General features: G+C 37.0%; 1 protein-coding gene across 1 annotated transcript; it reads left to right on the top strand.

The window, feature by feature from the left end:
- Window positions 1-38,666: 38,666 nt before the first annotated feature.
- Window positions 38,667-71,438, top strand: LOC124804816 (mitochondrial E3 ubiquitin protein ligase 1-like). The gene is made up of 4 exons (XM_047265159.1): window positions 38,667-38,947; window positions 61,233-61,438; window positions 61,516-61,902; window positions 70,869-71,438. The coding sequence occupies exons 1-4, from the start codon at window positions 38,843-38,845 to the stop codon at window positions 71,194-71,196; spliced, it is 1,026 nt and encodes a 341-aa protein (XP_047121115.1). The 5' UTR covers window positions 38,667-38,842; the 3' UTR covers window positions 71,197-71,438.
- Window positions 71,439-72,089: the final 651 nt, after the last annotated feature.

The following is a 72,089-nucleotide window of genomic DNA, read 5'->3' as shown; positions in this document are numbered from 1 at the left end:
GATAGTGTGTCTTCAGTCTCACAGACTCTACTCACAGTGTAAATTGTCTTTTGGTTTCCGCTATCCTCAATTATGTTGGCAATTAGTAGGATTCATAGACAATAATTGCTCAAAATTTCAATGATGAAATCGCTTCCAAAGTGCGTGAAAAATAATTAAACATCTGACACAACCTTCCCCCCATGCTCACTTTTTGAAGCAACACACTGTGAACAACGATTCTATGGATAACTTTCAAGCAAACATGCATAGGATACAGCTAGAAGACTCTGATAAATACGCTTTGATTTTATAGATCATCTGTAGTTCTGTTCATTATCTTACAAACAATAACAATCCAGTTGCTTTGTTTATGAAGAAGCAATTCTTGTTTCGGCTTGTGCTACTGACAGACATTTACGCTAGTGTGTTATAGGAAAACTATCAGACAAATCCTACCCAGTGTAAGCGACATAAAAAGTGCAATATGGACTATGTACTTCCATATGGTGTCAACCGATGAACATTCTATTAATCGTCTTTTTCACATTAGCAGGTGTAAATATCTACAGGCTCAGAGGTATAACAACACCTACATTCATAAGGATCAGCTTTCAAATTATATCCTCGATGTTGTCAAGCCCACTTGCAGGTTCCTGGCCGATCCTGAACTTCTGAAAATGTGTGTTCGTGGCAAAACCCAGAATCCAAAAGGGTTTCTAAATTCACACAAATGGAAACGATGCTCTAATACCACATTTTCATGTATTACAGTTGTCACAATTGCAATTTATGATGCAGTTCTTATGTTTAATTATGGGAACGTAGGAAGGATGAAGGTAATAGAGAGAATGGGCTTTAAGATAGGAAACTTCACTCAAGATATATTGAGAAAAATGTATTTAAAGCGCTTCTCTCCAGCTGAAAAGCCAGCTGAAGACCTGGCAATGGAAAAAGGCAGGAAAGAAGAAACTAGAAGAGGAATCGTGAAGGGAAAGAGTACAAATCTGGGGCCTCTTGAAGAGATGACAGAGGAAAAAAGTACAAGTAGAACTTTAAATGGCATCTCCTGAAAATTTTGTTTTTTTTTTAAGTTTATGTATCATTTCTCAGAAGCTATGAAGGGAAAAACTATTAAATTTTCTACACTAATAAAAGTATTTTTTTTTCTTTGTGTGAATAATGCCAAGTTCCACCGTGGCTCACATTAAATTCTGTATGTTAGTTTTAAGATTACAAGAAGAAGGCAAGGTCATACTAACAGTACCAAGACCATTCCAGTGGCAACATTTACTTGTCATGGTGCCCTCAAAATGTGCATCAAACCACTGGGAACACATGGTAGAGAGTTCTTCTTTTATCATGTATTAGTTCTCTTCCTATTTCATTAGTGTATGGAGCACAGAAAGAATGATGGCATAAATATTCTCATGCATGAAGTAATTAGTCTAATCTTGTCTTTGCGGTCTCTATGGAATCAGTACATAGAGAACTGAGTAATATCTCTAGGTTCTTCACTAAATATTTATTCTTGAAACTTTGTTAGTAGACATTTGCTGGATGATTGGCATCTCTCTTCAAGCATCTGACAGTTCATGTTTTTCAGCATTTTTGTGATGCTGTTACACAAACAAAACAAACCTGTCGCCATACATTCTGCCCTTCTTTGTATATGTTCATATTCTACATTAGCCAGTCTCTGTTGCAGACACACACTTTAACAGTTTCTATTTTATAAATCTGGGATTAGTTTCCTTTCCAATTTGAGTCTTCTCTTTTTAAAAGGTTGCACTGTCTTACTCTCTATTCCAAAGCAATCAAGTGCCACTGGAAACGTTCTAGAGTAATTTTGCTATCGAATTTGTACCCACAAATTGGATACAATTTAATTCTTTCACAGGTGTTGCCCTTCAAATGCAGTGAATACACCTTGCGAAAGATTACAGTACTTAGCCCTTTTATTCTGATCTGAGAGATTAAAAATAGGATTAAATTTTGAATCATCCTGCCGATTTATGAAAATCTGCACAAGAAAAAGTTTCTTACAACATTACTGTGAGCTACTGATAAGTTTATTAACTGAAACTAAACGGATCCCTACAAATTTGAGGTTGCAAAATAGATATACAATAATTTAATACGTTTTTCAGCAATGTCTGTTCAAGATCAAAAGTAGCATCACAGTTTTTCATTTAATTTCCATCATTAAGTTTCACTGCTACTCAAGCATTAATTGTGCAATGATAAAGAGAAAGTTAATGACTAAACAACACATTATCAGAAAAATTTAATTCTTGTGCTGCAACATGACACTTCAGCTTAAAGATGTATTTTCACAGCCTGCAATTTTGTTGTTCACACACTGAGTTTAAATGCAAATAGTTCTCTTACTACTTTTCAGTTCCTTCCACACCTATTTGTGTCAATAATTCTGTCATAATTTTTCCAAATCATCAGTGTGTTTACCCATTTCATCTATTCTTGTAATGATCTGATGTGACATTGCTTGAAACTAGTCCTGAATTTTGAAGTGGGTTGGGCACATATTTTGTTAATTCATACATATTTTTAGGATTGCTATAATTACACAGTGAGTAACTTAGTTGCTCTTCCTCCATGTTGTTTTCTTGCTTTGTGTCCAATTGATTTCAAGCAGATGCTCTCATCAACCACATGAAACTCCACCTGTCAACCAACAACATAAGCTAGATTTTCTGCTTTGGGCTGCTACAATCAGCCACACCTATCCTGTAACAAGCATTGAACAAAGATCTCTTATGACAATTACTTACCACACAAACCCTGAATGTAGTTATTCAGCACATATCAGCATTCCCAAGAATTACACTACCATTTTTCATTCAGAGAGAAGCAAATTTACTCAAGAGGCACTTTGTGTAGATAATATAGTCAGTGTGTTTGAAACAAAACTTACTCCAACATTTTTACCCAATTGTTGAGTTGTTCTAAGTATGATCATTACTGTCTTTACTTTTTGACTTCTTTCTTCCTGCTATTCAAATAACAGTTGTTTGGTGATTTATAAATCCTCAGAGACAGAAAGTTACACAGATAAAGAAACCATCTCATCTTTCATTTGGATCCATTCTCTCTTGGGCATTACTCACAATGAACATGGCACATAAACAAAGTTCGTTGCATTAACATATATGGAGACTATATTGCAATGGGGGAGATTATCATTACTTTTCATAACACATCTGTAAAGAACGTGTGTGACCTTGGCAGGTTCTCACATTCGACAAAAAAAGGCAGCATACACTTCCAACTTTGCAATGAATGTACCAACTGAGGATATAGTAAGTCGTTGCTGTAAATTGTCTTTTAGAATGACTAGGATAACAACACTGAAGGCTTTCTACTGTGACAACAGAGGTATCTATTGGCGCCTTGTATAGTTCAGGGTGTCCATTTCTGCCAGAACTAGAAGCTTGTAATGCCTATGTACAGAGATGTATAATTTTCATCTCGACAAAACTTGTGTCTAATGGCTGACGTGCAATGTACAATGTATTGTTGGCTCAGTCTAAAACAAGAATATTCAGTAGCATTTTATGGCATTTAGGTGGCATCACATAACATCCTTGCTTTCAACTTTGGAGGCACCATATTGTAATTCATCATATTTTGTTGTTTCTGTATTGTAACTTGCATGTCACGACAGTATGCTGCTTCAAGGTAGTGTCACATTGAAGATTTATCAAAAACATTACTCTTAGTATGGTTCATTACAATTAAATGTCAACTGAAGTCACATTGTTGGTAAAAAGCTTTTAGGAGACCCTAAGATTAGCAATGTTCATGCAGTCAGTTGTGGTCTTGTACTTAGAGTCAAGTGGTAATGGTATCAGAGAAGACAGATTCACATCATGCTAGGTGCTAATATTCTTTTCTATTTTATATTTGTAGCAGATTCTATTTCGTTCTTGTTCATGTAGTAGAAGTATGTTCTGCAATATTTAATTTTATTTACACATAAGAGCCTGCTCTCTCAAGAATGAGTCCTTTCGACTTCATGATTTCAGTCTCATTAAAAAACGAAAGATGCTACTCCTGCCAGTGAAATGACCGATAACCATACTCTCATCCTGGCTTGTTACGAATTCATTGCTGTTGCTGTTTATTCCAAATATGCCACAATTTCCGAGGGTGTTGCTAGGCACAAATCTAAGAGGACAGCTCAAATTGCTGCAAGTTGAAGCAAGCAGCATCATATTTCTACTATTGGTTCACAGAAATATTTTGCTGTTTGTTTCGAATATGTAGCGGTTTGCAGCTGTGTGATTAGGTGGGAAATAGCTCTATTGGAAACGAGCAGCAATGACATTTATGATATTGCCTGTCGCAAATATTTAGCTGACATCGAATCGTCAACAGCACTTTCACAAATTCAGCAGTCAAGACAAAGATGGCTCCACACACTCGGTAGTGAAGCCACTTTATAAAAAGGGAGACAGGGATAATGTTGATAATTATAGACCTATTTCTATGCCATCGGTGTTTGCTAAAGTTCTCGAGAGGGTTGTATATACAAGGTTACTTCAGCATTTAAATTCACGTAATTTGCCTTTCTCTGTGAGGTTTTGGACAGATTAAATAAAAGGTTGCGAACGTTAGGTGTTTTCTTTGATTTAATGAAGGCTTTTGACTGTGTTGACCACAAAATATTACTGCACGAGTTGGAACATTATGGAGTAAGGGGAGTAGCTTACAATTGGTTCGCCTCTTACTTTAAGAACAGAAAGCAGAAGGTAATTCTCCGCAATATTGAGAGTGGTAATGATGTTCAGTCCCAATGGGGCACTGTTAAATGGGGCGTTCCCCAAGTGTCGGTGCTGGGGCCACTGCTGTTTCTTATTTATATAAATGATATGCCTTCTAATATTACAGGTGATTCAAAAATATTTCTGTTTGCTGATGACACCAGCTTGGTAATGAAGGATCTTGTGTGTAATATTGAAACATTATCAAATAATGTAGTTCATGAAATAAGTTCGTGGCTTGTGGAAAATAATTTGATGCTAAATCGCAGTAAGACTCAGTTTTTGCAGTTTATAACTCACAATTCAACAAGAACTGATATTTTAATCAGACAGAATGGGCATGTTATAAGCGAGACGGAACAGTTCAAGTTCCTAGGCGTACGGATAGATAGTAAGCTGTTGTGGAAAGCCCGCGTCCAGGATCTTGTTCAGAAACTAAATGCCGCTTTATTTACCATTAGAACAGTATCTGAAATAAGTGACATTTCAACACGGAAAGTAGTCTACTTCGCATATTTTCATACGCTTATGTCATATGGTATTATTTTTTGGGGTAAATCTTCTGATTCAAAAAGGGTATTTTTGGCTCAAAAACGGGCTGTTCGAGGTATGTGTGGTCTAAGTTCGAAAACCTCTTGTCGACCCTTATTCAATAGTCTGGGAATTTTGACATTGCCCTCACAGTATATATTTTCTTTAATGTCGTTTGTTGTTAGCAATATTAGCTTATTCCCAAGAGTTAGCAGCTTTCACTCAGTTAATACTAGGCAGAAATCAAATCTGCATGTGGAATGCACTTCCATGACTCTTGTGCAGAAAGGAGTGCAGTATTCTGCTGCATCCATTTTCAATAAGCTACCACAAGAACTCAAAAATCTTAGCAGTAGCCCAAACGCTTTTAAGTCTAAACTGAAGAGTTTCCTCACGGCTCACTCATTCTATTCTGTCGACGAGCTCCTGGAAGAGCTAAAAAATTAAGCAAATTCCAGTGTTACATTATTGATTTTCTTTATTTAAACTAACGATGTGTCGCCTGAATATGTTTCTTATATTTCATTTTAACTGTTTCTACAATCTACAACTGAATATGTTTCTTATATTTCATTTATCAGTTTCTACAATCGTGTTATAATTTCATGTATTGACTCGTTCCATGACCTTGGAGACTTCTCCTTAATGTGGTCCCACGGAACAATAAATAAATAAATAAATAAAAACACAGAGAGCGTATATGAACTTGTGCAAAATGGAGAATGGACATTGAGGTTATGGTGTCTAACAGTGATCTGTACCATAATTTGCTCATTTTACATCTCGTTAAGTGATCATTTAAGGACGAATTGTACACTTGATTGCAGCAAGTAACACTACTATCCAAGACAACTATTCAGTACACTGACTGCTATAAATTACAAGACACTTTTCAGTGAATTCTTACAATACATGAATGTCCCAAAAGTAGAAGCCAGCAACTCAAGTACTTACAAATTGTAAATACTGATGATCTTTTATTTTCCTTCCCTTTTTCACAAAAATAACTCCAGTGACGAAATAAACTATTCCATACATCATTTAATGACAAATTGTTCCTGCAATATTCATAACATTCTGCTCTTGTAATGACTCACACAGAGCCCACAGATCACAAAAAATAAAAATGTCTACAATAGACCACATAAAGGCTCATCCCAAATGAGGCAGTGCTATTGGCTCTCACTACCCTGGAATGATATTGGTTTTTCTTTGTTTCTGGCCTTGCTGACCGTAAACATAAGCCAATGGACATGCAACTACAGCTCCAAGGAGCCGATCTCTCATGGAAAGAGCTGCACTAAGCAGCAGACAGAAAATATGTGCTGCTCTGCTAGTAACCCTGATGCCTGGTAGCATACGTAGTCCATAAATATATTTGTTGGGTGTATGGTCTTAGTTACTATAGTGTAAAATTTTTGAGGTGAGGTAAAACTGAGAAGCGTCAAAACCTTACATGTTTATAATTAATGGAGACAATTGCTTTTAAAATCGGTCATTAGTTTGTTGCAATATAAGAAGTGTGATGGAGGTGAATTATTGTGTCATTAAGCATCGGTAATGGGCTATGATTCTTCTCTTTGCAAACTTGGGACACTTCGTGTATGAAAGGAATTCTTCTGATGTGTTCCTAGCTAGGAAGCCCGGCGACCAGGTGGACACAGGTAGTGCGCCCACGGGCGAGCGGCGGTCGCGCGCCTATGTCGGCACGCTTCACAAATGGCAGGCCCACAAAGGATTAGCGACAGACGAAGGAAGACGCTGTATACATCAACACACTGCCAAAGGAAGCCGTGGACATTCGCAGGTGTTCCTGAGGCAGCGGAAACTACAAACTTAGAGCGAAAAACAGTTTTGTACGATTCTAGGTAATGCGGACAGAGTGGCGAGTTGAATATCAACAGCACGATTTGGGTGTCCAAGAAACTCAAGTGGCCCGGGGAATTTTGGCCGTTTCCCGCGAGCAGAACACCTGGGAACGTAGCAGCAATACTCAAAGGGAGAAGCTTTGGTTTATTTGTATTCTCTGTCTCACACAGAGTATCACTCTCTTTTCCTCGTGGAATGCGACGGCAAGGAGGGAGGAAACTTTGAAAGGGACTTCTTCATTGGGAAGAATCTAATGTTCAGTCTGAAAAATAGTACGAGCTACGTAATTTGCGGAGGGGCGGAGACAAGACGATGGAGGGGAGCGGCTCTCTCTCTCCCAGGCGCGAGGAGCACACTAGGTTTGGGCATTCCGAACATTGCTTCTGGGTAGGTGGGAGTTCACTCTTGACTGCTTCCGATAAGTCGCAAGGATTCTCTTATCGCTTGTCATGGGACGATGCACTTTTTCATTCGTCACAAACAGCGTAGAGAGCAAAGATTGTTAGATCCAAGTAGGCGAGCTTCACTCACTGTGCGCGTTATCAAGAGCTTAACTCAGGATCACATTTTGATTTACTACATGTCTGATGATGGTAGTAGTGTTAGAACAGTTTTGAGCTTTGTTTAATGCAGTTTCACGTAGGTTTGCACTTACAGATGGACGCATACCGTCGTCCACTAATGATAACTTGCAGTAGGGGATGTCGGTCACTATTTGCAGTGTGGGGCATGTTAGACACTATCAACTACGTCGCAGCAGAGTCTTGATGCAGCCGCACACAGTCAGCCGACTCCACCACCACGCCGACCACGGTATGAACATGGTAATACAGAAAACGCCCACTTTCCTAGCTGCACATTCTTCTTCCGCTTTCTTCTGTTTGTTTTTTTTATTCCTTCTCATTTATTACACCAGGTCAACCCGTGTCATGTAATTTATTCATATGTTAAATTAGAATGAAATCATACAATACTCATGTTAAAAGGCAAATACCAGGGCACTCACCTTATAAAATTCACTTATTGTAAGCTCTTGCTGCCAATTCAATTCTATTTCTTGTTGTTTTTTATACTTTCTACAGTATCTGGCGACCCAAATTTTTTATTTTTGTTTATCATTATTTGAATAATTTATGAGTGATTGTTAAATGAATTTGGTAAAATTTGAATAATTATTGCATATGCAGTTCAATGCAGTTTCACTGAATAAACCACTTACATGTTGAACAGAACTCATATATAGAATCTAAATATAATTCACACCTCTTTCTCCCTCCCACATGAGGTATCTTGCAAAACTGAGGATTTTCTCCTTCTTGGTCTAGGACAATAACACCAGAAATATGATGAATGAAGATAAAAAACACGCATGTTCAGAGTGCAGACAAGGCTATATCTGAGAAAACACGTATCCCACACAGAACCAGGACACTTAATTGATGTCATTTCACAATCAAAGGAGCAAAAATTTTGTAACTATTTATGTAGTTAATGTGGCAAATGGTTTAACAAGGAGCGCAATTTAACATGCCAGAAAAGAAATGCAGACGCATCAGAGACTTGTCTTTGCAATTGCAATTGTGCCCTATTTCAGTCCTTTCGAAAAAATGCTGTTATGATCTCCTTATGAAGAAAAACGCTTTGTTGATCGCACCAGAAGAGACTGGAACTCAGTGACTGGAAGAAACAGACTGAGAGAAACCTGTCGCCACTTTACATCAAAATTCGAGTCGTATCACACTTCAGATAGCATCACCAGGCATTTCTTTGTGTGTCGTCATTCAGGACAAAGTAAAAGTAAGAGCATAAGCCCCATGAAAACCCAAATGACTCACAAAATAGGTTGTCTCTGTCCTCCTAGTATTGAAGTAACTGAAACTGGAGATGGTAGATGCAAAATAAATTATGTAGTTACTCAAGTGGGCCATGAAAATATTATTAGTCATTTATGTTTGACAGAAGAAGAAAGAAACATGTTAGGTGCTGACAGCACTAACAGAACCATTCCAAGTGATAGTCGACAAAATAAGGGACACTTTATTTGATTCCAAGATAGACCAAGTCCATCTGCCGACAAAAGATTTATAAAACATGAGTGATACAATAAATTACATTCCAATGTCATGAGATGTAAAGACGATGGCACCACTGTAGAAGCGTGGGCAAACAGACTTAATGCTAGCAGTAACCTTTGTCTGATGTGCTACAGCCACAAGATATAAGCAGCCCATGTCATCTACTTCTGAGAAGGGAAGTCTCTGTCCTCATTATTAAGAATAGTGCTCAGACTGAAATTCAGAATTTTCATCAAAGGAACTCATGGAACTAATGAATTACAAATCTTGTATTTGATGACATGGAAAATGGTTTTCCTTGTGATTTTTTTAAACTGATCTGATCAAGAGGTGTTAATACTATTTTTTAATTAAATAAAGAGTGAAGTAGGAAAAATACTTTCTGAGGTTTAATGTCAGATTTAGTTGAGTCATTTTAAAATTCTTGGATTTCACTGATGTAAAAACCAATGAGAAGGCTGTATTGTTCATGGTACACTGACAAGGCCTGAAGAAGTAATATATGTAGCAAAATTAAATCGAAATAAAGACAAGCTGAAACTTGGAAGCTAGTGAGAACTTTGATGCAAGAAGGAGAGTTTATAAATTTAGAACATATATTTCCTTTAGCACTGGAGCCACTGATATCAGACCATGTTACAGCTGTTTTACTCTAAAAATCTCAGATTCTGGACATATTGTTATGGAACAAACAGTGGTATCCACACAGTCACACTTGTTGGAAGAAGCGCCAAACAATAAAATATGTATATCTGCACAGCAAAAATGTGAAACCATCTCTACAATTCATCCATGTGTTAATGAGTTTTGTCTGGGAAACATTGTATGACAAACTCATTACTCTGACAAATGGAAAATTCAGGCAAACTCCAGCATATCTGCAGGTAGCACAACTTAAGTGCAGAGCTACAGGGAAAGGTTGGTTTGTACAATCGATTTCTGAAGTGAATCTCATTCATTTTGTTCAGGAAAGTTTGGACATCTGCAGCTGTAAATTGATTGGTATTGCATGTCAAGCCTGCATCTGTCAATACACATGATCATGCATAGATATCAGTATCATATGGTTTAGATTTAGAATTATTTATTAGCTATCTTTAAGTATGACATCAGTGGTTTCTTTAGTGTTGGTACATACTTATATACACAATTATGTAACTAACATGCATGGTGTAAAACATATTTTAGATCAGTATTGTCTATAATGATTCAAAATCATCCATAACACAGCACATGATATAGTCAATGCATTCACACATACAGGTTTTGTCTAAATGGATCTATATTAGTACTGAAAATCATCTTTAGAAAGCACTTTGAACTCTTCTAATGTGTAAAATGTTTCCGCTAAGCAATTTCTCACTGACACTTTTAAACACACTCAGTGACACATTGAGTGCCTGTAGTGGCTAGATGATAAATAGTTGTAACCCTGTATACCTCTAACTATTTTGAGATTTCTTAACTCTAGCAACTGTGACATCAGTTGACCGTTTTAGGAGTGTGATATACTGATGAAAAGATTGTCATAGTTTCTGACTGTATTCATTTTCTTTCATATGTGTCAGACTACTTAGTGTAAAGAGGGATGTAACTCTTGGTAAATTTAGTTCTTTTCAATATGGACTACAGGACTCATTTTTCCTAGCTTGTATCTGATTGCCCCCTTTTGCCAAATGAAAACATTTTCTGCTCTAGGGTATTCCCCCACAACAAAATTGCATGTGTTGCGTAGGTGTGGAAGAAGTTTTAGTATGAGTTGACCAATAATTTATCACTTACACAACACCTTAGTTTATCTAACAAATATGTCACAAATGCTAACTTAAAACTAATATGATTTGTGTGATTCTTACATATTAATTTTGAGTCGAGATGGATTCCAAGTAGTTTTCCTGAAGCACAGTAGTTGCTGTCATCTTTAACTGGTAAGTTAGTAGACCGGTTTGTAAATTCTGGCACAATATCGAAGTAGATGAAAAAATCACGAAATTTCAGGTAAATATCTAATGGAAATTAATTGAATATCTGATGAAAAATATGTTTCTTCCCAAAATATCAGCAAATCACACTAAAAAATTGTCATCAGAGGTCAGCTAATTAAAATTACAGGTTTTTTAATCACTTTCACTAAATTTCCACCATTTTTCACGAATATTTTCATCATTATTTTAAATATTTTCATTACTTTTTAAGTTTTTCACTGGATTTTTCAAAATTGTTTTTAATGACCAATCATCTCACTATCATTCAGTCAAATTATCAACGAATTTCATGGTATTTGCTTGGAATTTCATAATTTCTTCATGTTCTTGAGAGCTACAACAGAACATACAAACTATATTTACTCCAAACATAAATTTTTAAAAATCGCAAATGTTTCAAGAAAAATTATTTTCAAACTACAAATGCAATACTATAATATTCATTTTAATCACTTTGTATTTCCTTCCATTCTGTCTTAGTTTATATATCCACATTCAAAAAATTGACACTTCCATCCACTTACTAGTTTCAAATACTTGATGCCAAAATAATTTTAAATTCATTATTGAGCACCATACAAATTTTTTCTTCTTGTTTTCCATTTAGATATTCATATCCAGTTACTTCATATAAAAATTACTTCTAGCTCATTAATTTTACATTGCTTGCATTGTCGAGCTTTTTAATTTGAGACATTTACATAGTAAATATTTTAGATTAGATAAAATTAAATTTATTCATTATTCTTAATACAGAAGGAAAGTTAAATCGAAAAACGTAATTTTCTTATTATTAAAATTTTTACACTAAATTGGGTCAAGTAAAAAGCAACAACATATTTTCTAAAGCATCAAATAAAATCAGATATGCACAATGTATAGGAGCAATTTAAATTTCATATTTTTTTGTTGTTCAATATAATATTTGCAGATATTGTTGTAAGCACCTTTACGTATAGAATAGTTGAAACATACAAAATATAATAATAACATTAACTATATACTTAAGGACGTATGGTAATGACACATATGTATTTGAATTTTTGACTTATAACAAATATATTATTGATATTTTGAAGGAAATTGAAAAGTCATATTCTCTCTTTTTTATGACTGTAAAAAATACCAATTGATTAATATAATGTACTATTAAATAATTTGCCAATGATTTAATTTCTGCTTATACATTATGTTTAAAAGTTTCTTACCCAAGAACAAATGAAACTAATAGGCTAAATTTTTCTATGGATTTAAAAACTGCCACTGTGTTCATCATTGAGGTTCATATGAAAATTCTTTCCACACTTAATTTTGTACATCATTGTATCATCTGGTATATTAGCATTAAAACTAGCAGATAATTTCATTCTTGTTTCCATTTTGCCACAATATTTCTCTATGTTTCATGTTCATGAAATAGATAGGATAATTTTTCATGAAAGTGTATTGATTTTTATCAATATTTTCTTTTGATTGTGTAACCCATATAAAATAACAAAAGAAATCTATGCTTTTTTCATGAATCTGGTGGTTCTAAATCCAAATTTATTGCAGAAATATTCCATTTTCCTATTTTTCAAATACAATTTACATAGTGTATTAAGATCTAATAATGATGAATCAGTCATTTTTGTGATTAATTTTAAATGCAAGGCATATAATGTAAGTCAAATCAATCTCCATTGAGTTGTAATAATTTGTTACGTTTATCTCCCTCATTTTTACTTGCCACTTAATTATCTAATTCATTATCTATAATTTACAAAACGAAATGAATATATAGGCATATTGCAGTATAATTTCGAACTGTTCACACTCGTAATCTGATTCCTATTTAACAGCTCCAAGTCGAATTTCCACTCTGTCAACTAAAATTTAACTCTCTTTTGGTATTTTATCCTTTATTTCGACTCTGTAACCATTATAATCAGCACATCCAAAAATAACCTCATTTAAACTGTAACACCAAGTAAAGATCACAGTAAACTCTCCTTCCCATATTACTTTCTTATTATCTCTAAATAAATTCTCAAAAAATTTCTTGTAGTACTTCTTTTTTTGCTCCTTGTTTAGTATTATCAACTATATGCCCTGCTATACATATTTTATCAGCAAAAGATGAAGTTATATGTAATAAACGTGATAAAGAAATAAATGAATGTTCGACTGCAGATAAAATATTACTTCATATCTTTATGGTGAAAAAATCAAATAGTGTTCATACGTAGCTAAAGTTTCATTAAATTTACATTGTATCTTGGATCACCTATTCTATAAGCAGTAATAATTTTAATACTCATCTACAAATTATCATGAATTAGGATGTAGCCAGCCATTACCAACACAAATGCTAATTTCTACATCTTTATTAGAAACGTTTAGTTTATTTTTACACTGATCACTGACAGGAAAGAAAAATAAAACTCATAGCTTTAAATCTCGTTCATTTATAAGCAACAAATCTTCTTAATTCATTTCTAAAATAACTGTTACAGTAGAATCACTGAAGCCAATCACATTATCACTTTTGTCAGCAATATATGATTCTGAAACCTAAATTTTTTCATGAATGGCAATAAATAAAGGATAAGTTGGTTCATAAGTGATTGGAGCACCAAATTCGACATTATTCTTCAATGAAGCACTAATAATAGCTTCATGATGAAAGTAATTATTTATTTTTGCAATCATTTTATCAGTTAAGTTAAAATACACATTAATTGACTCAAATGACCAAAACTATCTTTTATGTCCATATACAATTTAACATCATTTTAACAAAAACTTTATTTAAAATTTCATCTCCTTTGATCTATGCATTTGGTCTCTTTATATGAATAATTTTTCCGAACTTTTTAAACTATATATATATATATATATATATGCAGATTTCTATATTTCTCCATCACAATATATATATATATATATATATATATATATATATATGCAGATTTCTATATTTCTCCATCACAATATATATATATATATATATATATATATATATATATATATATATATATATATATATATATATATATATATACGCAGATTTCTATATTTCTCCATCACAATACAGTTCATTATTTTTTTGAAATAATGTTTGGAGATAAAAATGCTATACAAAAACCAACTTGTGCAACAGTTTCATAACTCTCTCTTGTAGGAGCAGTTCATATTTTCTTGACAACTGTTGAATTTTCGCTTAAATGAAATATTCTTCTCATTTATTATTATAACTAAATTCTTAATAAATAAGTGAAAACAGAGAAGTATCCAAAAATAAGAAAGTGATACAAGATATCAAAAAATAAACAGAAAAAGCCAATTCGACACATGATAATTGGACCAAGCAGCAAAACAACATCAATGCCGAGAAATTAAGATTTGCTAGAAAATGTTTAATCTGGGAGAAAATCAATCGTTTGTATGTTTATTTAAAACATTTTAATGAACTAAAATATCAAAAATTTGTAAAAAAGTATAAAAAGTTATAGACAATGTTGTTACCTTTATTGAAGATAATGATAAAGTACTAGCATGGGACTAATGTGAAGATAATTGAGATTTCATTCTTGAAAATCAGGACATAGTTAGAAAATATTTTAGTAAAGGTAGACTAACAGGAATACTTATTTACACATATGGAAACAATTAGTCAGATTTCTTTAATTTTGGACACAGCTATAAAAATTTAAGTAAAATCTGCCACAAGTTGGCTGGGAGGGATTTAAAGTTTGTTGATTCCAACAACATGTGTAGTAAATGTGGGAATGAATAACAGTTCAGATATTTTGAAATACATATGACATAAAAGTTTGCGATGAAAAATATCGAAATACAATAATAAATTTTAACAGTATAAATGTTAATCAAACAGAGTTAAAAAAGATACTAAAAATCTGTTAACAAACCATGATGATCGTATTTTATGTACACATGGAAGTTCTAGATTATATAGAACAAGTGCAAGCTTCAGAATACGAAAAATTAGGAGTAATTGGTCAACATGACAATTTGTTTTTCATATAATAACAGATCTAAAAATGGGCCAGCTACAAGTGGTTGTCCTTTTTTTGATGAAAGTAAATGTAAAGTTCTTCATTTTATAAATTTTCATGAAAATATGAACAAAATTACAGTTACTCCCTATGACATATTATTCAGTCATTAAGCAGACATATACATAAACATTAAAAATGGACATGTACTTTAAACATAAACATAGATCTGAAATATTAATATAAACATCAAATACGTTAAATATAAAGATAAATCTTAAATGAAGTATTGATCTTTTTTATTGCAGTTGAATGTTGGCCAAATAAGATCATCATGAAGAAGTATGAGTAGCATTCCCTTCGTTCAATCCAGAAGTTGTTAAAAAGATAAACAATATAGAAAAGAAGTTGATGAATTAAAAGAAGACTTTAGAACCAGTTGTTGATGTCAGCAAAAAAGTTACTGAAGAACTCAAAGAAGAAAATATGTTTGAAGCTGTTCAAGAAAATAGAGAAGTAGAAAAACTAATTTCTCTTTATAATCATCATTTAGAAAAATTTTGAAATATGCCACAAATTGATTCTACAATAAGTGTATCATGATTTCAATAAGCTGAAAATGTATACGTAAAAGTGACTAAAAATCTACAGCAACAAAATGTTTAAAAAATATAAAAGAAAGAATGTTGTGGTAAGTTAACAATTGTGAAGATAATCTGTTTGTATTAAGATCCGTTGATGTGTTTAAAAGTACCTATTGTTTACCTGTAAAAATTCATGCCATAAATTAACTATGAATGAAAAAGTATACAAACACACAGATGCAGTAATAAGTTCTATAACTAAAAAAATATTACAGTAGATTATACACATAAAAAATTTGATTCTATTGATTTATCAAATTATGCAACTATGTTACTTGATTCAGGAGCTCTATTATCTGATAAGAATCCAAAGTACATAAAATAATGCAGAAGTATTAAATACCATAATTTATTAAAAGAATATGTTGAAGTTAATTTTCTAAAATGATTAGAATCACGCACAGATTATTTAAAAGTAACAAGACTGACGTATGATTAATAAAAATATCATGAATAACCAGTTGAATGTGTATATACGAATAAAGTTAGGGTTAATTGACAGAATAGCTTTGGTTTGCAGTGAAAAATTATCTAGAAATAAGTGTTTCAAATTAATAAATCAAAAGTGTTAAATAGTTAACTGAATGATTTTCTCAGTAATCATTTCAAAGGTATACCTTATTTGACTACGACTTTGAACAACTTACCATGTATATATTTGGATGCTTGAAAAATGTGTAAAGGATTAATTGACACATTCCTCTACGAATTACAATTTTAAATACTTCAAGCAGGCTATAATTATTGTGGTCCAGGAACCAAATTTGGAGTAAGATTAGCAGGAGGGGTTCAAGGCATAACTAACTCTGGTGAAGTAAGTAAGAAACATGATATTTCATATAGAGTTCATAAAAATTCAGAATCCAGAAATGAAACTTCAAAATAGCATAAAGAGAAGACTTAATGTTCCAGATCCTTAATTTGGAGAAAAATTACCTGCAACAGTAGTTAGAGGAACGATATATGGAAACAGAAAAAAAGGACTAGTTTTAGGAACAGATGATAATCGTCAGCGATTTAAAACCTTTTTATTGTTTGTATTATATTTAAAAGATCAAGTTTAGCATCGATTATTCAGTGTTGATAAGAGGTAAAATTGAAGCTACATGAGTTAAAGTTAACACAATAATGACTAATTACATAGTACTAATAGTGTATTGAATACTTAGCAAACAGAAAGAACAAGCAAATTTTGAAAAATATGAGGAATGTTTTTTACCAGTTCTATTAGCAGCATTAACAGCTATCAGTTCTGTATATTGTAGAGGAGCAGCTGTCACTAAATGATTTCGCGATAAACACAGAAGATTTTGCTGTATTAGAAGAACAAATACGACAATTAAGGAGTAGGTAAAGGAATAAAGAAAGCCGAGATATGTTTAACAAATATTATAAAGCATTATAAACTTTAAACCCAGAAGACATATCATAATTAAACAACTTTGAGAGTTTATTAATTTGTAAAATACCTAATAAATGAAAAAATTTGAAATTCGAATAGTTTATTTAAATAAATAAAATACTAAAATAAATAAATAAAATATTTAGATCAAAATGAAAAAGATTACAACATTAAAAAAGAACATGATTGTGAAGAATTTATATGTGGTCGTTTACATTTATTTGTGCTATAGCTGTTCTCATATTATCAGTAGTTCAATGATATGACGAATCTAATAAGAAGACATTTTTGTAAATAAAATAAACATGCAAATTATTGAAAAATATAATAAAAAAATTCAAATAAGACAAAAATTCAGATTAAAAAAGGGTTTGTACCAAAAGTGAAACTTTGGTATAGCAGTTTCATACTTAACTGAGTAACTTATTTTAATGACAGAAGTTTATTAGATGCAAATGGTGCAAATGCAAAATAAATTTAATTAACAAATGATAATTAGAAAATGAACTAAATAGTCTTGATACAAAGCTGAATACACAGATTTTTACCAAAATGTAATAATTAGGACACTAAAACATATCTCTAATTAAAAAAATTAAAAACTCTAATGATGGACTTACATCACAATAACACATATAGTGAAGGCATTAATAATTTGAACAGATAATTAGAAGCCCAAGAATAAGATTTTTTGGTATACTACAAAGAAAGGTATTTGGTGAACAAGTAACTGAATTTATATTTTTCACAGGAAATGAGCAATATGTGTATTATTTTCAGTGTAAAGATATATGTGTACCTTAAGTGTCTATCTTATCTACATTAAATAAAGAATAATAATGAATTAGTAATTGAACATAAATCAATTTTTCTAACTGTAAGATTAACAATACAGTTAAAAATGTAAGAGTAGGCGTGAGACTAATTTTAATTGCTGAAACTTAATTTATGTAGATCGACTAACGTATCTGGTGTCTTAAATGTAAAACATTTATTGAAACTCATCATCCATAGAGAATAATAACAAAAAATGGAGAACAGAGAATTGAAGGAATCTGTACAACCTGCAAAACATAATACTGGTAGTTTGGAATTTCAAATTATAAATATGGTAACATCAGCATCTATGAAGAAATTATTAATGATTTACATACAGCAACTAGAAAAACTTTTAGAAGAAGAAATAATGATAGATGTAATTTGGACGATTTATGGCCAGTGGTTTTTTTTACAAATGGATTCTGTAAAACTGACCGAATTTCAAAAATAAATCAAAGAAATAAATTTTTATCAACTGTAATTCTTGTTCCTCCACAATATTTTTGTGCTACCCAGCTAAAGATGGAACATGTAAAAATGTTTCCAAGCTTCTGAAATAATTTTGGTTTTCAAGGACATAGAGGTTTAGAACTATATTTAAAGACCTGATAAATGAATGTAACATTAACCATTTCTCAAATTGTTCAGAATTAAAAACATGTGTTGTTGAAATATTTAATAGGACATTGAAAAGAAAATGAGGAAAAAAATTGTTCTTGAAGGTAATTGCTGATATTTTTCAAAAACTGGAGGGGAATATAAGCCACAAAATATCCAGCATCAAAAATGAAACCTAAAGATGTACGTAAATTTCATTCTAATCTGATTACAATTCTGTCTATAGATTAAAAATCAAAATTTGACATTGGAGATAATGCGCGAATAATCAATTGCAAGAAATTTGTGAAAAAATTTATACTGAAATTGGTCAATGGAAATTTCTCAAACAGAAGATGTTATATTTTCAGATCCAATAATATACAAATTGAAAGACATAAGAGGAAATTTTTATGAGGAAGAACTGCAAAAAACTGAATTCCAGATAGATATCATGTAGAAAAAGTTATAACACAGGAAGGAGATTATTATATGGTTATGGTTTGATAATTCACGTAATAGTTGGGAAAATAAAGATAAAATTATTATAATATTTTCTGTTCATGGATCAATAGACTCTTAACAAAGAAATTAGCACTCTTATTTTTTCTTCCATTTCCTTCCTGATGTTGACATACCATCATTCAGAATTCAATTAAATGATAACTGTGTCAGTTTCTTATTTTATCTACATGGTGACCAAACTTCTATTGTTTTTAAACATTGCAAGTAACAGCCTAGTACAATTCCATCTCCAAGTATTTCTTTACTTAAATAAAATATCTGTCTCTTCTTATTAATTTTCTAATCATTCTCATATAATAGCTCCTCAATGTCATATCTGTGTAATCTTTGCTAGTGTATATTGAGTATGATTCTTTTATTGTATATTTAATTTTATATTCACTGAGATTATCATTTCATCAGTTATCTTGTTGTTAGTTTCAGTTATAAGTTCTTGTGTGATGATAACAATTTGAATACATTTCGCTGCTTTTTGTGTGATGATTATTTAATAGATTTCTGTTTACAGTTAAATTTCTTCCATCACGAAAAACAATATAAATATTATTTAATGTCATGAAATTTTGTATTGTATACCGTTTTATATTCTTCGATTCTAATTTTTTTAATAGCAGATTTAAATACTCCTTCGATTCTTTTACATCTGATATATTCTTTGATACACACGTAATAAAATTCACTATCAAAATATTTATCAGTATCACAGATATATAATTATGATATAGTTAAATTTAGTTGTACCACAAAATTCAAACAAATGGTCTTTTGAAGTAAATGATTGTGATTCTATAGATTACTACATTCCACTCTATTTTAGATTTTTTGTTGTTTACAATGTCTTATTTTTTATTTTTCAAATTTTCTTCTTCTAGTTCTACTGCAAGCTTTTCTTCCTTTCATTGGTTTTAATTTATTTTCAAGTTCGAAAGATTCTCCGTTTCTTATAACGAAGTTAAACTTTGTAAACAAGATTCACTGAAAAATATAGATTATTTTTCAATTCCTTTTGATACCCACAAATTGTATGGGTTTACGTTTCTAAACAAATTTTTATATAAATTACTTGATTCTGTAATTTCTCTTTTATAATTTTTAACACAATCCATATTAATTTAAGATATATATAAATGAAGATCATTTTGCTGTTGCTGATGGAGAAAGTAACAGTTGCAGATGATAAACATTAAACAATAAAATACTTTTATAATTTTGGTTACTTGGCTGTATCAGATAACTTAAAACGTTAATTGAGAGATTATTTATTCAAAGAAGCATTAATATTACTTCAGTTAACATTCAATCTTGAAATAAATGGTGGAATAAGTGAAGCTCCTACAAATTTTTCAAATATTACACAATATGGTGTAAAAGATTCATTTGACAGCTATCATAAAAGTATGTAATCTGAGTTTAAAAGTTTTGAAAAATAGTACTCTAAAGTAGCAAATAATTTTTAGTAGCACCAGTTGAAATTAATTTATGGCAAAACTATTATGACATTCACTTTCATCATTAAAGCAATAATCCCAATACTTTAATTATAAGTAAAAAATGTGTGTATGAATGTGAAAGTGATAAAAATATTCAATGCCCAAGACAAATAAATGCATAAGGTAATGTGTCAGTTAAATCCATTAGAACTAAATTGTATCAAGATGAGATATGATGCTTATAGGCTGATATTAATGCTACAAAAAATAAAATAAATCGACAGATCACCGATCAAGTTTGCAACATACAGTTGTGTTTGATCAACAATGTATCATGATTATAATGGATCAGCATTAAATTTATCTCAAGATGCCATCAATGGAATTAAAATTTTATATGCCAAAATAACAGTTCCACCAATACAATCATCTGTACCATAAGCAACACAAGCTGCCTCCTTTGCACCACTTGAACCAACTGAATGTTTATATGAAATAAAAATATCTATTGCTTACTATTTGTAATGGCATTTTATATATTTTTATCAAATATGGATGAGAATTTGATGATAAAACATTTTGAACAACAGTTAACAACTAATTGTTTAACATTTTTCCCATGAAAGTTGTGAAAAATAACCTGTATATCAAAGTTCAAATGCTGAAGTAGTTTTATTTGTTGATAATATGATGTGTATGATCAGATTGCATACATTAGAGTTAATCTCTGAATATTCAAAAGCAATATCTGATACAGGATTTTGTCAAACTTTAAAATTAAATGAAGTATTTGTAATTTATTGAGGTAGAAGATTTATGTGTTTTATGATTTTTTCTTTGCGTAGCTTGATGAATTGTAGTTTTAAATGTAAGTTAATTGGAATTTTTAGTAAAGATTTTTCCAGATTTCTTGTTGGAATTAATTCTGTATTCAGATTTGTTAATGGAATGGCGAATTTTGGAAAGACAATATATCCTATAGGTATATATGAATCTAAAATAAATTTCAAAGATAATCAATGGTTTAAAGAAAACATAAGAAAAAGTTGAACATTTAAATTCTACATATTTTTACCTTATAAATTGTTTCTATTATTGGAGGTATTTTTATAGGCTAAAATTTTCAAAAATGAGCATTAAATGGATAATTTTTATTTACATAAATATGCGATGGCCTGTGATAGGACAATATGAAAAATGTTTTCACGCATATCATAAAATGTATTATAATAAACCATTTGTTTTTGTATATGGGAAAAATATTTCTCTATTTTATTATAATAATGATTCAGCATGAAACTTGAGTGATGAAAATTGTAAGATATATTCAAAAAAATATTGGCAATGAAAAATGATAAATATGAACAACCAATTGGATGTAAAAAGAATATTACATCTAAAGAAATCAAAAATTTAAATTGTTTTTATTCGGATGCATAATATAAAGGGTAACCATCAGATAATTGTAAAAAATGTTTTCAAGATTGTCAACTTTAAGTAAGCTGGCTGTAAAGACCAGCTTGGTTCCTATTTAAAATAATTTAGAAATCTTCATTCTAAACCCATCTTTATCTTTAACTCAGTTACACTTAAATTATTTTCATTTAATTTACAATAATTTTAATTCTTCTTATTTTATATCTTTAGTTCTTGCCAACTTTGCTCGAATTTATACATTTCCTTTACTTCTGTATCTTCAGTATTTCTCATTTTCTTATTAAAGTTCTTTCTCATGAATGACAACACAATTGGGAAAGTTTATGAACTTCGTGGTTACTGTTAGAGAAACAACCTTACTGGATGTAGTACATTAACTAAAGATACTTTAATACGAAGATAAATATTTGGTAATGATTACCTTATTCTGACACTGACAAAAAAGACCAACCTTTTAAAAAATTTGCACTTCAACAATTGAAATAAATATTACTACCGTCTACTAATAAATCTGAGAAATAAAAAATAGAAAAACAGTTAATCAGTATCTAGTTAAGAAATTATAGTATAAATGTCAGAATTTCAAGCTGAAGGATCTGGCTGGAGTCTAGATAGACATGTTGATTTCATTTAGCAAACAATAAAGGAATTCCAATAAGAGTTTTATCTTACATCGAATTACCAGAAAAGTAAGAAGTAAAAGTTTAAAATAATGCTTTTTGTGGTCAATAAAATTGTCATTATATCTTGTAAATAAAGATCCATAAAGGATAAGTAAAAATAAAAATGCTCATGTTGATTTTGCTCTAAATATAGATCCACAAAGAGTACATACATACGAAAATGTTGGTGTTGGCGTTGCTCAAAATATTGTGTTTCCAGTTTAGCTTTATAATATTCGAAAAATCGTAACATAAGTTAATGTACCTTTTATGTTTATTTATTTGATAAAAATATGAAGTAAATCCATGGAAAATAATGAAATGAAAACGAGATGAGTGTATTACACTCCTTTGTTTCAAGGAAGGAAATAACACACATTATTGTTGTATACAAGGTCTATCTCGAATTGTTTCATTTCAGTTAACAAGGTATACGGTGGCATAATTTATTTGTGTTGTGTGTTAAATACATTTTAACGATAAAAAAAAGTTAGCTACTCACATTCCAAAGCATTCTGTAAATAAGCCTCTAAAAGTTGATAGAATGAATAAAAATTTATATATATCTTTTAAAAATTTTCAACATCTCATGAATATGTCATTTGTTATTTATGCCGAGTTTGAATGTTTGCTGTTAAGAATGAACAACTGTCAGCATGATATAGAATAATGATATACAGTGAAGTATCAGAAACATGAACCACGTGGTTCTTGTTACTACGTTAAATATTTTAATGGACAATATGAAAAACCAGTTGTAGATGGTGGACCAAACTGTATATAAAACATTTATAGAATGTATGAAAATAGAAGTTGAAGAAAGTGGTAATTTATTTCTGAAATTGAAGAAATGAAACCACTAAAATCTGAGGACCAGTCACGACATAATAAATGGAAAACATGTTCATTATGTAGATATGATTATTCACTACAAACGAAAATGTTCGTCATGTTGATCATTTAACTGGAAAATATTCAAAGATCTATTAAATAGTAACTGTAATTTACAACTAAAATATCTTAGTTCTGTACCAGCGTATTTCATAATCTCTCTTGAGGTGATTGTCGTTTGTTCTTAAAGGTAATCGGCTGCAATAAAAATGGAGTAGATTTGATATCAAATAATGAAGCCCGAGATATTGGTTTTGGAAAAATGACAGAAAATTTGAAAATGAGATTTACTGACACATTTAAATTTATTAGCTTAAGTCACGACTAACTTTCATCAAATTTGAAAAAATATCAATGGGAAACATTAGAAAAATTTTTCTAGAAAATGTAGTAAATTTGGTAATTAAAAGAAAATTTCAATCCTTATGATAATATGGCTAATAACAAAAAAGTTAAAGAAGCACATATTCCATCAAAACAAGAATTTTATAATAATTAAATCAATGTGATATTAGTGATATCTCAAAACTGATGTTTTGATATGTGATGCTTTTTAAAATTTCAGAAAAACTTGTACAGACGTTTGTGATTTCGATCCATCTTGGTATTCTACAGCGACAGGTTTAAGTTGGGATTTGTTCTTAAAAATGAACAAAGTGAAGGTACAATTATTAGATGATTATGATCTGCTATTAATGGTTGGAATAGGTATTAGAGGTAATATGTTTCGATGTTGTAAATGATATGTCAATACAAAGAATAAATATTTGAAAGATTACGATTCATATTCCAAATTATTTAAAAAATTAAGGTGAATACAAATTGTATGACTTTGTAACAAGTCTGCATTTGTCATATGATGGATCTGAATGGTATAATCAAATAATTTTAATTCTAAAAAAATAATTGAAATTTTGGATTCTTCTCAGTTTTGATATATATTTGAAGTACATTTGGAATATCTAAAAATTTTATATGGTGACCATAAAGACTTATCATTAGCTCCAGAAAACAAAATTGTGTCTGGGACTGGAGAAAAAACTTATTAACAACACTGAATGACAAACATAATTGTGTTACAGAAATCTTAAACACTATTTATGTCTAGGAATGAAGATAACAAAAACACATACAGCATTGAAATGTAAGCACTGTATTTGGCTACAATAACATATTGATCTAAATACAGAAATGAGAACTAAACACCAATTCACACTGTCTGTCGCATCGCATACTATCCTGTCAAAACACTGTGCAGTGCATTTCAAATGGTAGCTTCCAGACTAGCCATCCCATCCCAACATGGTACCATTGAGGTTCCTCAGGAAGGAAGTTTTGAGAGCTGTTGCCATCAGTCTTGGATTCTTTGTTTAGTGCACAAAATGATGCAAAAAAATTCCTTAGCAACAAAATAAAATTTATATTTTAATAACACATGAAAACATTTTACATATAAGGCTACCCCCATGAGCTCATTGCCAATCATCAACTGTAAAATATCATTTCGTACAGTATTTCAGCACAAAGTATGCTGTGCACAACTATACACACTGGAAAAATACTTTGTTCACATTTCTCCAATACTCCCCCCCAAACAAATATTTTTCAGATACTTGACACTATACATCACAGGTTAGACCATAATGTTTCACCAACTTCTGAAACTTGTCTCTATTGAGATGCTTGGTTAATAGATGTCATAAGTTTTCTTCTGTACATAGATAATTGATGGTTACATTTTCCTGTTCCAGATGATCTGTGATAAAGTGATACTTTATATCAATACGTTTGCATCTCACACTGGTGACATTATTGTTGGCAAGCTTAATAGCTCCCATTTTATCACAAAATATCACAGAGGGTTTTATTTTATAAGATATTGTATTCAGCACATCAGTGTTCTGATCCACAGAGCTACTTGGATAGAGGAAGGTAAGGCAATATATTCAGCTTCCACAGTGCTCAAAACAACTATCATCTGTCTCTTAAATGAAAAGTAATCAATCATCCTATTAGTCTGAAGCAACTTCCAGTGTTGGAGTGTCTGCTTTCCAGCTCACTGCCCCAGTATGCATCACTGTACCCTTCTAATTTACACTTCCCTTTTTAGAATATTTCAGCTTATAGTCAGTAGTTCTCTTTAAATATCTGAATTTCTTTTGATTGCCATCGAATGTTTTTCTCTTGGATCATTGCAAAACTTGGTTACACCTTTTGTGGCAAATGCAATGTTTGGTCTGGAAGTTTGTGCTAACAACAGTAGGCTCTCTGTGGCTTCCAATTACGGTAGACTGCCCTTACATTTCTTATTGTCATCAGTTATTAACAGTTTGCACTGCTTTCTAAGTGGTCGAAATAGGCTTGCAGTCTTCCATACCAAACTTTTCTAAGGTTTCTCTTTTTGATAAAGAGATTGATCAATGCATTCTTCTCCATTGGTACTTCTTAGAATCTTCATGTCTAAGTATTGACTTACTTCAGCTAAATCATGTATATTAAATTCTGACTATAACTGTTTTTAAAAAGGTCCAGTTTATTTTCACTGTGGGTCAAAATAAAACAGCACCTTGCCATATGACCAGATTGTAGTTTCTTCCTTGCTTCTTTTATAAATATACTTGGATCTGCTTTTTGCTGTGGCATACCCAACTTTATCATAGTTTTTTGTAAACACTTATTACAGCAATCGCCACCCTGCTTTAATCTGTACATGCCTATCTTCAAATGCCAAGCTTTCATTTCCCCTTGATAAGGTCTTTTAACTTCATCAGTGGGTTCACATATATTTCCACCTCCAGATTTCCATTCAGATACCCTCTTTTCACATCCATTTGATGAATTTATAGGTCTTCCATTACTACAAGAGGTATCTTAATGACTGATATTTCACTACTGGTGAGAAAGTCTCATGATAATCTAGTTCTTCTTTCCACCAATCTAGGCTTGAATTTTGGTATTGAACTCTCAGGATTTTTAATCTGAATACCCATCTTGTTCATAGTGCTTTTTATTTTCAGGTATATCAACCCATTCATACGTATCATTATTTAAAATGACTTCAATTCTTTTTCCATTGCCTCATTCCACGTTTGAGCACTGGTACTTGCCAATGCTTCGTCAACTGTGGTGGGTTCACTGTTGAAGATTTGGACATCATACATTTCATACTCGGGATATCTTGTTGATTTTATTGTATATGTAGAATACCTCAAATTGGCTTCCTCTATTGAACCTTCTTTGTCAGTTTCATTCTCAAGTAGCATATCAGTTTGTTCTTCATCCTTATCTTCCTTCCATCTCTTTTCAGTATTATCACAACCTATATTTGGCTGAATTACTCTAATTTTCTCACTGTTTTCCTTTATTTTATATTTAGAATTCTCTAAAAAACTACGTCTCTGCTCCTGATTATCTTCTTATTCACAGGATTACACTATCTGTATCCTTTCAAATCCTTATATTATCCATCAAAAACATATTTCTGCGATTTTGCATCCCATTTACCTCTTAATTGTTTGAAATCTTAACCATGTCTTCACATCCAAAGACTTTTAAGTGCCTTAGGTCTAGTTTCTTACCAGTCCATACTTCATAAGATGTCTTGTTTGTCATAGCTTTGGTAGGTGATCTGAAAATTGAATACAACGCTGTTGGCACCACCTCTGCTCAAAACCACTTAGGTTGTTCAGCATCGCTTAGCATACGTCTTGCCTTCTCTAGTATAGTTTTGTTGGCATGTTCTGCAGCTCTATTCTGAGTGGGAGTATAGGAAATGGTAGTCAGATGCCTGATACACATTTCATTCAACTGGTAATTAAACTGTCTGTTTACATACTTTGATCCATTGTCCAGCCTAATAATCTTAATTTTCGTCCTCACCTGTCTTTCGACCATTTTGCAATAAACAGCTAATATATCACTCACTTGATCCTTGGTACTTATGAAGTAAATGTGAACGTATTTTTAAAAAAAAATCATATTTGAGTGTCAGGAAATGGTAGCTACCTCATAAGGATTTGTTCTCCATAGATGCAGAGAGGTCTATGTGAATGAGTCGAAAGACTTCCATAGATCTGCTTTGATTTGATTTAAATGACAGTCTGGCCTGATTCCCTTGCAAATACATTTCACTCTGTACATTATTCTTTTGATAAGTTTCCATCCCAGCTGTCATATTTGTCAATAAGGCCATACTTTATCTATTCAAATGTCCAAGACTCCTAAGACACAAGAAATCTTTTGCAATGTAAGTGGGGTGATTTCCAGTTTCAGTAAAATCTTGAACTGTATTTAATTTGTAAATAACTTTTACTTCAGTTGCAATGGCTACTACATCGGCACAATAGTAAATTATTTTGGATCCCTCTGCATGAAATATAACTTATTACCCTTCTTTAATACTTCGCTTACCAACAGCAAATGAGTTGCAATATTCTTCATATATGTAAATCAGGTGCAGTAACATTTTGCTTTTCACCATTCACTAGAAAATTAAGATTAATTTTCCCTGTGAGTTCACACTCTAACTTATACCTATCAACTGTGGAAATTCCAATGTTAGTTCTTGAGTGAATATCATACAAAACTAATGGAGCTTGAATAATACACACAGATGCTCCTAAATCTAGAAACCATTCTGCATGATCTTCACGTGCTTTACTAAAAGAATAAAAAGCAAAAAGTGCTTTACCTTTATGGGTAGTTTTCCCGTCAGGATTACTAGAATTAAGATACTTGTTTTCATTAATACCCAAACTTTCGTTACACTATGATGACAAATTTACACTCTTCTGGCATCTGAAACATTTTGTTGTCTTCTTATATTTTGAGTATAAATTTCTTCTTTGGATCATAAGCAATTAGCTCATTTTTCATGTCCTGTAGAATCCGTTCCTTCACACTATCCACTATAAAGGGTATTCCTGAATGTTCCAAACACATAATCATAGGTGAATATTTCAATGGTAGCCCAGCTAAAAAAAAGTGCCAATCCATTCTGCCACAATTTCAAAACCAATATTCCTCAGTCAATTTGAGACTGAAATTATTTTATTCACACATTAGTCCGCATTTTTGCACTTGTTCAGTCTTGTAGTTATCAACACACAAAGTAATCCTACTTTTCTCATTAAACCTCCATCTTCAAACACGTTTTTCAGTTTGTCCCATACCTCCTTTGCTGATGTATCGTTTCCTTTGTTATTGGATCAATCACAAGGATTAGTTTTGATTTCGCCTTCGGATCCTTAGCAGAAAAAATTGATTCTGTAGGTTTCTATTGATCATTTATGACCTCCCACAGGTCATCCTAATCTGAGGCGTGTTTTTTAAGTAAGGCCCGTTTGAACATAAGTACACAACAGAAGGTGATTTCAAAAAAGTAAATTTATTTTCAGAAAGTACATATTTCACTCTATTTTTCGACATAGTTGCCAAGTTTGTTGAAACACGTATCATACCTCTCAACCAATTTTAAAATACCTTCTTCATAAAAACTTGCCACCTGCTCTGATAACCAAGAGTTCACTGGCATGTCCATGTGGTCGTCGTCATTGTAATGGTTGTCACTGAGGTGTTGTTTGAAGTGGAGGAACAGATGGTAATCCCTCGGCACAAGACCAGGACTGTAGGATGGGTGGTATAAAACGTCCCAGCGAAAACTGTCCAATAAATCGCGGTTCTGACCTGCTGTGTGAGGTCTTGCATTGTCATGGAGAAGAACAATTCGCTTTGTCAGCACGCCGCGTCTTTTGTTTTGAATCTCTCTGCATAGCTTTCTCAGGGTTTGGTAATATGATTCTGCATTGATAGTGGTTCCTCATTGCATGAAGTCGACCAACAAAACACCATGCCTATCGCAAAACACTGACGCCTTGATTTTGCGCTGGGACAGAGTCTGTTTGGCCTTCACTTTTACAAGCAAATTTGTGTGTCTCCATTCCACACTCTGTTGCTTCGATTCGAGCATGATATGCGAAACCCACGTTTCGTCTCCAGTGACGATCTGACTCAAGAAGCCGTCACCTTCGTGATAACGAGTCAAGAACTTCATCGTCCTCTGTTAGGAGCTTTGGGACCCAACAGGGGCACAGTTTCCTAAGCTTTAGGTGTTCAGAAACAATGTTGTAAAGCTCTGATCTCGACACATCAGGAAATTCGTTTGAGAGGTCTATTATTGTGAAGCTCCTGTTCTCACGAATCCTCACTTCAACTGAAGCCACCAAATCGTCTGTAATCAAAGAAGGGCGACCAGAACGGCCCTCATCATGGTCGTTGGCATGGCCATCTTTGAATTCACGTACCCATTTATGCACTTTGCTTTCACTCATAACGGTATCACCGCACATTGCGCAAATCTGTCGATGAATTTCTGCAGCAGACAGGTTCCTTGCTCACAAAAACCGTATCCCTGAGTGAATTTCACACGCAGCGCGCGAGTTGATGGTCTTAAACATTTTGAAAGCAGAGGACAGAACTGTACAGGTTAGCTATAGAGCTGAAAGTGAGCATAGTTGTTCCCGAGGCATACCGGTACACGACGCACGCGCTCGTTGCGGTATGCGCGTGACCTACTAGTGTCTACAGAAAAACTGACCTTACTTAAAAAACATGCCTCGTACAATTATGTCAAAGACAAATTTCCACATTCCATAATTCTTGCGACCTACGAGCTGCTCTATTTGCGTTATCTGTGTTGTAGTCACATTAACAGTCACTTTTATTCACTGTACACACAATGTAATTTTATACAAACTTCTGTGAACTTTTACACAAAAACATGTCGTCATGAAATTTATTATTGCGCTTTAATTCAGTGCTGGGTACAAAATCTGTTGGTTTCTTTGTGTAGTGCAGCGAAAGAAAGTAGAAAAATTGTTTAGGAACAAAGTAAAACTTATATTTTATTAACACATTTTTCATCTTGGCTTTGCACATGATCTCATTGCCAATCAAGATGATGTCTTATTTCACAGAGGTCTAATGCACTCAGTACAAAGTGTTCTATGCACAACTCCACACACTGGAAAAATACTTTTTCACATTTCTCAAACAATCCGTCCATTGTTGATCACATGACCCCTAAGCTCATTTGTGCTTGACACTTGATCATATGCAGATCTCCATATTTAGTTTCATTGTGGTATTTATGGTTAATATCAGTAGTTTTTCTTCTGTTAATTGTTATATACTGTTTCTTTCCGAAAATTTCTTACAAATTCATAATAAATGACGAGAGATTAGTTGCAGTAGTGAGGCAGCAGTTTGAATAGCACAACATGAGTGTACTAAATTACTTTCCCTCTACTACATTTATAAAGTGGGCTTTTCTACGTAGCAGTACGGTATTTAATATTTAACAATGAAATGCGATGCAATATGGCTGCAACATGAAGTGAAAAAATACTGTAGGTAAAGTAAGATTGATTGGTAGGAGGAATTTAATTGTATGTTATCAAGCATTTCTAGCATTTCATAAAGAAGTGGGCTGAATCCTATGTGTTTGTGGCAACTTATTTATTGTTAAGCAGCTCTCTGGATGTGGGTGCAACAGTGTAACAGGCAACAGTGGTCCATATTTATGTGATTTCATTAACTAACACGGTATAAATAAGGCACTTGAACTATTAAAAGCCAAATACAATTCGTAAAGAAGACCTATAACTCTTGAAGGGAAGGATATGGACAGAGATATTACAATTAGAAAAAAATTGCACTAGACTGGCTACAAAACTTAACCTTAAACAACCAGTTTTTCATGGGATATGATGGCAGATCGTAACACTGAGTTCCTTTTAGTAATTCTGGTTGTAGTTTGCTGTAACAATTGAAAAACTGATACTTCTAGTTTCTAAAATATAAAATGAAGATTCCTCTTCTTTGAGCTCCTTGTATAGTGTGTGAAATTCCCCTTCTGTACCATGTAATGACATTTTCCGGATAAACACACTTTTTTCTGTCATTTCGCACTTCTGTCTTCCTTCTCTAATATACAAACTATGCCTGCAAGATGCAAACCATTTGAGTCCGTTAAATGTCATTTTCATACAGATGTGGACTCCAGCATCCACATGTATAAGCCACCATGTTGTGTATATGCATTTCACGTGTAAAAATAGTTGAAAATCGTCTTTCAAAGATTGCAATTCTCGCGAGAAAAACAGGTGAAGACAGCCATATGAGCTGAGATAACATGACTTGGACTAACCTGATGTGTGATGACATGACGGACAGTGTGAATACACATTGACATGATGCTTCCGTGACGTGACGGTACCATAATGGCCAGTGAGAACTGGTTTTAAAGTAGCGAATGATTTGGAAAAGATTTTTTCGAGTTCATAAATAACTCAGTACTTGGGAAACCGATGTGAAATAATAGAAACACAGCGAACATAAAATTATTTTCAAATAGTAGAAACAAAATTCAAATGATGAACAATATTTCATGAAAGTCTTGCTACTACTCACATGAATAAAACTAAACTCACATTTAACATGCCAGTTTACATTGGAATGAGCTTAAGTTGTTTGCCAAAGAATTAATGTATAATTTTCATCATAGAGTTATGAAAGCAAAATATGGAGAAAAATTTGGACTTCATTATCGAGATACTGACAGTTACATCTATACTACACAAACAGAAGATTTTTATGAAAATGTGAAGAAAATACTTTATAATTTTGATACAAAAGATAATATTTGCTACATTCACAAGTAAATAAAGAAGTATTAGGAAAAAATGAAAAAAGAATATAATGGAAAAATAATGGAGGGATTTTGTAGATAAGATCAAAAATATATGCTTTTGAAATTGGTGATATTGTGGAGAAAAATCTAAAGAGTAAAAAATAAAATAACTTTACAAGATTTTAAAGATTGTGTAATGACATTTAACAATATAGAACAATTAATTGAAAAGGAATTAATAAACATATAATTATTCTGTTAAGGTTAATATAAAACACTAAGTACTCATGATGATACAAGATACCTTTTAGACAATAAAAGAGATACATTACCACATAGATATCTTAAAATAAGTATTTGTCAAAATTTGCATTTAATATATTTTCAATTTTTGTAGGATTCAACATTTAATATATTATTATTTTCCATTGAAAAATACATTAATTATATGTTCTTTGATTTTTACGTTTTATTCCTAGACATCATAATCGTCTTTTAAACTCATAATATCACTAACATTCGAACAAAACCTCTTATTATACTTATCAATCTAGAATGCGCAGGTGATAATTAACATTTTCGTAGATTTATCAGATAACACAGTTGATGTTCCGTTAAAATATATTTAATAATAGAACTTTCGAACTCGTCCAAAACACTGAAGAGACCCATTTATCTAGAAAAAAATTATAATAAAATTTTTAAGGAAATAAATGAGACAAATGAAAAGATTTTACCTTGTTTTACTGGGTTTTCCATTTTCTTATCTGTATATTCAAGAAAAAAAGAAGTGATGCTGAGGAAATGATTTGAAGCTTATTTATCTGATTTTATACTTGAAATATTTTCGATGTTTATTGTTTTAATTAATTATTTCGAGTAGATGAAATTTGTATGTTCTAGCACATTTTGCAAGATGATGAAAAAGTCACGAAAACTTGACAGAAAGATAGGGAAATGATTGGTCTTTAAAAACAGTTTCAAAAAACATATGAAAAACTAGAAAAATAGTGACAATATTTGAAATAATAACATTTGTGGATAATGGACGGAAAAGTGATGAAAATGGACGAAAAAACATGTACTTTCGCTCAGTGACCTCTGTTGATCATTTCCATTGTGATTTCTGATATTTTGGGAAAATACTTATTTTTATCATAATTTCGGACAATGTCCAACATATTTACTTGAAACTTTGCGATTTTTTTTATCTTCTTGGAAAATGTTGACAGGACATGCAACCTACACCTTCTTACATTAAAGAGAAAATTTGCAGTTGTTTCTCATTATTAACACGAAATTCATTGATTTGGAAGCATTTACTGGCTGCTCTCTAATGATCCCTACGTTACTGCTTTAATGTTGCTAAGTCTTTCCCAGATCAACAAAGGTCTTATCATCTAATTTCCACAACATAGCTCTGATCTAATCATTTACACAGAACCTTGTGTCACACCTTGCATGATGTGGAAGGCATGATCCCATATAGTTGAATTGCATTGTATGCTTTCTGTCAGTCTGGTAGGATCTGATTGTGAGTAATTCTAAAACCATAGCATTGGAGTTTTTCTAATAGTATTCTATGGTTGACAGTGCCAAATGCCTTACTGAGATCCACAAGGATAGCATTAACAGATAATTGATTCAAATGACGATAGTGTCGGCTAAATGAAACAACATTTGTAACTGCTTTTACTGTTGACAAATTGGACCTGAAGCCATACTGAGTGTCGCTAAGAATATTATTCACAGACATATGTTCATTCATTTGGAGTTGTATGCAATATTCCAGGTCTTTTGAAATGTTGGGCACTAGAGAGATTGAGCGGCAAATTCTATGGAAAGACTTGTCACCTTTTTATTGCCGAGCAGTAATAACTGTCATTTTTAAGGATGAAGGGAAACAGCTAATGACAAACATCCGTTTTATTAGAGAATGAAATGGATGTGCTGTTACATCCACAATTGTTTTGATCACAAAATTGGAGAAACCATAAATTTCTTTCGATTTTGAGTAATTTAATTTTGCTATTGTAGATGTAATATTGGTTACTTTTACTTTCCTCCATTTAAAGCCAGGAGTTATATCTTCAAAATTTTGTATTAAGGAGTTCCCATGATTTGAATTAAGCAGGTTGTCATATGTTCAGTTGCAGCAGTGTTATTCGTATTGCCAAAATTAATAAAGAAAGTGTTGAAATCATCTGGCATGATACCAGCATCACAGGTGTTATTACTGCTAATATCTTTACTTCAATAAGTAAGCACATTCTTTCTGTCTGCCTGTATAAAATGAGTCAACCATCCATTGCAGCAAATGTTAATAACTTTTGTCCTGTTAACGATGACATCCTCGAAAATATATTACACATGTTTGGAGAAGGGGGATTAGTAAGCTTGAAAGAAAGCGTTCTGGACGAACTCAACAGAGAAAGTATTGTGCCTTCTGATTTAAATCAGCAGAAGGAGAAAATGAAGCAAAATTTTTCTGATCTGACTGACACTATATGATCTTCAAGGCAGCTGGAGGTTTTAAAACGCCAAATGTCAAGTCTGAAATCTACATTGGCTGCTTTTGACTCCATCATCAAAGACATGGTCCCTGCATTGTTGTAGGGGAAAATATTTTAACTCATAGAGCCTGTTCTCTGCAAAGATTAGGAAAACAGTGCACCATAAGCACCCCGAGAAAACGTATGCAGCTGAGGCACAAAAGCATTACTATTTTTCTGTTACAAGACAGGCAATAGATACCGACGTTAACACAATGCAAATTTATCTTCTGTAACTTTTTTGTTTGTAACGTTTCTCAGTGTTCTGCAGTTCATATAGTAATTCTGCTGTTGCTCCTATACTCCACTCAGTGACATAAAGAATGGGTATTTTTTCCTTGATAAATCTGAAGAGCTTGAATTTATGCAGTGCTATGTATTCTCAACTTTCTTAAAAGTTTTGGTTTTGCTATTCTTGCGATTAAAATAGTGAGCAGTGGTCGTAAGCAGTTCGAGTACCAGTGATGTGGAAGAAGATGATAGGGGAGAGTGGGGGAAATACACGCACCTAAGGAAAAATCGATGTGAACCATTAGTTATGTCATTAAAACCTACGAAAATAAGTACATACCATACAACGGACATTTCTCCACATGTTCCATACATCTGTAAATTGTTATATACAGTACCCTAATTTTGAACATTAAAATAAAAAAAAGTGCAAATGCGTGGTATTCCCCACACCTGAGGGTAATGACACGCAAAGTACTAGTAATAACACGTAAAACAAACAAACCATAAAAATGTACAATAATTGCTATTTTTATTTGCTTATTAGTTACTACAAATAGTAAACAGTATATTTAAGAACGAAATAATGTAATTCTACAAACATCTCTTATAATTTTCGTTTTTTACATTTTTATTGATGTGAAAATTCATTTTCTCATACAGCAAAGATCGCACTTGTAACCTTTTGGAGTGTTCCAGCCACTACATTCTTCATGACTCCATCTGCTACAATAAATACATCGGTACCATAGTTCTTCATCTTTCTCAAACTCTCCACAAACTAAACAGACATCTTCTGAAATCGCCAATGGATCAATATCATCCATTTCATCGTCATCACAAATGTTCTGCAAGACCAGATTTAGGTCATCCTCGCTGCTACTTTCACTTTCTTGGTGGTGTTTCTTCTTATATAATGTCTGTTTCTTCTTTGAGCCTTTTTTAAGTTGCAGATTTCTGCACTTATCTTCTTTATCCTTTATAATTCTTTTTTTTCCCTTCAGCTTTCTTTTTCATTGCTTCTTTTCGTTTCTTTATTGATAACTCCGTTAGCAGTTTATTCTTCTCTGGAGTTGCTGTAAGGATCATTGACTTTCCCTTCGGCTTTGCCTTGGCTTGTTTCGTCTTAGAAAGAACTTGTTTTTGTTTTGGAACAGGAGATATGTCAAATACACTAAAGTGCTAGACACATGCACTTTTAGTTGGTGTTGTTGTGACCTCTTCTAGGCCTACTAGAAGTGGAACATCTTCTGCTGAAGATCCAGGAATCTGTTCTTGACTCCTTTTGGGGATATGCGGCTCGTTTGTAGATGCAACCACTTCATTTCCATTTGTTGCATTCGGAACCTCTTCATCTTCAAGGACAACATCTCTGAAGATCTCACATTGTTGTAAGTCGTCATGCTGAAATTTGTTTGGATTGAAAGGGCAAATCCCACATGCCTTAAACCCTGACTGCCCTTTGTCCATGGTAGGGACCTTAATATATGCCTTATTAAAAAGTTCTGCTAACTCATATGGTGTAATTTTTTTATACACCTGCGACTTCATATACATGTCACATTCACGATTGAAGGCTGATTTCAAAGAGGAAAAGAATGTAACATCTAGTGGTTGAAGCTTGTGAGAAGTGTGTGGAGGTGTGGTTACCATGACAATAGAATGTTTTTTGCAAAATTCAAAAATATCAAGTGAAATGTGGCTGCTGTGATTATCTAAAATCAGCAGCACAGGGTCATCAATAGTTGATTTTACATTATTCTGAAAATGTTGGATCCATTCGAAAAAAATGACTCATTGGACCAGCCATTGACGGAACAACCATATATTGGTCCTACTGGTCCACCTTTACTTAAGAGATTTGACATCCTCTTCCTGGGGAAGATAAACATAGGGGGGGGGGGATGTAGGTATCAGCAGCACTGAAACAACATATCACAGTCACGTTTTTCCCCCTTTCCCAAGACGTGGCCCCACCTATTTGTTTAACACCTTCAGGAGCCAAAATTCTGTCAGGCTTTTCAAAAATGGTTCAAATGGCTCTGAGCACTATGGGACTTAACATCTATGGTCATCAGTCCCCTAGAACTTAGAACTACTTAAACCTAACTAACCTAAGGACATCACACAACACCCAGTCATCACGAGGCAGAGAAAATCCCTGACCCCGCCGGGAATCGAACCCAGGAACCCAGGCGCGGGAAGCGAGAACGCTACCGCACGACCACGAACTGCGGACCTGTCAGGCTTTTGTACAGTATTTATGCCCGTTTCATCGACGTTGAACACTCGCCCCTCTTTAAATTTATATTTTTCAAAGACACGTTCTAAATTTTTAAAATATGCATTAACCTCTTCTTCATTAAATGCCTGCATTCTGTTAATGCTAGTTGCTTCAGGTTTTCTCACGCTAATACGTGGGTTTCTTTTTAAAAATAGAGCTAGCCAATCCTTTCCAGCTAACCGAGATGACTTATCAAAATTGTTTGCAATGTTGTTAGCCTCTGCATGCTCAAATGCAATCTTTCGCAGATGGATGCATGTAATGCCATAGAACAGCTTGGCCATTGTAATAATATGATCCCTAATCTCAATTTCCTGTTCTGTCGACAATGTTGGGTTTCTTTCAAGTTTTGGACCCTCGGTATTTTTAACCTTCATTCTCGTTCGCAGTGTAGCCTCATGAATCCCGAAAGCTCTTGATACTTCTCTTATTTTTCTTCCAGATTTGATGGCGTCAAGAGCCTTACAAAGTTCCTCTTGCGTCCATTTTGCTTTCTGGGTTATCTTTTATAATATCTACCCATCTGAAATTTAAAAAAAACCCTCGTTAGTATTGAAAATATAACCTGCAAGGGGGAATACCACGCACTTCAACAGCTGCGTGGTATTACCCCACCGTAAGTTCGATGACTAACCTATGCATAACTCGGCACCTAATTCAAATAACGGGACAAATCTAAGATAAAATTAAAGGTTACATCTATGGTTAGTAGTTGATACGCAAGAATTACATTAAAGCAACTTACAGTAGCACTTACCTTGCAAAATAGAGCTGACCAAAATTACATCAGACACGCCGAAAATAAACAATACTTCACTGCTCCAACAATGCCACTGGAAAATGGCTGGCGTAAGCTGCATAGTAGTTGTTACTCCTGCCGGCAGGGTGTAGCACCAACTGGGAACAGCTTGCGCCATTCAAACTGCATAAATCAGCCTGTGTGGGATTACCCACATGCGTGTAATTCCCCCACCTTCCCCTACTTTGTGTAGGACGCTTTTGGATTCAGTTAGTATCACCACCAGAGAACGAGGAATTAATACAGTAAATATAAGATCTCTATTTCAGAGCTGCGTTTAATTCTACATATACTTCCAGTGATATTACAGTGTGGTGGTAGGTCGTAACGATCATGCCGCTTTTGTGTTGCGCACCCCGTGAATATCACTGCAATTCGTATGTCCTGCTAGAGCCGGCTCACTTGATGAGCGTGGAGCCGCAATTGCACCTCAACCGCTATACACAAGTTCGACCATGACTCCTTCTCGACACCTGATAAGACTGAATTGCTACTCATCCTTGGTCACTGACAAGGGTGGGGTGGGGGATGTGATTCCCAATTGTTGCTACTGATGGGAGTGGGTGTTTGAGGCGGTGTGAAATATGATAGCTAAATCTAAATGTAAATACGTTTAAGAAGGAAAAAAAGTCACAACGTTCCCTTGGTTTTAATATAAGATGGAATACACCTGGCACGTTATAGGACTTGGAATCGACGCACTTGTTTTCGGAATATGCCTCAAACAGTACATAAAAGGTCGACGTGCAACTAAAGCGTTACAGGTAATGTCTTTCTTCATTAAGTAGATGTTAGGGTTTTTTCAATTAATTCCGTTTACATGTTAATGAAACATGGATAGAGAGTTTACACGGGACGAGTGACCTTGCACTTATCATGCAAAAGACGATTTAGAGAGAGCTGTATCTAGCGTTCTTAGTCAAGAACAACTTTCGTTATAGATAGTATTTTTAAGGTATCAGATCATTACCGTCACGTTTGTAGCAGCAGCACACTGTACGTCAGAGAGATCAATTTAGGTAATGTGATGTTAAGAGATCATTCGCAATGATGTGCACTGCTGATACATTGACAACTTACACAGAAAGACAGGTTCTTTGCGGATTGTTGTATATTGATTTTCCTCTGGAGAACTTCTGTGAAAACTGAGAATGTGCTTGTAGACTAATCAAAGAGAACACTTATGGAAATTTTTCTCAAGCGGTGGAGGCATTTAATCATACTCATGCACACAGCTGCAAATTTCTTGTGCATCAGTCAGCAAAAATGCCTGGAAAGTGAACTATATCTAAAGCTGTAGGCCTACATGATACATCAGTTCAACTCTCCTCAATACTGGAAGCAAAGTACACAGGAAAAGCTGGTCTAAAAATTCTTGGGAAGAATTGTGGCACTTGCTGTACCACTGTAAATAATGATCTTAATAATTAAGTTAATTATTAATTTTCTTTCTGAAAAACCTATGTTTAGCACATAAACATAGCACACAGCACAAAGTTATCCCAGCCTTGAGCCTGGTTCTGGCACACAGTTTTAATATGCCAAGAAGTTTCAGAATAAAATTGTTTAGAGCACTTAAAAGAATTAATGTTTAAACCATGAGATAGTATGGAGTTCATCAGGTACAGTGGACCATTTTTTATGTGGGCTGCTGTATGGCACTGCTGTACAAACCACAGTTTCCATTCAGACCAAACAATGAACATTTTTTAATCCTGAGGTGAGTGATCAAAATGTTGTTGAATGTATAGTGGGCACATCCATGCATATTGGTTCTTCTCAAATTACTGGATGTGTGATGATGATGATATTGGAGTAGTTGTTGTTGCAGCTGTCCACAGTAGTCTATCATGTGCAGGTCTCTTCCTTTCTGCATAACTGCTGCAACCAACATCCACGTGAACTATTTTACCGTATTCAAGCTGTGGCCTTCTCCACAATTTTTTAACTCCCTCCCGTGGGACCTACACACATGCTCAGTACATTACCAAATTAACTATTCTTTGATGTCTGTGAACATCTCATTAACACCTTATCCCTTCTTTAAGTCAAGTTGTGCTATGAAGCTCGTTTCTCCCCTATTCAAAGTAGTGTGTATTCAATGGGAGATCAACATCTACCTACCCATCTTGTGTTTTCATTTGTAGCATTACATTTAAGAACACTCTATTCCATTCTTTTCCGAAATGTTTATCATTCATGTTTCATATTTGTACAAGGTGACACTCCAGACAAATACCTTTAGAAAAGACTTAATAACTCTGGATTTATATTTTGTGTCAACATATAAGCAGCAGTAAATTACAGATAATGGAATTTAATTGAATTAAAAATCTTGTTATGCCAAGAGAATTAAAATATATAGGCTAACAAGATATTAAAAGTAATAGAAGTTTTGCTGAATTGCCAGCAAAATGATTGAAGTGAACAGGATATAAAATGCTGACAGCCAACAAGGGAAGCTTATCGGAAGACAAGAAATATTTATCACTTTTCACATTTGAAATTTGCTTTGCTTTGTTTTGTGGACTCCTAGACCAGTATTCTTATGCAATTGCTGCAGTACTTTTGTCCTCCATTGAAGATGCTTCTTTTTTCCATGTTGATTGAAACTACGCAAGCAATCATTTATATCAAAGAACAATTTTGTTGATAAAACTAATCATTTATCAGACAGAAGTTTTGCTTATGAAAATAGGAGTACCAGTCATTGGAACATAAATCAGTTAGGCCTACATTTAATGGTAAGGAAAGTAAAAGCTTTCACTTTGGACTGGATTTAGGAAATGTTATGTCTCACTCATGTGACAACATTGTAGGTTGGCAGGTCCTGAATTCTCATTTCTTTTGGAGAGAAAATGAATTGTGGAGAGAGTGTTGATATTCTGAGAGTAATTTTCACTATTTTTGCAAGGTAAAGCATGTCGTGGGTAATTTGATTTCATCTTATTCATACAATGCATGTCAGTTCATCATCATTAATTTCTCTGGGAAAACAGACGTCTAAATCATATATTAAGAAATAAAATATTTTCTTTTTCTCGTGATTTCTTTTTTTAATTTACAGCTCTGTGAAAAGTGTGTATTTCTGAACTGTTTATCATCCAGTTTTCATATTCGTACAAGGTTACACTTAATAAAGCAGAAAACTAAAAAATGTAACTAATAAAAGTACTGGAGACCTGGCAGGTTGTTGGATTATTTTTAAATCTCTCCTAGTGTGCTCAGACTTTGTTGAGAGGCATACTGATGGGCTTTTAACTTATTTTAACTAAGAAAATACAGACTTTTAGATTTGTTTCTGATATTATTATTATTATTTTTTTTTTTTCCCATAAGACAGAATGGCATCTTCCCTAAAATACATCTTTCCTGTTATATTACCACATGCGACTGGTCTAGCTACTAACAATGTCTTCTCTCCTACAGCTATCTTTATGACTTAAATATTTAATAACAATTTAAAAAAAAAAGATTTTTATGAGTTTTTACAAATTATTTACTCAACCCCATCACAAAACTTATAAAAACTGCACAGTGTATTATTTATTGTGTTAATAGTTGGCACAATCAGAGTGGGTGATTTGTTATGTGTAAAGTGTTAGAAAGTATTCAACATTCTGCGTATTTAGCACGTAATTTCTAGTGTAAAATAAGCATTTGTGCAACTCTGAGCCAAGCACTCTTTTGTTTGTTTGAAACACTCGGAATGTGCACATGAGTCATTCTGTTTAGTTCTGTGTGTAGTCTGAACTTTGTTAGATAGGGTACTGGTGATGGAATACAGCAGTGAAAGGATGTGGTGTGGACTACGAGAACAGGCATAAGAAATAGGCCTACTTCACAGTTTTTGGAAATGTGGCAGAGTTGCCACAGAAATATCTTGGTTCTCAAGTAACTCTGGTACCAACACATATATTGTGCAGAAATTGCTATACTCACCTCAGCAAAAAATTTAGTGGCAACTACCTGAAAGATCAGTAACAAGAATGTGGAACTGAAAAAGACTGTGCAGATGTTTATATTCCTGAAGGTGAAGTTGTTGATGGGTTGAATGTTAACATTTCTGCTGTAGCCTCTAATATCTGGCAAGATAAGAAGCACAAGAAGAAAACACTGTAAAATGGAAGGTGAAAGAACTGGAAAAAGGTTTCACACAAGCATCACCAAAAATTTGTGAAATGTTTAAGTAGATGCAGTGGGAACAGAAAACAAATATGGGCAACAAATGTGATAAGTGGTGTCAAAACCTAAACACAGCAGCCACTTATCCTAAGAAAATATAACTGATACCAGATAGCTGCCCCAAGCAGCTATTGCAAAATGCTCACATTACTTAATTACAAAAACCCATGAAATAAAGAAAGAAAATGATGTTTGGGCAAGTTCAGATTTCTACTGTGAACATTCATTGCAAGATGATCCACTTAACTTTGCTTAGGAATGTTACCTAAATGATGACAAAGAGTGCAGAAGGTAAATTGCCAGTATGGCTGATGTTTCTTCTGTAAGTGGGAATGGTAGAAAAGGTAAAAGATGTATGAAAAGTTCAGTAAGAGAAGCATATCTCCTAGTGAGAAAGGAAAACCCAAATTTAAAAATTGGTCTCACAAAATTACCAAAATGTGTAATGACCAAAAATGGGTGAAACACCAGCCAGTGAAGGAAGTATGCATGTGTATTTACTGCCCTAATTTGAAAATTATTTGTTTCGCCTTAAGTAGTGTTACAGGAAAGAGGTGCACAGAGGTATACCTGATGTTTTTGTGTATATGCTAAGAGCCACAAGATAAATGGTAGTAGTGACTATTGAAGCATTACACCTTCGGGATACTGACAGTGACGTAAGCTGTGTATTGTGGGAAGGCTAAGAGTTGAGTCATTATTGCTTCACATCCTGTGCCATCTGAGTACTTCTGACCAACATCAGCTTTTCTGAATTGCGCAGATGGGAACTCTCCATGCAGTATATCCTATGTTCCTGTAACCCTCCTGGCCTCAGCCTTTGTTATTCATTGTTCTTCATCCACTTATTTCCTTCCCTTTTCCTCTTCATCACTACACAGCCTTCAATTCTACGAGGACACCCACAGTCTTTTTACTTCTCTCCTCCCGCAATCTCCCTCCCCAGCCATCTGTCTAACCTCCCAACTGCACTAACTGCCCTACCCTCTCTCCATCTCACTCTGTATGCTCTCACAAACAGCACTTTACCATCTTCCAACTTTACCCCGCTCTCCCTCCCCTCTACAGCCTCCTCCGTACCCCTACCACCCAGATCGCTTCTCCCTTCACGTAGAGTTGCTTGCAGTCTTGTCTCGGCAGCCAGAGCCAGTGGTCGCGTGTGTGTAAGCTATTTCTGCATGAATGTGTTGTATGTTGTCTAATTCAGAAGGAGGCCTTCTGACCGGAAAGTTACTTGTTTAGTAGTCTTTTTGTTGTGTCTGTCTGTCTGACTCAACTACTCTTCTGTATGGTGAGTAACAATCCATCCTTTTCGTAATATTGTCGGATCTAAAATAAAGAGACTTGAAAGTAAATATGTGTGAAAAACATTAGAAACAGGAAAATGCATTTTCTATATTTAATTTCATTATAAAATGCTTGAACAAAATCAAAAATTGTTTTCCTGCTTGCTTATTTTGACTCATAAAAATCAGTTTTGCATTTCATTTACTCAATGTCAGCAAACATTTTAAATATTTAAGTGTCCGGCTTTTCTACATTGAGTGTAGATAGGTCTAACTTTAAAAAATTGCCCACTCTGATTGTACTTTCAGAAGTACAATGACCAAACAGTATTCTGTGCAATTGCAAGACTATACAGGGTGGTAGTATTGGAGAAAATAATGTATAGAGATTCAAAACAATTTCTTATTCTCTCATTTTTATGAAGAAATATTTGGTAGTTTAAGGAGTTATGATGATATTGTCATTGCTGACAGTAGTTTTTCCACATTACCATTTGTCAAGACAGATAACATCCTATGGCTATTCATATTTTCAAAACGATTTTGAAGTTTGCAATAAGTTAAAATGTTTCGTATTTTATTTTTCCAAATTACAGATTAAATTAAGCTCAGAAGTGTGTATGTGTTAATCATGTCCAATAGTATTTTGAACAGGCTTTTTAATGATTTTTGTTTTGTTTAGTTACAATTTTATTTTTCCTTTCCTTAAGAAATTTTTACAAATGCCCTCATTTAGAGAGGTTTGTAACATTTTAACAAATCAACAAAAAATAAAATATTTAAATTTTTAATAGATGTCATATTTTAAATTTTGTATTTGTTAAAACGTTATAGTCTATATCTAACTGAGGGTATTTGTAAAAAATTCTTAAAGAAAGGAAAAATAAAATTGTAATTAAAAACAAAGCAATAAAGATCATTAAAAAGCTTGTTCACTGATGCTACTGACATGAATTGCAGCAAAAAGAGAAAAAAAAGAGAGAGAGAACATTACTCAGGGTATTCAGCATAACTTTAAGGGAGATTATAAAATATATTATTAAGTTATTAGTTGAGTACTTATAGGAAATACATAAATCTCTGGTCTATATCATCAGACTGGTGTTCACATTTTACTTACCTTCAGCAGGTGAAACACGTAGTACTGTCGATAAATTCACTTAAAAGAAAAGGACACTAGCCTTCAGACTAATAGCTCTGTTGTTGGAGAGGAGAGGGGGTAGGCTTGGAATTGTTAAAAAAAGGAAAAATAAGTTATTCAGACCCCAGAATAAGGGAGACCTACCGGCAGCGAGTTCGATGGCAGATAGGATGAATGGGAAATTGCCAGAGAAATTAGGTCAAGGATGGTACAGAAGGACATCAGGAAGCAAGGATATATTGCAGAGCTAGTTACAATCACCAGAGTACGGGGAAACCAGAACTGGGCAGGAGAATCCAAGTAACCTGTGTGGTGTAGCAAGCACTCAGATCCCTTGAGTCATGCTGTAGAGAAGGTCAGTTCACGAGATAGCTAGGCACACTCACTCACTGCTTGCATAGTGAGCACTCGTGGTAAAATAGGCTGTTGGGTGTAATGACGTAGTGCAGGGGAAGTGCTAATTCTGTGCAGTCTTCAGAGGAATAACCATGTGTTAAGTTGTTCAAAGCCTTAAATGCAATCACATGTACTTAATGGCTCAGTACTTAAAATGAATAGTAGCTCTTTTAAGATTGGTGCAAAGCGGCGTTATGGCCAGGTCACGGACTTATAAGCGTTGGTCAGAAACATTAATATCAATTTTATAACTTGGCAGTGGCAGATGCCTAGTTACAGTTAGAAATTATAGACCTGCAGTGTGACAGACAGTTGCATGTTAAGTTTCATAACAAAATAAGTCTTGTAGACTTGTAAAAAAGTTTCTCCAACATAAATTTCATTACTTCACGTGTTTGCAGCTATGATTGTCAGTGTTTGGACATACATATTTATGTGAATTAAAGAAAGAAATTTACTCACAGAAGTTCACTGACAGACTTTAAATTAAAAGCTTTCTTTGAATTAGTAATGCTCAGAAAATAGCGCCAGTCATTGATGCTTTAATGAAAAGTAAAATAAGTTGTATTCATTGACATCCAGTGTTTCAATGTGTATTCTACGAATAAAATAGGCACAAATACAAATCAATGTTAATTTAAACTTTGTCTGAAAATGACATTCGTCGTAAGGCTGCATCAATTGAAGGAAATATCATGTTTCAAACTTAGCTGCCTATGTTCTTCGGCTTTTTGATTTCATTGTCATTTCTCATCAATGCAACAGCCTTAGGAAGTACATTTGCCACAATCACAATGAAGCTATATCTCCTCAGAATTAATATTAGTGGGCACAGAATTGACTGTTTGGTAAGAGTTTCTTGAGCTAAGCTGTGTTATTGAAATTCCTCCTCCCCTCATCTTCCCCCTACCATTACTCACCATGAGTTGGCTGGTTGCTCACAGCTGTGGCATGAGTGTGAGCCAGTTCGCATGAGTAGATTGCTGAACAGACCTGCTGTAGAGCAGGTTCAGCAAGTGGTTGCTGGGCACTCTCAAAGACACTCCCTACAAGTGGGTCTCTGTCATCCTGTGGTTTGAGGCCATTGATCTTTCTATTTGCAGCTCAGGTCGTCTCCCCTCCATCCATTGGAGTGTCTGTGATTACCTGTATAATACTCTTTGCTACCTCAGTAACATCAGCTTGGGGGGGGGGGGGGGGGGTGCAGATGGCTTTACAACGCTTTGATCCTGTCCTGTCTTGGTTATGGGAGTCTAGCATATGGCTTGGCAAGGCACCGTCTTCAGCATTGCAAATCCTGGACAAAATACACCATTATATGGTCTAATTTGTGACAGGTGTCTTTCAGATTAGGACTGTGATCAATCTATTCATGGAGGCTGAGGTCCCTCTACTGTGGATCACACACTAAAAACTGCTGCTCCATTATACCATACACATTCGCTGCTCCCCTGAGCATCTGAATACCGTGTTTTTTTACCTGGGAGGGAGGCCCAGGACTGGATTCATGATCACAGTTCGCATACAGGGTCTCTGATCTGAACTCCACTCTCCCCCATTGTTGCCTCTTGTTACATAGCAAACGCATATGCCCCCATGGTTTGTACCCCTTTATTAGATCTGTCTTAACCAATCATTTGAACTGAAAGACTGTTGGCACCATGGTTTTTTGCCACATATTCCTGGCCATTTTCGATGCACGTTTGGTTCCAAAAGTGGTATGCACTGATAGCTCAACGATCAAGTGGTTTGGCTACATACATGTAAGGTGCAGTGAACTACTCTCTCTGCCAGACAGATTCAGTGCATTCTCTGCTTAATTGGTGGCCATAAATTGAGCCCTCAGTCACATTCATTCTTGCACTGGTAAGACCTTAATTACCAGTAACTCTGTAAGTAGTCTTCAGGCTGTTGACTAGTACTGCCTCAGACATTCATTGGTTGTGACTATTCAGCATCTCTTTTCTGAGCTCCATCACTCTAAATGGTCGGTCACTTTTGTTGGGACACCTGGTCACGTTGGGACCCCCAAGGAATGAACACTGACTGATTGGTCAAGTTATCTACCAGGATGCCAGCTTTGAAGTTGAGGGTACTGGAACCAAACTTTCAATCAAATTTACGCTGTCAATTGTCAGAAGCTTGGAAGACAGAATATGCCCTGGTTTCTCTAAACAAACTGTGGGTAATAAAGGTGACCATGACCATGAGACAGTCTTCCTTTTGTGCTTCTAGCAGGGAATCCACTCTTCTGTGAGCTTTGCATTGGCCACACTTTTCTGACTCATTGCCACATCCTAATATATGGGGATCCCCCCACCCCTATTGTTGGTGTGATGCCCATATGACGGAGGCTCACATCCTACTGGTTTACCCTAATTTGACCGCCTTGTGGTGAAATCTTTAAACTTGCTGACATGCTGCCTCTGCTGTTAGCGGATGATAAGGCGAGTGATCTGCTTTTACATTTTACTCATGAAGGCAGTCTCTACTCCTTTCCCTGTCACTTGCTCATGAGGCCCTTAGCTGCCCTTTCTTGGTGGTCTGGCATGGCTCCCGGCCTTCCCATCTTTTTCTTCTTCTTATTATTTTACATTTTTCATAGTTTTAATGGCTCATCATCGTTATTCTCTTTCCTGAGATTTTATCAACTTATATGCATTGCTAGCTTTCTTGTGGTAATGGAAGTGAGTTAAACACCAGTTAAATGTAGAGGATGCGTCTCCCACCGCATAACATATCCCAGAGGCTTCCAGTTGCTTTCTGGGCAGAGGATCTCACCCATCTCACTCCTTATCACATCTCTCTCACTTATCTTGCTTCTGTCTCTTGATTTTGTTGATTCTCAGTTATAATCCACTTTCATCTGGATTTGTCTTCTGTGTTCTTCTTCTCTGATAAGTGTTTCTGGGTTGATGCACATAAGATAGAGAGGCCAATGGCCTCATAGTTTGGTCCCCTTAACCTCATTACTCCAGTCCAGTCCGTCAAAGTGTTCAGATTGTACCCAGTGTTAGAGACACTCACAGAAGATACAAGGAAAACCAAATGCCAAGAAAAAGCTCAGAAGGAAAAGGAAAATCTTTAGACATAAAGAAACCCGAAGTGGAGAGGAAATTAAAGAAACCATCCAGGAGGCTCAGCATTCTTTGGCGAGTTCGTGCTTGGCTACCATGGGGCCCCAGCCTATGCAGCATCTTTTTCCTTCTGTACTGCATGTCTATCCTCCTACTATTCTTTTTCCCCTCCCTTGAGGAACATGTCTGGGATATTTTTGGGAATGTGTTCTGCATTTTCAGTAGCCTGATGTCAGAAGAGTCACTCCACTATTTTTTGTTCTTTTTTTTCTTTGTTCATTCATCTTCTCCTCTCCTTCCTGTGCTTCAGCATTTGAGGTTCCATGTGTGCTCCTGAAGGCCGGCCCACCCGTCTGACATGTAGTGGGTGACTGGGTAAAGCATAATTCCCAGCTCCGGGGTCAGCGGATAGGTTTCACATGTACCCCCTGATACAGGCCAGGCCCAGGGAGGGCTGATTGCCCTGACCTTCCCAAATTGTCAGTTGGTCCCTCTGTCAGGAGTTCGGGATGCTGACCTGGGTGTGAATAATCACTTAGGGCGGGTGAGGACCCCCCCCAGTTGGAAGGAGCGTGCCATTGGAGATGCAGACAATCATGGGGGATTATCTCTCAATGGGCTGAATACATCTCAATCTACACCTACTAAATGTAAAAAGAGTGAGGCTGACAATTCAGAGACACTCCCAGCTGCACCTCGGGTCCTCATGGTTTCATGTACTGAAGACAGTCAGTCCTTTGCTATGGTTAATCCATTTGTTATTCAGAAAGGTTTTGATGCAATTGCTGGCTCTGTGAAGTCATACTCTCATTTACACTATGGCACTTTGCTTTTGGAGACTACTTGTGATTCTCAAGCACAACAGCTGCTTGCAGGGTAGCTCCTCCATGGCCCATCGAACACTGAACTCTTCATGTGGAGTTATTTACATTAGGCTGCTTGATGGTCTGACAGGGACAGAAATCCTGACTTACCTCTTTGATCAGGGCATCATTGCAGACCATCAGGTGATAAAAGAGGGTGATGCATCTTTTGAGCCCACATGCACTATTTTTCTCACATTTGATAGAGTAGTGCTTTCATCAAAGTTGAAAACTGGCTATGAAGTTACCAGAGTCTGGCCGTACACTCTGAAGCTGATGCACTGCTACCAGTGTCGTCATTACAACCAAACATGGTTGTCCTTTCGACACCTGGCTAAATTTGTCACCTGTGGTAGGGATGCCCACAAGGGTGATTGTCCATCTCCTCCTCCCTAGTATATCAATTGCAATGGTGTCCATGCAGTCTCCTGCCGAGATTGTCCTTTGTATCTCGATGAGCTGGCTGTCCAAGAGATCTAGATGAAGGAAAAAGTGCCTTACCCTGTCGCTTCCAAATTGTTGGCTAGTCAGAAGTCTTGCATTTTACCATCTAAAGCTTACAGTATTGTTCTTGCTACATCTTGCTCCATGAAGGACATGGCCATGCAGACATGCAACCTTAGATTCAGCACTGTGGTTGTAAAATTGCTCATTGTCGCAGTGGCATCCCTGTGTCCTTCTCCTCCAGCTGTGCAACAAGCCACCAAATTTTCTCCTCCAGTAGCGAAATCACCTCTGCTACACAACCAGCAGGCCAGAAAGGACAGAAGGAACACTTCTCCGAAGATTTTTTACGTCTCTCCGGCCAACAAACATTTGAATAATCATATGCCAACCACAAAGCCTCCAAGAAATCAAACAAAGGCAAACAGCGTTCTCCTTCACCAACTCGGAGATCCCCTTCAACGGTGTTGCCGCATGATCCCCTCACCTGGCTGGCCTTCATCTCGCCGGTGTGCACCGCCAACCGTTTCTCTGACCCAGATTCCACAGATCAACTGTGGGAGAATGCCAATGCTTCTGTAGATTTCATGGAGCAGGACCTCCAGCCTCTGCACCCTGTAGCAGAAAATCTTTGAAGGCTGGCACTCAGCAGCCACCGAGATGACACCCATTCGCTCTTCCCCTTTACTCGTAATGACTCTTCTCCAGTGGAACATTCATGGCCCTAGATCCAACAAGGAGGAATTATGGCTGCTTTTGGAATCACAGTGCCCACTTGTCTGCCTCTAGGAAATGAAATTGTGTCCTCACAAATGTTTTAACCTCTCACATTTCTTTCCAGTCCACTTTGACCTTCGCCTCGAGGACGGCATTCCGTCTCGTGGAGGAGTCGTGTTGCTCATCTAGGATAATATTCATAGTCAGACCATCTCCCTGAACACCTGACAGCAAGCTCTTGCAGTCGGCATTTTTCCTTCCTCGCTTCACCCTTTCCCTTTGTACTTTTTACATACCTTCGTCATTCCGTGGCAGCAGGGCAGACTTCCTCCAGCTTATTGGGCAACCTCCTCATCCCTTTTTTTTTATTGGTGACTTCAGCAGTCACCATCCCCTTTGGGGTTCTCACAGAGGGGTGCCTGCTTGTCTGAACTCAATCAACTCAATGTCACCTCCCTTGACACTAGAGCACCCACATTCCTTTCGGTCTCCTTGCACACCTGTTCCCATTCGGACCTCTCATTCTGCACTGCCCAGCTTGCCTGTCTTCTCAAGTGGCCCATTTCTCTCTGACATCTACTCAAGCGACCATTTCCCGTGTACTGTCCATTTGCTGATTCCTACCCCACCTACATACAAACCCAAAAGGCATCTTTCTATGGCCGACTGGAGGTGTTACTCCTCCCTGGCGACCTTCGATGAACAGGTTTTCTCCAGTTGAGATAACCAGGTAGAATACTGTACCACTGTTATCCTTACCAACACAGAACGTTCCATTCCTCGCATTTCCTCTTTACTGCACTTTGTTGTCCTGGTCTCCAGGTAGATTGTGGCATGCCACAATGTAATTCAAGCACGGAGACATGCTCTCTACATTTTTAACCACCCTCCTATGATGGCGAATTGTGTTCATTATAAACAGTTGTGTGTGCAATGTCATCACTTTCTTCAAGGTAACAAAAAATCTAGCTGGATTTCATACACTAGTTCTTTTAAGAGTTCCAGCCCCTCTTCTGTCCTCTGGGCCAACCTCTGACTGTTCTCTGAGACCAAGGACCATTCTCCAGTTTCTGGCCTGACTGTGGAAGAGGCTGTCACAGAGGACTCTATTACTATTTCCAAGACCTTGGGCTGCTCTTTTGCGGATATTTCAATCTTCACCCATTATCACCCTGCCTTCCTCCATCAGAAACGAGTGGAGAAGGCTTGGACGACACCCCTCTCTTCCCAGAATTATGTCTGCCCTGTGGGTCTGGGGGTTAGAATAGGCCCGAGGTATTCCTGCCTATCGTACAAGGCGACTAAAAGAAGGTTCACACGTTTCGGCCTTTATGTGATGGTCCCCTCTAGGGTTTGACCTCCATTCTTCACAATTTTCCAGAAGAACGAGCCAGTTGGGCAAGGGCACCTTATGAGGTGCATTGTGTCCATCGTGCATTGAGATCATTAGCCCACTTTCTTGTCGTCACATTGCAGTCCTGCCCATTCTCCATCTCTTGGGCGAGGACATCTTCCTGAGTGTGTTTTCTGCCATGCACTATGCAGTGTCGATTTCTGCACCGGCGATGACCATGGACTTCTTTGCACCTGATATCCAGCACGGTAGCCAGTCCGTTGTGGTGGGGCCACCATGTACCCTGTTGGTTGTAGCTCCCTGACCACACAGGGATCACTCTGCTGATGCCTGTGCTGTTAACTCCCCTTGTATGCCTAGGGGTAGATGCCCATCCCCCTGGGGTATCGGGAGTCCTGGAAATGGCCATCCTGCCAGGTGGCTGACACGCAACGAAGCGTAGTCCATCATCTCTTGCTGGTGTTGAAACACCAGCAGTCTCTAAGTGATTACGAGCTCAATTCAACGCACAGAAGTAGGACCCCAAATTGTTCCCCTCCCTGGCCACATCATGGGAGGAACATCAGGCTAACGATGGCAGCAGATCTTATTCGCCCCGGTACCTTGTATGTTCGAGAACTGATGGGACTCTTTCGTGACGGTGAAGCCTCAATGTTTTGTTGAGCATTTAGAGTACAAGTTCGGGGAGGTGGAGGGCTCGTGCAAAATGAGATCTGGGTCAGTCTTGATCAAAACAGCATCCTCTGCCCAGTCACAGGAGTTACTCGCTTGTGACAAGCTGGCGGATGTTTCTGTAACATCATGCCCCATAAGAGCTTAAATGTGGTCCAAGGCATCATATTTCACAGAGACCTGCTTTTGCAGTCCAACGATGGGCTGCGTGCCAGTTTAGAGCAGTGAGGTGTACATTTCGTCTAGCGTGTCCACCAGGGTCCGAAGGATAATCCAGTTGCCACCAGTGCCTTCATCTTGGCCTTTGAGGGTGATACATTGCCCAAGAAGGTCAAGGTAATGGTCTACCGGTGTTAAGTCAAGCCCCCGATGTGGTGCTTTAAGTGCTGGAAGTTTGGCCATATGTCTTCCCACTGTACTTCCAGCGTCACATTCCAAGATTGCGAACGCCCATCACATCCCAATACTCCATGTGCCCCGCCTCCCATCTGTGTCCACTGCGGAGAGCACCATTCGCCTTGCTCGCCTGACTGCAGGATTCTCCAGAAAGAAAGGAAAATCATGGAGTGCAAGACCCTGGACAGACTGACCTACACCGAGGCTAAGAAAAAATTTGAACGCGTGCATCCTGTGCATATGACATCATCTTACGCCGCCGCTACAACAGTTCTGGCACCATCATCTCCGCCAACCCAGGTCACCTCTCAGAGCCGGAAGACTACACCTGCCCCCTTGATGGGGGGAGGGGGGAGGCATTTCCCTCCCTGTTGCTCCTGCACCACCTAATTTGGGAGTAACCCCCTCGCTAGGAAGGGGTCCCTTGGGTCACTCCCATCCCAGGTTTCTTCTAGTGGGAAAGACGACACCCGCCACCGATCAAAGAGCCCAAAAGCAGCTGTTCGTAGGTCTTCATGTTCATCCTCAGTCCCAGAGTCTGATCCAGTGAAGTCCTCCCAGCCAGTGAAGTCCTCCCAGCCAGGGAAACCCAAGGAGCAGTGAGAGAAATCCAAAAAGACAACCCCTAAGACCAAGGAAATTGTGGTGGTACCCATACCACCACTACCTACAAGCTCTGCAGCTGAGGATGGGGTGGAGATTTTGGCGTTCGCTGAGGACCTAAACCTCGCCAGACCCTCAGACACAACGGATATAGACTGTTCAGACAATAAATCGGTGGCATCAGGTGACTCTGAGGCATAAACTGCATCTTTAATGTCCCATGCCTTCCCAGTCTCACAGTGTCATCCTCCAGTGGAATTGCGGTGGTTTTTTTCACTGCCTGGCTGAGCTAGGCAACTGTTAAGTTTTACACCTGCTATCTGCATTGCCCTCCAGGAAACCTGGTTCCCAGCAATGCGGACCCCTGCCCTCCGTGGCTATAAGGGATATTACAAGAACCGTAGCAACTATAATCGAGTGTCAGGTGGAGTTTGCATTTATCTCCTAAACTCGGTCTGTAGTGAACATATGCCCCTTCAAACCCCTCTTGAAGATCTGGATGTCAAGATAAGGACGACGGAGGAAATAACTGTCTGCAATGTATGTCTTCCTCCAGATGGTGCAGTACCCCTGAATTAGCTGCACTGATTGATAAACTCCCTAAATGTTTCCTACTTCTGGGAGATTTTAATTCCCATAATCCCTTATGGGGTGGTACCATGCTTACTGGCCGGGGCAGAGTTGTCAAAACTTTACTGTCGCAATTCGACCTCTGCCTCTTAAGTACTGGGGCTGCCACACATTTCAGTGTGGCTCACAGCAGTTACTCAGCCATTGATTTATCAATTTTCAGCCCAGGACTTCTCCCATCTATCCACATGACGACCTGTGTGGCAGCGACCACTTTCCCATCTTCCTATCAGTGCCCCAGTGTCAAGTGCATGGACGCCTGCCGAGATGGGCTTTGAACAAGGCGGACTGGGGAACTTTCTTGGTGGTCACTGGAAGTCGCTGAAGCAATTAAGGAGCGTCGGCGAGCTCTACAGTGGCATAAGTGGCACCCCTCCCTGGAACACCTCATAGCCTTTAAACGGTTCACCATTGAGTGCCACACTTCTCCTTCCAAAGTCTGGGCAAAGATCAAACGTCTTTTCGGGTACCAGGCCCCAACATCTCTCCCCGGTGTTACCATAAATGGCGAGTTATGTACTGACGCAAACGCGATTGTCGAGTACTTTGCTCGAGCCTGTGCGTCAGAGAACTAACCCCCAGCCTTTCGCACACTCAAACGGCGGCTGGAAGGGAACGTCTTCTCATTCACTACAAGCTGCAGTGAATCCTATAACACCCCATTTACAGAGTGGGTGCTCCTCAGTGCCCTTGCACATTGTTCTGTCACAGCTCCTGAGCCTGATCGCATCCACAGTCACGTGATTAAACATCTCTCATCTGACTACAAGCGACATCTTCTTGTTATCTTCAACTGGATCTGATGCGATGGCGTCTTTCCATCGCAATGGCGGGAGAGCACCATCATTCTGGTGTTCAAACCCAATAAAAACGTGCTTGATGTGGATAGCTATTGGCCCATCAGCCTCACCAATGTTCTTTGTAAGCTGCTGGAACATATGGTATGTCGGCAGTTGGGTTGGTTCCTGGAGTCATGTGACTAGCTGGCTCCATGTCAGGGCGGCTTCCTCCAGGGTCACTCTACCATTGATAAGCTTTTGTCCATCGAGTCTGCCATCCGAACAGCCTTTTCCAGACAGCAACACCTGATTGCCGTCTTTTTTGACTTACTTAAAGCATACGACACGACTTGGTGACATCATATCCTTGCCACATTGTATAAGTGGGGTCTCTGGGGACCACTCCCGATTTTTATCCAAAACTTCCTTTAGCTCCGTACTTTCCGTGTCCAAGTTGGTGTCTCCCATAGTCCCATCCATAGCCACGAGAATGGAGTCCCACAGGGCTCTGTATTGAGTGTCTCTCTATTTTTAGTGGCAATTAACGGTCTAGCAGCAGCTGTCGGGCCTCTGTATGCAGACGACTTCTGCATTTCATACTGCTGCTCCAGTACTGTTGTTGCTAAGCGGCACCTCCTAGGAATCATCCACAAGACGCAGTCATGGGCTCTAGCCCACGGCTTCCAGTTTTCAGCCGCAAAGTCGCATGTCATGCACTTCTGTCAGTGTCATACCGTTCATCCGGAACCCGCACTTTACCTTAATGATAATCCACTCACTGTAGTGGAGACATGTCAATTTGTAGGGCTGATTTTCGACACTCAATTGACTTAGCTCCCTCATCTTCATCAGCGTAAGCAACACCAGTTGGGGTGCAGAGAGCTGTACGCTACTGCTGCTCTACAGAGCCATTGTCCAATCGTGAATTGACTATGGGAATGTGGTTCATGGTTTGGCAGCACCTTCAGCATTACATTTACTTGACCCTGTGCACCACTGTTGGGTTCGATTAGTGACAGGAGCTTTTAGGACGACTCCAGTGACCAGCGTACTGGTGGAGCTGGTGTCCTCCATGGTAGATCAGACGTGCGCAACTGCTCGCCTGTTACGCAGCACACATTCATAGTTCCCCTGAGGACTGAGGATCCAAATTACTGTCTACTTTCCCTGCCCACGGCAGTGCATCTCCCACATTGGCAACCCAGATGGGCTAATGAGTGCGGTTCTTGTGCGGTCCCTTCTCTCCAAACTGGAGTCCTTCCCTTTATCATCTTTACTTGTGATCCGTTCACGTACGTCTCCATGGTGTACGCCTGGGCCGCATTTTCGTCTGGACCTTCTGCATGGCCCTAAGGACTCCGTTATACCTGACGCTCTCAATTCCTCTTGATTCTTGACGTGTTTGGGGGCTCTGAAGTGGTTTAACACCAACAGCTCAATGGCTGACGGTCACATAGGCTTCGCATATGTTCATGGTAGATATGTTGAGCAGCACTCCTTGCCAGTTGGCTGCAGTGTTTTCACTGCATAGCTGGCGGCCCTATCTCATGCTCTTGAGATAATCCACTCATGCCCTGGCGAGTCATTTCTCCTGTGTACTGACTCATTGAGCAGCCTACAAGCTATCGACCAGTGCTACCCTCGCCACCCTCTGTTAGCGTCCATTCAGGAGTCTATCTATGCCCTGGAACAGTCCTACCATTCCGTGGTGTTTGTGTGAACCCAGGACACGTCAGATTCCCCGGCAACAAACTTGCCGACAGGCTGGCCAAATAGGCAATGCGGAAACCGCTTCTGGAGATAGGCATCTCTGAAGCTGACCTGCGTACTTTCTTACACGACAGCGTTTTCCGGCTTTGGGAGACAGAGTGGCATAACAGCACGCAGAACAAACTGTGTGTCATTAAGGAGACTATGAATATGTGGAAGTCTTCCATGCAGGTCTCTCGCAGGGAATCAGTTGTCCTCTGCTGGCTCTGCATTGGCCATACGTGGCTAAAGCATGCTTACCTACTCCGTCGCGAGGACCCACCCCAGTGTCGCTGTGGCTCCCAAATGACAGTCGTCCACCTCTTGCTGGACTGCCCACTTTTAACTGCTCAGCAGCAGCCTTTTAACTTTCCCAGCACCCTGCCTCCACACCAGATTTAGTTTAAAGTTTTATCCGTGAGATTGGGTTTTATACTTCTATGTAGGTTTTAGCGCATGTCCTTTGTCCGTCTGTGTCCTCCACCCTAGTGCTTTTAGGGTGGAAGTTTTAATTTGTTTCAGAGTGGCTGGCTTTCCCTTTTCATTCTCATGGTTGGCCAGCCACTGTAATCTGCTTTCATGTTTTACTGTCTTCTGTTTCTTGCATCTCTCTGTTGTTAGTGTTCATTGCCTTCCCTTCATTCTTGTGGCTTTTCCTTTCTTTCTGTTTTGTGTTACAGGTTTCGTCCGTTTTATTCTCAGACTTAGGAACAAGGGAAGATGACCTCGTAGTTCGGTCCCTCCTCCCGCCTTTGAACCAACCAACCCAGAATAATGAGTGTTACAGTGCCCCTTTTACTATGAGGGAGCTAGATCATGCTCTTACTTCATCCCTATCCTCCTCCCCAGTCCAATATTCAGATGTTACAGCACCTTTCTCCTGCAGGCAAGCACTTTCTTCATATGTACAATCACATCTGGGCAGAGGGCACATTTTCTAGAAGCTGGTATGAAGCCACTGTCGTACCCATACTTAAGCCTGGGAAGGATGAACACCTTCCTTCTAGCTATCGCCGCATTTCTCTCACAAGCTGTGTTTGCAAGGTGATGGAATGTTTGATTCATGCCCAGTTAGTATGGTGGCTCAAGTCTCGCAATTTACTAACCGCTGCATAGTGTGAATTTTGAGCATGTCGTTCTGCTGTTGACCATCTCGTCACGTTCTTAATGCATGTCATGAATGACTTTTCTGTGAAAATACCATATTATGACTGTGTTTTTCAATTCGGAGAAAGCCTATGACACTTGCTGAAGGACTGGTATCCTCCGTACTGTCTACATGTGGGGATTCCGTGACCGCATGCCCCATTTCCTTCAGGAATTTTTAAAAGACCGAGGTTTCAAGGTATATGTGGGTTCTGCCTTGTCAGACACCTTTATCTAGGAAAACGGTGTACCTCAGGGTTGTATCCTGAGTGTCGTCCTCTTTGGTATCACCATTTACTCATGGCCTGTCTCCTGCCAGGCACCTCCATCTCCCTATTTGTTGCCGATTTTACAATCTATTGCAGTTCTCCATGGACTTGTCTCCTTGAGCAGCATCTTCAGTGATCTCTTAATCGTCTTTACTCATGGGGTATCGACAATGGCTTTTGTTTTTCCACTGACAAAACCGTTTGTATGAATTTCTGGTGACACAATGTATTTCTTCCAGCACCTTTACACCTTGGGCCTGTTGCTCTTCCATTCCTTGAAACTATGAAATTTCTGGGGCTCATGCTTGATAGTAAACTTTCTTGGTCCTCCCATGTGTGTTACCTGGCTGCCCACTACACCCAGTCCCTCAGTGCCCTATATGTCCTGAGCGTGGGGAGCGGATCAGACCACCCACCTCCATTTGTACAGATCCCTTGTCCATTCAAAATTAGACTATGGGTGTTTCGTTTATGCCTCTGCATGTCCGTCCATCTTATGCTGCCCTAATACAAACCACCATTGTGGCATTCATTTGCCCACTGGCACCTTTAACGCTAGCCCAGTTGAGAGTGTGAAAGGAGAAGCTACCGAACTACTGCTGTCACACTGACATGATGTTCTCCTCAGCAGATAAGCATGCTGTTCATCTGCTGTGTCTGGCAACACATCTTATGTCTCCTTCTTCGATGACTCATTTGACCGCCAGTGTAGGGTGCGTCCCTCTTCTCTGTTACCTCCAGGGGTTTGCTTGCAGCTATTGCTCCAGCAGCTGAACTTCACACTCCCTGCCACTTTCTCGATGGGTATGAACCCTTCACCATCTTGGCTTCGTGCGGCAGCCTATATTCGCCTTAGACTTCGTTCGCTTTCTAAGGACACTATTCCAGATTCACTCTATTGTTGTAAGTTTCTTTACCTTCACACGGAGCTTTGCGATGGTACCTTTTTGTACATTGATGTCTCATCTGACTGTGGTGTCGAGTAACCTTCTTCATTACCACTGATGATTTTCGGTATAGGATTCCGGAACACTGCTCAGTATTTACAGCGGGGCTCTTCGCCCTGTATCAGGCCATGCACGTAGTAGATTTGGCGACACAGGCTTTTCAGATATGTCATTTGCTCCGACTCGCTGGTCCTTCAGAGCCTCTGTGTTCTGTACACTGTCCATCACTCTTGATGAAGCCACTGTGATATGTATGTGGGTTCCTCGTCATGTCGGTCTGATGGGAAACGAGGCTGCTGACGCTGCTGCCAAGACTGCAGTCCTCCTACCTCGGTCTGCTAGTTCTTCCGTTCCCTCTGATGATCTCCGTGTTGCCACCTGTCAGCAGGTGGTGTCCCTTTGGCATCACCACTGGTTTTCCCTTCATGGGAACATGCTCCAGGGAATTAAACCTCCCCCAGCAGCTTGGCCAACCTCCTCTCTGCCCTCTTGCCAAGAGGAGATCATTTTAGCTAGTTTGCATATTGAGCACTATAATTTCAGCTGTCAACATTTGTTAAGTGCTGATCCCTCACCACTTTGTGCCCATTGTCATCAATGTTTGATGGTTCGCCGTTTCCTAACGCAGTGCCCTCTTTTTTTTTTTTTTACCCATTTACATAATTTATCTTTGCCGTCTGAAGTATCGGCCATTTTAGCCATTGATGTGTGGACTTTCGACCGTGTTTTACTTTTTATCTGTCATAGCAATATTGTGAAGGACATTTAATCTTTAGTTCAGGACCTCTGTTGTCTCATCGCATATTTTATGGTCGCTTCTCCAAGAGAAAGTAACTGTGTTTAGCTGTCTTTCCCTCCATCAATTGGGCTTAATTTGTAGCCACTTTTAACTCCTTTTTCGCCTTCATGTTCTTTGATTCTGACATGGGCATGTATGACCTTAGTAATTTTTATACCCTGAAACAAAACAAATTAAAGAAACTTTCAACTTTGGCAGAAGAAAACAGGGAATTGCAAATTAAATTGTTGGAGAAGAAGAAAGAAAAAACATAGATGTAGCTATATTTTTATATTCCAATCTGCTTTGTATTATTTGTTGTCATACAGAATGTAATTTGTTGTGTGCTACTAGTAGTAATTTAGTGCCATATAAAACAGAAAATGTACTTCTGCCTATTTTTTCTGGTAGCAGTTAGTGTGAACCACATTTTAAAATATACTTTATTAAAAACATAATGTACTAACCATACAAAGGAGGGCACTGGACAGCTGTGAGGATGGTAAAGACCAATAATTAAAAATTTTAAAAAAGTTCCTTAAATATTGACTAAAATGTGTGTATTAAAGAGTCAAGTATTAAAGAGTCAAGAGCCAGAGAAAATATATTTATTTAATGATGGAAAGTCAGAAAAGTTAGGGAAATCAATACCAAAATAAAAGTGTGAAGCAAATAATTTTGCAAATGATGCAGGTATCTGTTACGAAATGTTGTGTGAGGAAACCTGCACAAATATTGAGTCATTTATTAATAAAATTTCGAAGTAGTGCAAAGATTGGCACCTTGGTTAAAATATTCAGAAATTTAAAATTGTGCACTTAACAAAATGCTAAAACATAATATCCTGTTGCTGTGAAGTCATTCATGACTGAGTCCTTGGATACAAAGTTCTTGGTTAACTTGACAGGTCAAATTTGGATAAAATCCCAGACTTCAATATCTTTTCCTGTGAAAGGTTACAGTTCATTAAGGTACTGGGAAAATGCAGTCAATCTGGGAAGGAGATTGCTTACAAAACACTCCTGCAAACCATCGTAGAATATTGCTAGATTGTGTGGGCCACCCCCCCCCCCCCCAAAAAAAAAAAAAAAAAAAAAAAAAAAAAAAAAAAAAAAAAAAAAAAAAAAAAGAGAGAGAGAGAGAAAAGGAAAATTCTAAACATGTGCAAAGAAGGGCAACATGAATGGTGACAGGTTTTTTGCCCCATGAGAGAGGATCGCAGAGATGCTGAAGAATATGAGCTGACAGTTCTTGAAGATAGATGCCAAATATGCCACAAATGTGGGTAATCTTTACAAAATCTCCAGAACAATATTAAATGAAGAAAGTTGGAATGTACTTCAGTCCTATAGGGACCACAGAGACAAGAATATGAGAACTAATTGTTCACACAGAGGCATTCAGGCACACACCCTTCCCAGACTCCATATGCAAATGATGTCGGAAGAACCCAAGTACATGGTACTGTTGGAAGTACCCTCTGCCATTCACTTCAGTTGTTTGCAGTGTAAGAATGTTAATGTAGAAGTTAGACTGCTTGTATCTGTTAATAGACATAACTACTATTACGTAGAATAGATTATAGTGCAGTTTGTATGAAAATGTCTTTTATTGCAGGATGTCTCTGTACATGAAATTGACCCTAGCTTAGAAGATTTAGTCCACTCTCTTCCAGACCATAAAGTTCCTTACATTGCTGTCAGGGGTGTTGTTAAAGCCCTTGGAAAGTCAATCAAAAGCTTAAATTCCCCTGACACATCTGGGGTAGTACAAAAACTTAGCATAAAGGAACATGTTGTATCAAGAACATCGGGAGGATTCTGGTAAGTAAAATTCTGTATACTCCTCAGTTTTAGTTGTGAATATACATTTTTATTTATTGATTTATTTAATGTTCCAGGTCAGATCATGAAAGGACAATACAAGAAGTGTACAACACAGTTCCTTTTGTTCTGCTGAAGGGTTCAACGCAGATTGAGGTCATTGATGCCTTAGATGCAGAAATCCTTGATCTTGAAACCATTTCAGATCACTTTGAGCCAAGTACATCCAGTATTGCAGAGCACCTTTGGGGTTTTTTCACTGGAGTTAGGCGAAGAGGTCTTCAAATTAGTGAGGAAATGCTTAGAGAGGGAGTACTGGTTACAGGAATAGGAGAGTTGTCAAGTGATAACAGTGAAACTGGCCTTAAACTTCAGCCGCCAGAGGATGGTAATCCATTTTTCATCACAGCTTTACCAATATCGTCTCTCATTCGTCGCATAGAATACCACAGGCGCACATACAGGTAAGATTCGTGGGTTTGAATTGTTGTTATGTGAATGAAATTTTATTTATCAGTTCATTGTTGGCATTCCTTAGCTGTCCAGTTCTAATCACCACTGTACAGGGGGAGGGAAGGGTCACTAGTATTTTAGTGGCACATGATCAGTACATCACAAAACTGCAAAGAGAATGAATTTTAACAAAAGTAAGGTAACATAGCTGATGTGTGTTGCTCCTAGAGGTTTATATTTAGTTACACACCCTCTGTGTATCCTAAAAAACGGTTAAGTTTTACAGGGAGCTTTTATTACAAAAGTATATTTAAAAAATCAAGTATCCAAACATGTTACTGTAACTATCGAACTGTCGTGTGCAACTGGGAAGTCTTGAAAGAACCATGGGGTGGGATCGTCATAACATTCTGCTCACTGTGATAACAAGCATGTCTGCTATGCTCCATGCAGCTGTGGCATGCAAATGGAACTGTGACAACGCTGATTGGAGATTGTTCAACACTAGTGAAGAAGAAATGAACAGTCTTCCTCACCACATTGGATTTATGATACATGGATGGTTCATAGATATTTTGTAGAGAGCAGCTCGTAAAATTATTCCGAGATAAACTGTTCACAACCTCTGCCATAAATAACCTGTGATCTGGTGGTTCCTGAAATGATCTTGGGTTTATTGCTTTACAATGAGCAGCATCATGATAATGTAGACAGCAGCTCAGACAGGTACCTAAGATACATAAATGTGTTGACACAGGGATCAATCAATTCTTGAAACAAGGCACTATTACAATTGTGATAAAAATGATAACAAAACTAATTAGTATGTTGTTAATCCCACCATTTCGTAACATTGGAAAGGGGATATCTAGTAGTCAACAAACTGTATAATGTCATGGAGAAAAACAGTTTGGTATTAATCCTGCTGTTGCCTCCTTATGTGGTTGATATCTCGTCATATTTCTTTTCGTTAATGTTATGTCTCTAATTTTTTTATGTGGCAGCGTTATGAATAAAGAACAGTAGATAAATAACCTGCTGAAATATTTAGTGATACAGTAACGGTTACTGGCAGTTTCCGGTGATTAAAATCAAATTTCAAGACCTCTCACTAGTAATGTGAATACACTCAATAAACCTCTCAAAGTACTACTATGTTACCACTAGTGAACTGCAAACAAAAGTAGGCAATTGGGAAGATCAAGCAAGTGATTTAAAAAAAGTCTAAAAGGAAAATTTTAGAATTATGGGAAAGCAAACTAGGCAGGCAAATCACCTGCAAGGGCTCTGGGCAGATATACCAGATGAGAAGTGGAGTGTCTACCATCTCAAGGGAATGAAAAACTTGCCAACAGTGGTATGTAAGAACATACTGTTTCCAGATAGGTATAAATATATTACTCGGGAGGGGATCAAAGAACATTTCTAAAGACTGTATAGAGCACAACTATCTGATACTCCAAAAACAGCACAAACTACAAAATTGTATGTCACATCGAACACATGAAAGTATCTCTGTGTTGCGAGAACAAATATGTGAAGAAGAAATTTAAGATGTTGTAAAACGTTTGCCAGAATGCGGGAGTCCAGGAGCAGATAGTATTCTCTATGAATTTTATAAATCCCTTTTGTCAATTCTTGAGAAAGAGTTCATGGAAGTAGCAAGAGAGAAAGAGTAATATGGACACCTATTTTGAAAAAGAACCTGGACTATTGTACTTATTCCCAAGACAACGATCCTACAAAGAATAACAAATTTCAGGCCAATAATTGTTTTACGTGCAGACTCAAAAATAGTTTCTCGTGTATTAGCAGCAACATTAAAACAAACCCTTCCATACATCTTCGTACCTAGGAACAGATTTATAGCTTACCTATCAAAAGTATTGTACATGGAATTTGCTCCTTAAGAGATACAAACTCATGGAAACATCAAGAACAAACACTTAAGCTACTGAACATTGATTTAGAGAAACCCATCAATAAAGTCAGCTATCAGTATCTAAGGAATATGCTAGAGCATTTCAGATTTCCACAGGCAACAATAGATTTATAGTTACCAAATCAATACCAAATTGTTTCCAAGGTGCAAATCAATGGATGTTTCACGCGAGCATTCCCAATCCAAAATTCTATCTGACAATTTTATCCCTTATCAGTGATACTGTTTGTGATATCTTTAGAACTATTCATCTGCTCAGTCAGCAGCTCAATACCAGGATAAGATGTTGGTCTACAACGATTCATTATGATTGCCTATGCTAATAATGTTACCATTATGAATGCAAACCACGAAACATCACAAAAGTATCAGATATATTGGATGATTATAAAAAAGCAGCAGGGGCAATGATAACACAGCTCTTGAGGCTAAATGGAAGTTCTCATCTCGTGCCACATGCCTTCAATGAATGTGTTGAGGTGGAAGTGCTAGGAGTGAAATTAAGGAAAAACATAACTGTGTTAATTAAAGTCTGTCCCAAGGGGATTGTAGAAAAAGTGAGAGGTACCCTGATAGCAAATGATAGAAGAAAATTAAACAACAGTCAAAGCACTGAATGTGTAAACATACTGGCCCTATCCAAAAGTGGTATATTGCACAAATCATACCCATCGATAAAAAATACATAGCACGTCAAAAAGTACATAGGGTGGTTTGTTTGGAAAGGGGTGTTGTTTTGGGTAGCCAGGGATCAGCTGATGAAACTGCTGAATGAAGAAGCCTTAATAGATTGTGAGGAAAAATGTTCAGCCCTTGTAATGATAAATCTCATAAATACTCTGGGTGGGGTATCATGACAGGAGGATGCCAGCAAACTGCAACTTATGTTTTAGAGAAGACTGTCAATGTAACAGTCTATATGGCTAAGAAAATAATTGAAAACATTGGAAAAGAAAAAAACAATTGATGCCCTATAGCAAATCAATAAAACACAAAGACTTAAACCGGAAGACAGTATAGCCTGATTTTGCAGACAGATCCTTAAGTTCAAGATTGTAAACAGCAGTTTACATATTTATAAATGATTTAATCTCAACAACTGTGTGATGCCCTTTAATAAATCCAACTAGTCATCTGTACTACCAGTACAGTGGCATGGTTAACCCTGCCATACACTGAACAGTAAGTTTATGGAAGTTTAGATAAGCAGGACTGTTATCAACAGGTGTTAACAAAATAAACATCACGAAAATAATGTACATGGGCATCAAAATGTTTCCAGCATCCAAGACAAGAACACTCACATTGTTTATAGGTGGTCCAGTCAGAGTAATGTGACCGATTCCTGTGTTCAGTGTCATTGTGCAATAACCACTCACAGACTGTAGGTGGCAAGGCTAGCAGTGGTGGGTATATATTACACGTTGGGGAGGGGGGGAGGGATGCTGAAAATAGCGCAGTCGTTGTTTTATTGTGGAAATGAAGTGATTTATCTAATGACCAAAAGGGCATGATTATTGGCTTTTGAGCCAAGGGTGAAAGCATTTCCAAAATGGCTAATTTAGTAAACTGTTCACATGCTAACATGCTTAAACTACACCATGCATGGCAAATAGGCACTATCTAAAACCAGTGCCAAGGCAACTGTGGTCCACCACGGACCAGAGATGACGGGTGAACAACAGTCATGTAGATTTTTTCGGACGAATAGATATTCTAACAATACCACCACTTGCAAAGTAGGTTAGAAATCAGATTAATAATGTTGCTCACGCAGCATATGTTCCCTTTATCGGGCAACAACAAAGTTATTGACTGTGGATGGTATCGTCAGAATGGAAATAATGAAGTCACTGTAAAAAAAGTCATTAATTTTGGCACTTATCTTGAATGGATTCCCACGTAGATTTCGTCGAAGTTGTTATGGCTCATCTTGTTGATTCTAGGGTGATTCCACTTTGACTGCTAGAAGGTCCAGATCTGTATTTTAGCAATATTTGAAGACCCAACAAATGCGTTTTTCAGGAAATTTTTGATGATCAAACAATCCCAGATCAGAACAATGGTATGGTAGAAATAATTTTTGACTTGGTGCTCATGATCCACATTTTTATTAAACTTCTTGTAAATTCACATATACTACTTCTTAATTGTCACATCATCAAGAAAACAGTTTTGTATCAATCTTCATATATTTAACTTCCACTTTAACCAAACACAAGACTTGACTGTTCGTTTACAAAGCGAAATAACAACTTAACTTCTGAAAAGTGAAACAAAGACTGCTCTGTGCACATTCACACCAAAACGGGTACAAGTAAGTCAAAGATTATGACAGTCTCACAGAAATGAATACACACAAGAACCATATCACTGTAATATATCAATACATCAGAGTACCTACACATTAATAAAACCAAATGTGAATATTGTCACAGAAATATGTCTGTTACTTCGCAGAAAAGTAGTAAGATATTACTGGTATCTAGAACTGGGGTTGGAGTGCTGTAATGGTTACATAAATAAAGAACCATTACAATGTGCAATTCTTGAGTAACTGACTGCTCTCATGAAACAAGGGGCTACAAACACTGCCTACTCAATGACCATTCAGGAAATGTTGCTGCATGTGGGCCTTACACAGCAGGTGCCCACTTCATGCACCCATGCTGACTTCTGTTCATTGGTGATGAAGGTTGGCAATTGGATGCCCTTGCAATGGGCATCCACAGAGTGGCAACAAGTGGCCTTTTCAGATGAAGCATGTTTTATGCTTCATTGGACACATGGACATTGCTGTGTATGGTGTAAAACATCTAAAAGGAAACACCCTGCAACAATTGTCAGAAGGATCCAGCCCAGAGGAGGGAGCGTTACGGTCTGGGGAATGTTTTCATAGCATCCCCTGGGTGAGCTCGTCATTCTTGAAGGCACAGTGGATCTACATGAATATGCATCCATTCTTGAGGACCATATCCACCCCTGCACACAGTTCGTTTTTCTTCAGCATGATGGCATCTGCCAGCAGGACAAGCAAAATATCACACAGCCGACACAGGATGAGTTTATCCTGCACCCCTTGCCACCAAACTCCCTGGATTGGATCACAAAATTGTAATTGCCACACTAAGAGTTGTGGCATCAATGGCATCCCTCTTGCATGGGTGGAATCTTACCTTTATAGCAGAGAGCAGAGGGTCTCATTAACAGACTGTGTCAAAGGCATGAAATTAACTTGGAATGAGGGAACTAAATGTGAGATGCCACAGGGATTGCTACTGGGCCATCGCTAGTTCCTAACCTACATAAATGGTCTTCCAGTGACTTTGAAGAGCAGTTTATGTAATATTTTAAGTCCTTAATCTCACAAAGTCATGTTACGCTATTTCAAATCAGCAATAATGATGTGTTACATCTATGCTAGGACAATCAATAATAAGTAATAAAAGGAACAGAGTGGATGCAAGTGTCAAACTCAGCATGCTGGAACAATTCCATCAGTCAAATTAGGAAGGTATGGTCATGTGAAATGGATGGAAGAAACCAGGATAGCCAAGAAATTCCTTGAAATTATTGGAAATGGGATGTAATATGTTGGAGAGCCAAGGAGAAGATGGATTGAAATTTCACCGAAAGTGATCTATGGGATAGGATCCATGAGGACTAGTTAAACAAAGATGAAAAATTTGGAAGAGGCTTGTCACTAGCACCCAAGAAATGAGAGCTGTAACATGATCATGATGACGGTGACGACTTGTTAGCACCAGAAGTAGATATTAATGGCCATACACTAAATGAAACACATTGTGAAGAATTCTTTGGGGTCCAGTTGCATAACAAATGTAAATGGAGTCAACACATGATGGATAAACTAATCAAGAAGCTCAAATCAACATATTATGGCCTAATGAGCATCTCTCAGTGCGTTGACCTAAAGACAAGTGTTGGCTTATTTCGCATATTTAAACTGCTGTTGTGATATGGGATTATCTTCTTAGAAATTACATGTAAAATAAATGAAGTATTTATTCGTGGGAGGCAAGCAGTGACAATGTTGTGCGACTTAGATAACTGTATCTAATGCACAAGCTTTTTAAGGGTCTTGGAATTCTTACTCACTTCTCAATGCATCTTCTCCTTGATGGTTTTTGTTGCTGATAGATATCAGCTTCAGTTGAAATTTAATTTACACAGTCATAGTATAAATCATGATAATTATTGAGTAGACTTTGCCTCCTTGTCTGGGGTTCAGAATGTAGTTTCATACTGAGGTGGGAAGATAGTCAACAAAGTCTCAAGCAACACTAAACATCTCAGGCAACACTAAACAAAAAATTGGGTATTCTTAGCAATTCAAAAGAAAAGTAAAAGCCTACCCTCTTGGGCACTCTTTCTACAAATTATGTGAATATCTAGATTCATGAACTGAAAAGTTCTGGACACTATCTGGTAAGTAGCAGTATTTGTCATAAAGCTGCTGTATAGTCATGTACTGTAAACAGATCCAGTATTTACAAATGTACCTACATCTTTTCTTGGAAAAATACAATTGCAGTACTATAGATATGAAGCTAATAATGTCAAATAACCTGTAGCACTACAGTATAACTTAGAAACCGGCAGCTGTTTTAAAAGATAGTAGATTTCTTTCTAATTTAATTATTTAAATTTAGATGGTATAAGCTTCAATTGTGTTAAACAGAATGCTGATAATTTATTGTTAATACGGTATACAGATTTTGCGTGTATTATTCTTTGTAACTTTTTAATGTATACCTTGATCTGATTTGCAGAGAAGTTTAGATTAAAGTTATTTCACATTAGCAACCATCCTAGACTTTTACATATATACACTCAAACAACTGTGAACCACGGAGGAATTATACAAATGGGGCAGAAATCAGCGGATGTAATGTACATTTACTACAATTTCAGAAAAATTAGATGATTTATTCAAGAGAAAGAACTTCACAAATTGAGCAAATCAATAATGTGTTGGTCATCTCTGACCCTTATGCAAGCACTTGGTTTGGCATTGATAGTTATTGGACGTTCCCCTGATGGATACCGTGTCAAATTATGTCCAATTGGTGCATTAGTCCGCCCCGGTAGCTGAGTGGTCAGCGTGACAGACTGTCAATCCTAAGGGCCCAGGTTCGATTCCCGGCTGGGTCGGAAATTTTCTCCGCTCAGGGACTGGGTGTTGTGTTGTCCTAATCATCATCATTTCATCCCCATCGACGCGCAGGTCGCCGAAGTGGCGTCAAATCGAAAGACCTGCACCAGGCGAACGGTCTACCCGATGGGAGGCCCTAGCCACACGACATTTCCATTTCCATTGGTGCATTAGATCATCCAATTTTTGAAGTTGTTGGAGTGCCCTGCCCATAATGCTCCAAATGTTCTCAATTGGGGAGAGATCCTGCGACCTTGCTGTCCAAGGTGGGGTTTGGCAAGCACAAAGACAAGCAGTAGAAACTGTGCGTGGCTGGGTAATACTTTTTTAAATGTAAGCCCAGGATGGCGTGCCATGTAGGGCAATAAAATGTGGTGTAGAATATCATCGACATACAGCTGCACTGTAAGGGTGCTGCAGATGACACCCAAGGGCGTCCAGCTGCATAAAGAAATGGCACCCCAGACCATCGCTCCTTGTTGTCAGGCTGTATGGTGGGCGACAAGTCAGGATGGTATCCCACCTCTGTCCAGAGTGTCTGCAGAAGCTTTTTCACTGGTAATCAGGACTCAGTTTGAAGCAGGACTCTTCACTGAAGGCAACTGCAGTGAATAAGATTCTGAACCAAAGACATGTTTGAAGATGCCCCGGACAGCGGTGGTAGACCAGTCTGACTGTCGCCAACCATACTGTCTGACAACCTAGAGTGATTGTCTGGGGAGCCATTTCTTTTAATACCAGGACTCCTTTGGCTGTCATCCGTGGCACCTTTACAGCACAGCGGTACATCAAGGATATTGTACACCCTGTTTTGTTGCCCTTCATGTCAAACCATCCTGGGCTTACATTTCATCAAGACAGTGCCAGCCCACACACTGCAAGAGCTTCTCTCCTTGTATTTGTGCTTACCAATTACTACCTTGCCCAGCAAGGTTGCTGGATCTCTCCCCAATTGAGAACATTTGGAGGATTATGGGCAAGGCCCTTTGACAGTCTCTGAAGCTTGGCAATTTAACACACCAGTTGAATGGAATTTGGCATGATATCCATCAGGATGACATCCAACAACACTACCAATCAGTGGCAAGCCGAATAACTGCTTGCATAAGGGTCAGAAGGGGACCAATATTTTATCAACTTGCTCAATTTGTGAAGCTCTTTCTCATGAGTAATCATCCAGTTTTTCTGAAACTGTAGTCATTTGTTTGTCTGTACATGTACATCACCTCTTCTGATTTGTCCTATTTGGATAATTCCTTCGTGGTGCATCAGTTTTTTTCCCCCCTCAGGGTGTATTTACTTTCACTTATGACAGAATTACAAAAGCTGACCAACATTTAAAAAACATCATTTGTTTATTTCTTGGTAAAATGTTGCATTCACTAACTACAAACTTTACAACTTCATATGTAGTGAAAATTTTACTTTTATTTGTGTGATCAGTAGCCTATTTTGAAAATGGATGAAATCAGAAAATTCTCAGGTCTTAACCTTTACTTTCAAAACTACATTTGGAAAATATTTCTTAATCCATTTTTAAATATACTTTTTGCACCATAATTACTTTAATTTGTTTCGGTAACAATTCTCTGAACATCTTCTCTGATCCACAGGAATCTCTCATTTGTATTTGATATCATAGGACTGGCACTGGTAGGATACTTCACTTACTGTTTACTGAAGCAACGTGCACGGGGCCTGCAAGAGGAAAATTAAAAAATTCTCGGATATTACACGTTACTTTTGTCACTACATATGAGAACTATTTTTTTAAGTCCACATTAAAATATATTCTTTGCTCCATAATCACTTGAATTCGTTTTCGTAACAATTCTCTAAACATCTTGTCTGCTCCACAGGATTCTCTCAGTTGTGTTTGGTATCATAGGACTGGCAATAGTAGGTCACTTGACTTACCGTTTGATGAAGCAACGTGCGCGGCGCCTACAAGAGGAGGAATTGCATCGGAAATTGGAGGAAATGCGAAGAGAAAGACGACAGCAGATGCGTGATGAGAATGTCCCAGAGGGCCAAGAGTGTATAGTTTGTCGCACAAATCCTCGTGAAATTATACTACTTCCTTGTGGTCATGTTTGTTTATGTGAAACCTGTGGACAGAACATCCACAACACATGTCCTGTGTGCAGAAACCACTTTGAGCGCAAAGCACCTGTATATTTGTCATAGATTTATAAAAGTATGAATCTTGTCAATGTTGTGTAAAGATTCTGGGAGTCAGTGAATTATTTGTGAAATTGTGATTTTATAACAGGTGTTAATGCCTCGTTTGTAAAAGGTGGTTTCTTTCTAAATTATTTGCATGTGTTCTTGGAAAAAGGAATACATTTTAACTGTGTTATAGAAACAAAAGTACTGCTTGTGATAATAGATGATATAATGATAAAATAAATGATAACTACTTCTTTTTATTCATTTTCCCTTTTTCTGTGGTAGTTGTCTTGTACACAAGCAATAGTTAAGAAGACACTGGACTGATATTTTGTAGGATGGTGGTTTGAAACCAGGTCTGAATTTTTTACGTAAATTGCGTAAGGCAAATGTTGCAGTGGTTTCTGTGAAATGACACAGCTGTTTTCCTTCCCCTGTCTGAGCTGGTGTGCTAACGAACTCATCAGTGGAACCATGTTTGATATAAATTTTACCCTCCAGTTTGCACTACCCAGTTAGTTTTCTGCCTTGTTTGGCATACCCCAAGTCAAGTTAGCTTAAATCTCAGCATAACACCACACCCAGTGTCCTCACTTATTTGTTGGATGTATTCCAACCCCCCCCCCCCCCTCTCTCTCTCTCTCTCTCTCTCTCTCTGTGTGTGTGTGTGTGTGTGTGTGTGTGTGTTACAGTTTTGACCTCTGTGACTATTTAGTACCGTGGAAGTTGCTCCCTTGTATCATAACACTTTTGCTATTATCCTGGCCCTATATCTGTTTGGTGTTTTCCACATATTCCTTTCCTTCCCTGTTCTGGGGAGAAATGCCTCACTTTATATCTTACCAGTACATTTACACAGCCTTTGTTGGAAAAAGAAAGATAAACTCATACCATTCATTCACATAAGCAAG

The sequence above is a fragment of the Schistocerca piceifrons genome, chromosome 1, assembly GCF_021461385.2.
Source record: "Schistocerca piceifrons isolate TAMUIC-IGC-003096 chromosome 1, iqSchPice1.1, whole genome shotgun sequence".
NCBI lineage: Eukaryota > Metazoa > Arthropoda > Insecta > Orthoptera > Acrididae > Schistocerca > Schistocerca piceifrons.
This window is presented reverse-complemented; position numbering and strand designations above follow the sequence as displayed.

Coding starts and splice junctions, on each gene's coding strand:
- LOC124804816 (XM_047265159.1), top strand. CDS start 38,843: ATGGAATACACCTGGCACGTTATAGGACTTGGAATCGACGCACTTGTT. Junction 38,948..61,232: donor GTGCAACTAAAGCGTTACAG/GTAATGTCTTTC, acceptor CTTTTATTGCAG/GATGTCTCTGTACATGAAAT. Junction 61,439..61,515: donor AGAACATCGGGAGGATTCTG/GTAAGTAAAATT, acceptor TTAATGTTCCAG/GTCAGATCATGAAAGGACAA.